Source organism: Heptranchias perlo, chromosome 19, assembly GCF_035084215.1.
Source record: "Heptranchias perlo isolate sHepPer1 chromosome 19, sHepPer1.hap1, whole genome shotgun sequence".
Classification (NCBI taxonomy): domain Eukaryota; kingdom Metazoa; phylum Chordata; class Chondrichthyes; order Hexanchiformes; family Hexanchidae; genus Heptranchias; species Heptranchias perlo.
The window spans coordinates 38726153-38794132 of NC_090343.1; the positions used below are offsets into that span (position 1 = coordinate 38726153).

The following is a 67980-nucleotide window of genomic DNA, read 5'->3' on the forward strand; positions in this document are numbered from 1 at the left end:
AAAGAATGAGTCCTCCCTGTGGTATAATGATCCATTCCACGTTTTGTATCTGACACTAGCACAGTCTGATCAATATACAGACATTTCACACACTCAGTATTTTGGAGTCACTGTCTGCTTCTCAAACAACAAGCAGCACCATTCCTGGCTCTGTTCATCAGTGCTACTCTTGCCTGATCTTACTGCTGCTCTGAGGGATGGGACTCTGTTGCATGTTGCGAATGGGAATTTTCGCAACTCTTTTACGAGATCAGGAATTCCTGCTCACAGTGAGGATCACTATAGTTAGCAGCCGCATGTGAATTCCTCAACATGGATAAGAAAGTACGTGCATTTATATAACGCCTTTCATGACCTCAGTATATCCCAAAGTGCTTCCCAGCCATTGAAATATTTTTAAAGTGTAGTCACTGTTGTAATGTAGGGAAATATGGCAGCCTATTTGCGCATAGCAGCAATGAGATAAATGACCAGATAATCTGTACTAGTGACGTTAGTTGAGAGATAAATATTGACCAAGACACCAAGAAAACTCCCCCGCTCTTCTTTGAATAGTGCCATGGGATCTTTTACTTCCACCTCAGGGCAGACGGGGCCTCGGTTTAACATCTCATCCGAAAGATAGCACCTCCAACAATGCTGCACTCCCTCGGTATTTCACTAAAGAGTAAGCCTAAATTAAGTGCTTAAGTCCCCAATTGAGGCTTGAACCCACAACCTCCTGACTCAGAGGTAAGAGTGTAACAACTGAGCCAAGGCAGACAAATAAAGAGATAAAATCTCTAAGGATGCAAAGTTGCACATCCATCCTCCTACACAGACATACATTATCATAGTATCCTGGTATGGTACAGCACTGGAGGATGCAATTCAGCCCAACATGCCTGTGCTGGCTCCAGAGTAGAGCTATCCAATTAGTCCCATTCCCCTGCTCTTTCCCATTGCCCTGCAATTTTTTTCCTTTCAAGTATTTATCCAATTCCTTTTGAAAGTTATTATTGAATCTGCTTCCACCACTCTTTCAGGCACTGCATTCCAAATCATAACAACTCGCTGCGTAAAACAATGTTTCCTCATGTCACCTCTGGTTCTTTTGCCAATCACCTTAACTCTGAGTCCTCTGGTTACCGACCCTTCTGCCACTGGAAACAGTTTCTCCTCACATAGTCTATCAAAACCCTTCATGATTTTGAACACCTCTATCAAATCTCCTCTTAACCTTCTCTGCTCTTAGGAGAACAACACCAGCTTCTCCAGTCTCTCCACATAACTGGAAGTCCATCATTGCAGAACCTCACCTTAAATTAGTCTTGCTAGATTTCAGCAGAACTGTCAACGGGCCCGATTTTACCAGGGGTGCGGGTTGGCAGCGGGTGGTCAGTCGGGCTCGAGGAAAACGCGCCATGCGAATTGAGTGCGTTGCGCGCGCGATAGCGGGATGATTGATGTAATTAGCCGGCAGTTACGGGTTCCGCGCTTCTCAGCTGCGTGCCGGCGGCCTGCGCATGCGCATTGATGTCTTAGTGATGTTGGAGCTCTATTTAAAGGGGCAGTCCAAAAAAGCCCCTCCAGCCACAAACTACACTCCATCAAGGATGGAGGAGCACAGGGGTAAGGCTGCTCCCCGTTTCACGGACCACGCCCTCCAGGTGCTGCTGGACGGGGTCCGCATGAGGAGGCAGACGCTGTTCCCCACGGATGGAAGGAGGTGCCCTGCCAGCGCCACCAAGAGGGCATGGGAGGAGGTGGCCGCTGAGGTCACAAGCAGGGGAAACACCACCCGCACTTGGATTCAGTGCCGCAAGAGATTCAATGACCTCACCAGGTCCGGGAAAGTGAGTACACTAACGCACTCTGCCTCACTCCGTCTTCCACATCACCTCAAACACCTCACAACCCCATCTCCACTGACAGCACTGCGCTCCCGCGCCAATCCTCACAGCCACCCAACTATCATCCTCACAGTGCCTGCACGTACCCACCGTCCCTGTCCCCACTCAACCACTACCACACACCCCAATGCCCATACAATGGGATGGCCATGTGGCACACGCATCCTCCCATCCATCTGGCACACGCTCAACCCACTCTCACCAATGCTTGAAGCGTCTCACATTGTAATCATCACTCAATAACTTTTTTGTGTTTTGCCCTCACAGGAGAAGAGGGCCAGGAACGCACGCGATAGGGCACGCACCGGAGGGGGCCCGCCACACGAGGTGGCCCTGACAGACGCCGAGGTCGAGGCACTGGAGATCAGCCACACGCTACATTGCCTGTCCGTGGCGGATGGCGAGGCTGGGTCTGGCGAAACGGCCGGTAAGGGAAAGCTGGCACTCATCACTCATGAGCGCGAATGATCTTAGCATCACCTGGCATATGCCGCACCGCCACATTTGGTCACATGCCTGATATTGCTCTCTGTTCTCTTGCAGGACCGTCTGCGATCGACGTTTCGGTTGAGGGCGATTCCTCAGAGGACATGCCCGTCTCTGAGGGTGCATCGCCACACATGAGCCTTGCATCCACCAGCGCAGATACACACACCTCGGTGGGTCACCCCTCAGTTAGTTGGGATAGCACATGGTGAGTCACCGCGCACACGTGCGCATGAGCAGACCCTGGTGGCATGGTCAGCCGCGGAGGGTCCGCGTCGGTGGGAGCACTCTTCTCCAGGCTCTGCTCAGCCGGACCCAGATGCTGAACCCAGGGGGCCACCAGTCAAAAGGAGAGCCGTCGAGGGGCACCAGCACATTGCCGAGGTACTGGGAGAGGTGCCACGCGCACTCTCCACAATCGCACGGAGGATGGAGGAGTCCAACTCCTGCATGAGGGGAATGGTGGCACAGGTGCAGGAGGGTATCGCCGAGATAGTGTCGCAGGGACGTGAAGGCATCTCTGAGATAGTGTCGCGGGTAGGTGTGGGAACGTCTGCGGTGGAGGACAGGCTAGCCTCCCTCGAGCGTCACGCACAGCTCAACAATGAGTCCATCCAGGCCCTCACAACGGCTGTTCGGATTCAGGGTGAGCAACATTCTGCCGCCATCAACAGGTTGACAGATACATTGGAGGTGGCCTTGCAAGGTCTCACGCACGTCATCCAAACTGCCGTCCAGCAGGGTGGAAGGGGTGATGTGGGCCTTGGCCATGAGAGGGAAGATGGTGAACGGGGAAATGGAAGTGTGGACGCTACTCAAGGCGCCCCCACGTCTTACCCGTTGCCCCCCTCTCAACCAGTGCCTGCAATAGTCCATCCTCTCCAGGTGGCTGAGTCTGCCCCTGCACAGGTGCAGGAGGAGCAGTCTGTGGAGGTGCCCTCACGGGCACCGAAACCCAGGGGGCGTCGGCCCAAAGCATCTACCAGGTCAGGGCATGAACAGGAGCAACCTGCCACCACCTCTGCTGGAGCCACAGGGGTAGCACCATGTAGGGGTACCCGGAAACGAAAGCCTAAAGTTCCGTGAGCACACAGGGATTGCACCAGGGTGTTTGTCTATTTGTTTTTTTTTAATTTCCACTCTTTGAATGTCAACACAAAATAAACTCACTTTTTCTCACCAATGCTGCCACCTCTTGTCCATAATTCTGCGGCTTGTGCAATAGGTCCCTTCCGTGTGCCTCATCATGACGACGACCACCCCGTCCCACCCATTGGGCATAATACAGTGGGTGCAGGTGTACAGGCACCACTCTTCTGTGGAGGGAGCCTGTATGGACCCTCGTCTGTGCATGTTATGACATGTGAACGCCTCACACAGTGTGATGTTAGGAGAACTGTTGGCATATGAGTGCCTCCCTGGCCTGACGAGCACGCAGGTGAGCCGGTGTTCGGCCCATGGGTCGTTCCTCCTCCTCTCCCCCTTCCTCCTCCTCCTCTTCCTCCTCCTCCTCCTCCTCCTCCACCTCCTCCTCATTGTCGTCCACAATGTGGGTGGCGGGTGTGCATGGGGCCTCCTCCAGCGGCACCCCTCTCTGTAGTGCCATGTTATGCAGGGCACAGCAGACAACTATAATTTGTCCCACTCGGAGTGGCGTGTATTGGAGCGCTCCCCCGGAACGATCAAGGCACCTGAAGCGCATCTTGAGCAGCCCTATAGCCTGCTCAATTGTAGACCTGGTAGCAATGTGGCTGTCATTATATCGACGCTGCGGCTCGGTAATGGGATTCCTCAGAGGTGTCATAAGCCACGTGTGCAGGGGATATCCCTTGTCGCCGAGGAGCCAGCCGTTGCCGGTGTTGGGTGCGTGGAAGAGGGGTGGGACGGTGGACTCCCTGAGGACGAGGGCATCATGGCAGCTGCCAGGGTATCTGGCGCACACGTGTAGGAATCTCTGGCGGTGGTCACAAATGAGCTGGGCGTTCATGGAGTGATTCCCTTTCCTGTTGATGAACAGCCCTGTGTGGAGGTGCCCGTATTGCTATGTGGGTGCAATCGATTACACCCTGCACCCGTGGGAAGCCAGCCACAGCATGGAATCCAACCGCCCTCTCTGTCTGGCTGCGCTCATCCATGGCGAAGTTGATGTAGGTCGAGGCCCTGCGGAACAACCCATCAGTGACCTGCCTTATGCACTTGTGTGCAGACGACTGACAGACCCCGGTGATGTCCCCCGTGGCACCCTGGAAGGATCCGGAGGCGAAGAAGTTGAGGGCAGTGGTGACTTTGACGGCGACGGGTAAGAAGATGCTGCTTGGTCCATCTGGGAGCAGCTCGACATTAAGGAGGCTGCAGATGTCGGCGACTACCTGGCGAGTGACTCTGAGCCTCCGTATGCACTGCTGCTCAGAGAGGTCCATGAAGCTGAGCCTCGGTCTGTAGACCCTGTGCGGAGGGTAGTGCTTCCTGCGATGCATCTCTCTCTGCGGATGCCCTCCATCCTGCTGTGCAGGTGGATGTGCCACAGCACCGTGTTGTGGGGATGAACGTCTCTGAGGCGGACAGCATGGACTGCGAGGCTGTTGAGGCTGGTCATGCTGTTCGTCCTCCGAGGATGTCAACGCAGCACCCATCTGGCAGGTGTAGGTCTGCGGGGTTGTGCAGGCTAGAAAAGTGTGTCCTCGCACAGGGTTGCACTACCACGCCGGTGAACCTTCTTGCTTGGAGGAGGGTGGTGGAGGGCAGGCGTTGCCCAATGTTACGGAGTGTCCTCCTGCGTTGGTGAAGGCTCTCCCCCCCCCCACCTGTGGAATGCACCTTGGCAGCTGCCACAGGCTGCTGGCTGCAACACGTCCATTGGGAGTGAGAGTGTTTCTCCCAGTATGGGAAACAGTCTCATTTCACCGTAAAATCCCACACTTGTTAAATAAACATCTCAACCAGGTCAGTTAATGACCTGAAATACCTAGATAAATACACTCAAGTGGAACCCCGCTGGCTTTAATTGCCTGCGGGATTCCCACCAGCGGGGGCTACGCACGCACCCCCGCACGTCAGCACGGAACCCGGAAGTGGGCGGGATCGAGGCGCGATCCGGTCCCGCTCCTCGAAATCGGGATTTTAGAGGCCCCCCCGCCGAGAACGCACCCGGGACCGGGTGCTAAAATCGGGCCCAACGTGTCCAAATATCAAGCTCTGGGCATTGAAGAAATAAAGCACATAGAACATGTAAAATCAGCAGAACACAAAGGGACACATAGAACAAAAATAACAGCAATCAGAAATACATGAGACAACCATAGTGGAAGTTACCCATATAGAGGAGACAAGCAACTTGGCTTTAGATGCAAATCATTTTGTGAAATGCTACTGCTATAACCCACTAGGTGGCATCAATAAACAGATTACATCAGGAACTCTCAACACAAATCCCACCATAAACAATAAAGTACAGCCAGAGAATGAAACAACTAATCCGACCCATGCAGACACCAATCCGCCTAATACAAAGAGTAGGTATATGAGAAATACAATGTCAACTATCTAGACAACCAATGGCTAAGGGCTCCATATTCAGTACACCTGTGAAAGACCTCATGAACTCTGGGGCCAGTATAACCCTTATTGATGAAAGTGCATACAGCATATTAAAAGATTCTGTGCCACAACAGAAGACATGCATCCAGTTGTTACCTTATAGATCCCAAAGAGTCCGAGCTATTCGGGGGAAGTTTGCCACAACAGTTAAAACAAAAACAAAACTTACTCATGCAACATTCTACGTGGTTAAAGGAGACAATGAGGGGTTGTCTTCCCATGGGGATTCACTTGATTGTCCCTCATAAGTTCAGCGAAAAATCTGAGGGAACCCCAAAGAAATGAGGTAAACTGAATTTACCTTGTTTTTCAGGGGTTTCCGTGGATCTTCCACTGAAGTTATGGCAGATGCTCAAGAGAACCCCGACAGAAATTATACCCCTGAATCCCTACTGAGTTACTAGACACTATCAGAACTGGGACTGCACTAGCAGGGTGTCCTGGGAATCAGTACTGGGGCTGTTGTTGTTTATAATGTACATAAATTACTTGGAAATGGGGACAGAAACAAAATTTGCAGGGACTGCAATAACAGAGAACAGGGTAACCAAACACAGAAGGACCTGGATAGATTGGGGAGCTAGACTGGTGAGTGGCAGCACCATTTAAAGTGGACAAACGCAAAGTTCTGAGATTGGGAAAGCATAATACACAGTGGCAATATAAACTGGATGATATTATTCTACAGGATACGACACAGGAGAGGGATTTGGGGCTGCCAATAGATAGATCACCAAAGCCATTATACAGTATGCAGCAACAGTAAAGAGAACATATAGAATCATGGGCTGTGTAGCTAGAAGAATAGAGCACAAATCTTGAGAAGTAATTCTGAGTTTGTACAGAGCACTGGTCCAGTCCCACCTGGAGCACTGTGTACAGTTTTGGTCACCATATCAGAAGAAAGCGCTTTCCACCCCTCCTGGGGTCCCTCATCCTCTTCGATTCTCACGTCTCTTTAGCCCCGCCAGGGGTGGATCTGTTGGACGCCCTGTCCTCAGTCTTGCTCCACCTGGATTCCCAGGACACCCTGCTAGTGCAGTCCCAGTTCTGATAGTGTCTAGTAACTCAGTAGGGATTCAGGGGTATAATTTCTGTCGGGGTTCTCTTGAGCATCTGCCATAACTTCAGTGGAAGATCCACGGAAACCCCTGAAAAACAAGGTAAATTCAGTTTACCTCATTTCTTTGGGGTTCCCTCAGATTTTTCGCTGAACTTATGAGGGACAATCAAGTGAATCCCCATGGAAAGACAACCCCTCATTGTCTCCTTTAACCACGTAGAATGTTGCATGAGTAAGTTTTGTTTTTGTTTTAACTGTTGTGGCAAACTTCCCCCGAATAGCTCGGACTCTTTGGGATCTATAAGGTAACAACTGGATGCATGTCTTCTGTTGTGGCACAGGATCTTTTAATATGCTGTACGCACTTTCATCTCATGCGTCCTTAGTCCTGGCCGGGGCTGACCTATTGGACTCCTTGTCCTCAGTCTTACTTGTGTCGATCAGGATCGTTCGTCAAATAGATGTTTGGTGGGCCTCCAAAGTCAGCCGTAGTTATGTTACTCCTGCTAAGTCTCTACAACCTTACACTGGTGAGGGGTGCTCCTTTTATGCCACTTTTGGGGGTGGTGTCAAGGGCTATTACTGACACAGGTGTTTGACCCTGTGGGGATCTTGCCAAAAGGTGGGGTGGCCAATCGGGCGTCAAGCATCTTTCAGGACAAAGGAAGAAGAGTCGGCCTACTCCTTATCTCTTTCTTTGATGGACAGGGGGTGATAGAGTAGCCCCCCCAATGCCATATCCCTTGGATTGACCAATTACCAGTTACCACCATTCCCATGGGACTGGCCCCTCATCTCATCCTGTAGTGTTCCTCTCAAGGCCACCTTTAGCACCTTCTAGATCTACTATCTGATGCTCCTGTCTGGGTCCCAGGCTTGGAACTACAAGGCTCGATTATCTCATATGGACAGCTATCTCGTGGGCATATCTGTGTAGCTATGATTGCAATGTATGTGCCGTGCTAGCAACTTTCATACTTTTACTAGTTTTAATAAAGGATTTTGAAGGGTTTTTGCAAAGCTTGACGGATTCTAAGTTGTGTGGTTAATTACTATATATTTGCTTATTTAGTATTAAAGAGAGAAATGTGTTCATATAAGAATAGCAAAAGGTACATGTCCCAAGTACATGTGGTACAATGAGTCAAGGTACATATGTGATTACAGCAATACATTGGTTAACAATCATCAGATATATGTTTGATTAATACAAAAGATGAATTGCCTGAGCTACATGTTTAATACAGATTTCACAGGTGACGGTATAAACTTACTCCAGAGCATAGCCAGTGTCTTAGTACCGTTACTTAGTGTGTTAACTCGTTTGGGAGAGGAATGGGGAAAAACATGGAGAAAAATTGAATTTTTAAAAAAAAATCATCAACTTGCATACTGAAGCAAAACTTAGCCTTGTTAGAAAGCTAAATTCTAATAGATCCATAACCCTGGTTTAACTGTTCCATCTTATAAGGAACTGTTGGTCCTTCCTTCTATCCTCCACCCTCGATAAACTTCAGCTCATCCAAAACTCTGCGACTCATATCCTAACCTGCACCAAGTCCCATTTACCCTTCACTCTTGCGCTTGCAGACCTAGATGGGATACAGAGTGGAGCTACAATAGGGGGTGATGTGCAGCCAAATATAGAGAAAAAAACAAGTCAGCTTGGAAGACAGGGCAAATATGTGAGGGCAAGGCTGGATGGCATCTATTTTAATGCAAGGAGTCTTGCGAATAAGGTGGATGAACTGAAGGTGTTGATAAACACATGGGAGTATGATATTGTTGCTGTCACAGAGACATGGTTGAGGGAGGGGCAAGACTGGCAGCTCAATATTCCAGGGTAAAGAATCTTCAGGCGAGACAGAGGGGGAGGTATAAGAGGAGGGGGGGTCGCAATATTAATTAAAGAATCAATTACTGCCATAAGGAGGGATGATATATTAGCAGGTTACTCTAATGAGGCCATATGGGTGGAGCTTAAAAACAAAAAGGGGGCAAGCACTTTGATGGGAGTGTACTATAGGCCCCCAAACAGTCAGGGGGAGATAGAGGAACAGATATGTAGGCAAATCTCAGAAAATTGTGCAAATAGTAGGGTAATAATAGTGGGGGATTTCAACTTCCCCAATATTAACTGGGATACTCAGAGTGTAAAAGGCTTAGAGGGTACAAAATTCTTAACGTGCATCCAGGAGAGCTTTTCGAGCCAGCATGTAGAAAGTCCTACAAGAGAGGGGGCGGTACTGGACCTAATTCTAGGGAATGTGGCCGGCCAAGTGGAAGAAGTGCTAGTAGGTGAGCACTTTGGTGACAGTGACCATAATTCGGTGAGATTTAAGGTGGTCATGGAAAAGGACAGGGAGGGGCCGGAAATAAAGGTTCTAAATTGGGGGAAGGCCGATTTTAATAGGATAAGGCAGGATCTGGCCAAAATGGACTGGGATCAGCTGCTTGTAGGAAAATCCGCATCGGAGCAATGGGAGTCTTTCAGAAGGGAGATTGAGACCATACAATGGCAACATGTTCCCGTAAAGGTCAAGGGTGGTTCCAAGAACTCCAGGGAACCTTGGATGTCAGGGATATACGAGAATGGATTAGGAAAAAAAGGAGGGCTTTTGGCAGATACAAAAGGCTAAAGACGGAGGAAGCCCTAGAGGAGTACAAAAAGTGCAGGGGGATACTTAAAAAAGAAATTAGGAGATCAAGGAGGGGCCATGAAATAACACTGGCGAGCAAAATAAAGGAAAATCCTAAGATGTTTTATAAGTATATTAAGGGTAAGAGGATGACTAGGGAAAAAATAGGGCCCATTAGGGACAAAAATGGCAATCTGTGTGTGGAGCCGGCAGATGTAGGAGGGGTTCTAAATGAATTTTTTGCATCTGTTTTCACTATGGAGAAGGACGACGTAGACATAGAAATACGGCAGGGGGACTGTGATATACTCAAACATATTAACATCGAGCGGGAGGAGGTATTGGCGGTTTTAGCAGGCCTAAAAATGGATAAATCCCCAGGCCCGGACGAAATGTATCCCAGGCTACTGTGTGAGGCAAAGGAGGAGATTGCGGGGGCTCTAGCACATATATTCAGAACCTCTCTGGCCACAGGGGATGTGCCAGAGGACTGGAGAACCGCTAATGTAGTACCATTATTCAAGAAGGGGAGTAGGGAAAAACCGGGGAACTACAGGCCAGTGAGCCTAACATCAGTGGTAGGAAAATTATTGGAAAAAATTCTGAAGGACAAAATTAGTCTCCACTTGGAGAAGCAAGGATTAATCAGGGATAGTCAACATGGCTTTGTCAAGGGAAGATCATGTCTGACTAATTTGATTGAATTTTTTGAGGGGGTGACTAGGCGTGTGGATGAGGGTAACGCAGTGGATGTGGTATACATGGATTTCAGTAAGGCCTTCGATAAAGTCCCGCACAGGAGACTGGTCAAGAAGGTAGGAGCCCATAGAATCCAGGGTGCCTTGGCACTTTGGATACAAAACTGGCTTAGTGGCAGAAGGCAGTGGGTGATGGTCGAAGGTTGTTTTTGTGACTGGAAGCCTGTGGCCAGTGGGGTACCACAGGGATCGGTGCTGGGTCCCTTGCTGTCTTTGGTCTACATTAATGACTTGGATATGAATGTAAAAGGTATGATCAGTAAGTTCGCTGATGATACAAAAATTGGTAGGGTGGTAAATAGCGAGGAGGATAGCCTCAGTCTGCAGGACGATATAGATGGGTTGGTCAGATGGGCGGAACAGTGGCAAATGGAATTTAACCCGGAAAAGTGCGAGGTGATGCACTTTGGAGGGACTAACAAGGCAAGGGAATACACAATGAATGGGAGGACCCTGGGCAAGACAGAGGGTCAGAGGGATCTTGGTGTGCAAGTTCACAGATCCCTGAAGGCGGCGGAACAGGTAGATAAGGTGGTAAAGAAGGCATATGGGATACTTGCCTTTATTAGCCGAGGCATAGAATATAAGAGCAAGGAGGTTATGATGGAGCTGTATAAAACACTGGTTAGGCCACAGCTGGAGTACTGTGTGCAGTTCTGGTCGCCACACTACAGGAAGGATGTGATCGCTTTGGAGAGGGTGCAGAGGAGATTCACCAGGATGTTACCAGGGCTGGAGCGCTTCAGCTATGAAGAGAGACTGGGAAGATTGGGTTTGTTTTCCTTGGAGCAGAGGAGGCTGAGGGGGGACATGATTGAGGTGTACAAAATTATGAGGGGCACAGATAGGATGGATACTAAGGAGCTTTTTCCCTTCGTTGAGGGTTCTATAACAAGGGGACATAGATTCAAGGTAAAAGGCGGGAGGTTTAGAGGGGATTTGAGAAAGAACTTTTTCACCCAGAGGGTGGTTGGAGTCTGGAACTCACTGCCTGAAAGGGTTGTGGAGGCAGGAACCCTCACAACATTCAAGAAGCATTTGGATGAGCACTTGAAATGCCATAGCATACAAGGCTACGGACCAAATGCTGGAATATGGGATTAGAGTAGACAGGGCTTGATGGCCGGCGCAGACACGATGGGCCGAAAGGCCTCTATCCGTGCTGTATAACTCTATGACTCTATGACTCTATGGTCCCCCAATGCCTCCAATTTAACATTGGCCCGTAAGTTGCTCCGAGCAGCGAACTACCACTGGCGGCCGTGCCTTCAGACATTTAGGCCCAAAGCTCTGGAATTCGCTCTCTCAACCTCTCCGATTCTCCACCACGCTCTCCTCTTTTAAGGCGCTCCTTAAAACTTAACTCTTTTACCACGCTTTTAGTCACCCCTCCTAATATCTCCTTCTTTTGCTCGGTGTTAATTTTTGTCTGATTTCGCTTATGTGATGCATCTTGGGACGTTTTGCAATATTAAAGGTGCTAAAGAAATGTTGCTTACTGTTGTATTCCAGCCACAGAGCGGTCGGCAGCGGGGAAGGAGGAGCGGACCTGGTTGGAGCGGCGGGAGCGGTGGCGAGTCGATAAAGGGAGCCCCGAGGCTCAGGTAGGCCTCAGACCAGCGTCGACAGCGGCAGAGGAGGAGCCTTTCTTTCTCTCTCCCACAGAGCGGTCGGCAGCGGGGAAGGAGGAGCGGACCTGGTTGGAGCGGCGGCGAGTCGATAAAGGGAGCAGCGGAGGCCTGAGGTGAGTAATTAAACTCACCTACGTGAGTCTTTTTCCCCAGCAGGGAAAGAGCTTCGCGGCTTTTTCAAAGGCAGGGGGCGGGGCCAATTCATTGGTACCCGTATATAGGTGGAGCGGTTGCTAAACCCGAGACACTACACTAGTAGTGACTCCCACCTCCTCTAACCTTCTGGGGGGTAGAGGGAATTTAAAGGGTAGGTTCAATTTTATATTTTGTTTTCAGGGACTTAACTCCTGGACCTAAGATAAATAACAAGCAAAAAGTAATCCAAGTGGGACGTCACCAAGGAAGAGGTAAGTGATTGGCTGGTGAGTATTTTCCTGCTGAATTTGTCTAAGGTTAGAGTTTGTGGATTCTCCGGTCTCTGTTGTATAGTGGGGGACTGTTGTTCAGCAAGGGCCCTTGAGTTTACCTTTTAATTGAAGTGAAATTGGTGGGATTCATTTAATTTGAATTAATTAGTTAAAGGGTAAGTCATGTCAGGACAGCCCAGCCCCGTGTTATGCTCTTCCTGCTCGATGTGGGAAATCAGGGACCCTTCCGGTGTCCCTGACGACCATGTGTGCGGGAAATGTATCCAGCTGCAGCTACTGACAAACCGCATTGCGGCACTGGAGCTGCGGATGGATTCATTATGGAGCATTCGCGATGCTGAGAACGTCGTGGATAGCACGTTTAGTGAGATGGTCACACCGCAGGTAAAGGTTGTACAGGCAGGAAGTAATTGGGTGACCACCAGGCAGAGTAAGAGGAGCAGGCAGGCAGTGCAGGGGTCCCCTGTGGCCGTCCCCCTCTCAAACAAATATACCGCTTTGGATATTGTTGAGGGGGATGACTTATCAGGGGAAGGCAGCAGCAGCCAACTTCCTGGCACCAGGGGTAGCTCTGCTGCACAGGCTGGGAGGGAAAAGAGTGGAAGAGCTATAGTGGTAGGGGATTCTATCGTAAGGGGAACAGACAGGCGTTTCTGTGGCCGTAAACGTGTCTCCAGGATGGTTTGTTGCCTCCCTGGTGCCAGGGTCATGGATGTCACTGAGCGGCTACAGGGCATTCTCATGGGGGAGGGTGAGCAGGCAGAGGTCGTGGTCCACATTGGGACCAACGACATAGGTAGGAAGGGAGATGAGGTCCTGCATCAAGAATTTAGGGAGCTAGGTAGCAGATTAAAGAGCAGGACCTCAAAGGTTGTAATCTCTGGATTACTCCCAGTGCCACGGGCTAGTGAGTATAGAAATAGGAGGATAGAACAGATGAATGCGTGGCTAAAGAGTTGGTGCAGGAGGGAGGGTTTCAGTTTCCTGGATCACTGGGCCTGCTTCTGGGGAAGGTGGGACTTGTACAAGTCGGACGGGTTGCACCTGAACCAGAGCGGGACAAATATCCTTGCGGGGAGGTTTGCTAGCACTGTTGGGGGGTGTTTAAACTAACTTGGCAGGGGGATGGGATACAGAGTGGAGCTACAATAGGGGTGATGTGCAGCCAAATATAGAGAAAAAAACAAGTCAGCCTGGAAGACAGGGCAAATATGTAAGAGCAAGGCTGGATGGCATCTATTTTAATGCAAGGAGTCTTGCGAATAAGGTGGATGAACTGAAGGTGTTGATAAACACATGGGAGTATGACATTGTTGCTGTCACAGAGACATGGTTGAGGGAGGGGCAAGACTGGCAGCTCAATATTCCGGGGTACAGAATCTTCAGGCGAGACAGAGGGGGAGGTATAAGAGGAGGGGGGGTCGCAATATTAATTAAAGAATCAATTACTGCCATAAGGAGGGATGATATAATAGCAGGTTCCTCAAATGAGGCCATATGGGTGGAGCTTAAAAACAAAAAGGGGGCAAGCACTTTGATGGGAGTGTACTACAGGCCCCCAAACAGTCAGGGGGAGATAGAGGAACAGATATGTAGGCAAATCTCAGAAAATTGTGCAAATAATAGGGTAATAATAGTGGGGGATTTCAACTTCCCCAATATTAACTGGGATACTCAGAGTGTAAAAGGCTTAGAGGGTACAAAATTCTTAACGTGCATCCAGGAGAGCTTTTCGAGCCAGCATGTAGAAAGTCCTACAAGAGAGGGGGCGGTACTGGACCTAATTCTAGGGAATGTGGCCGGCCAAGTGGAAGAAGTGCTAGTAGGTGAGCACTTTGGTGACAGTGACCATAATTCGGTGAGATTTAAGGTGGTCATGGAAAAGGACAGGGAGGGGCCGGAAATAAAGGTTCTAAATTGGGGGAAGGCCGATTTTAATAGGATAAGGCAGGATCTGGCCAAAATGGACTGGGATCAGCTGCTTGTAGGAAAATCCGCATCGGAGCAATGGGAGTCTTTCAGAAGGGAGATTGAGACCATACAATGGCAACATGTTCCCGTAAAGGTCAAGGGTGGTTCCAAGAACTCCAGGGAACCTTGGATGTCGGGATATACGAGAATGGATTAGGAAAAAAAGGAGGGCTTTTGGTAGATACAAAAGGCTAAAGACGGAGGAAGCCCTAGAGGAGTACAAAAAGTGCAGGGGGATACTTAAAAAAGAAATTCGGAGATCAAGGAGGGGCCATGAAATAACACTGGTGAGCAAAATAAAGGAAAATCCTAAGATGTTTTATAAGTATATTAAGGGTAAGAGGATGACTAGGGAAAAAATAGGGCCCATTAGGGACAAAAATGGCAATCTGTGTGTGGAGCCGGCAGATGTAGGAGGGGTTCTAAATGAATTTTTTGCATCTGTTTTCACTATGGAGAAGGACGATGGAGACATAGAAATACGGCAGGGGGACTGTGATATACTCGAACATATTAACATCGAGCGGGAGGAGGTATTGGCGGTTTTAGCAGGCCTAAAAATGGATAAATCCCCAGGCCCGGACGAAATGTATCCCAGGCTACTGTGTGAGGCAAAGGAGGAGATTGCGGGGGCTCTAGCACATATATTCAGAACCTCTCTGGCCACAGGGGATGTGCCAGAGGACTGGAGAACCGCTAATGTAGTACCATTATTCAAGAAGGGGAGTAGGGAAAAACCGGGGAACTACAGGCCAGTGAGCCTAACATCAGTGGTAGGAAAATTATTGGAAAAAATTCTGAAGGACAAAATTAGTCTCCACTTGGAGAAGCAAGGATTAATCAGGGATAGTCAACATGGCTTTGTCAAGGGAAGATCATGTCTGACTAATTTGATTGAATTTTTTGAGGGGGTGACTAGGCGTGTGGATGAGGGTAACGCAGTGGATGTGGTATACATGGATTTCAGTAAGGCCTTCGATAAAGTCCCGCACAGGAGACTGGTCAAGAAGGTACGAGCCCATGGAATCCAGGGTGCCTTGGCACTTTGGATACAAAACTGGCTTAGTGGCAGAAGGCAGTGGGTGATGGTCGAAGGTTGTTTTTGTGACTGGAAGCCTGTGGCCAGTGGGGTACCACAGGGATCGGTGCTGGGTCACTTGCTGTCTGTGGTCTACATTAATGACTTGGATATGAATGTTAAAGGTATGATCAGTAAGTTCGCTGATGATACAAAAATTGGTAGGGTGGTAAATAGCGAGGAGGATAGCCTCAGTCTGCAGGACGATATAGATGGGTTGGTCAGATGGGCGGAACAGTGGCAAATGGAATTTAACCCGGAAAAGTGCGAGGTGATGCACTTTGGAGGGACTAACAAGGCAAGGGAATACACAATGAATGGGAGGACCCTAGGCAAGACAGAGGGTCAGAGGGATCTTGGTGTGCAAGTTCACAGATCCCTGAAGGCGGCGGAACAGGTAGATAAGGTGGTAAAGAAGGCATATGGGATACTTGCCTTTATTAGCCGAGGCATAGAATATAAGAGCAAGGAGGTTATGATGGAGCTGTATAAAACACTGGTTAGGCCACAGCTGGAGTACTGTGTGCAGTTCTGGTCGCCACACTACAGGAAGGATGTGATCGCTTTGGAGAGGGTGCAGAGGAGATTCACCAGGATGTTACCAGGGCTGGAGCGCTTCAGCTATGAAGAGAGACTGGGAAGATTGGGTTTGTTTTCCTTGGAGCAGAGGAGGCTGAGGGGGGACATGATTGAGGTGTACAAAATTATGAGGGGCACAGATAGGATGGATACTAAGGAGCTTTTTCCCTTCGTTGAGGGTTCTATAACAAGGGGACATAGATTCAAGGTAAAAGGCGGGAGGTTTAGAGGGGATTTGAGAAAGAACTTTTTCACCCAGAGGGTGGTTGGAGTCTGGAACTCACTGCCTGAAAGGGTTGTGGAGGCAGGAACCCTCACAACATTCAAGAAGCATTTGGATGAGCACTTGAAATGCCATAGCATACAAGGCTACGGACCAAATGCTGGAATATGGGATTAGATTAGACAGGGCTTGATGGCCGGCGCGGACACGATGGGCCGAAGGGCCTCTATCCGTGCTGTATAACTCTATGACTCTATGACTCTATAACATGGTTAATTTTTTGTTCTATTCTAAAATCATTATTGGACTTTTAAATGCGATTCCCATAAATGTAGCACAAGTCAGAGCACGTCCCTCGTGCGACATGCTCTTGGTTGACTCCTGTTATAAACAAGGTCTATTATTGTGCTAAAGAATTTAATTTAAAACAGTTTATGTAGAAATGCATTGAAGCAAAAAGACCTGCCAGCAGTTAATGATTCAGATTGTGCCATGCTACGCTGATAAGTCTGCTTAAGTCAATATAAGAATTGAAAGCATTGGCCAGCGGCTTAATTAGTTCCATGAATTTTAGTAGTACTTTAGGTTAAAGTATATTCACTCAGCAAACAAGGAAGGATGCAGCCTTATCTAAACCTGAGGAATGCCTCACAACAGTCGCCATTTCTGTTCTGTGCAATTTCATTTTAAAGGTAAAATTAGCACCTTGGGGCTCATTGTGTTTATATGGGTTCGAATGAAATTGCCTTAAATTATGTTAATTGCAACCCTTATTAGCCATCAATGCCTGTCAGCCCCATTAATTATTAACCTAGGCCAGCAAAGTATTAAAATTGTCTGTGTATAATTTACTTCTATTAATAGGCAGTTATATCAGATTCACGGGTATTACTGCAAAATTATGTACTGCAAATACTAATAATGGCGACTTTTGTGCTCGCGGTGTCTCTCAGAGCTCCCGCTGGACTGAGCATGGACATCTGTCAACCAGTAAAGTCCAAAGTCAGTTCTCAAGTTACCTCAGTACAATTCGAGGGAAGTGACGGGCTGCTGCGATTTTTTAAAATGTCACTCCCTCACTTTGTCAGGTTTATTTTTTACACACTTTGTTACAGCATGTTGGTAAGTTGGTATGCGAAAAGTCATCAGCAGTAGTCATACTGGCCAACCATTAGCGTTTCACATTGACATTGTCGAGACAGTAATTGCTGACAAAAACCAGCTTGAACCCTTTCCCTTCGCGCCGATCCTACTGGAGTCCGGGGTGTAATTTTAATCCCGAATAACATGTCGGTTGGGAGCGGGACCGCATTCCGGCTCCAACGCGTCCACTTCCGGGTTTAACCCAGGCGCGTTAGGATTGTGCACAACAGAAACCCGGAAGTCCTGTCCCCACTTAAAGCCGGCGGGCTGATATATAAAGGGTCAATTCAGGCAGTTGAACCACTTTAGGTAATTAACTTTTTGTAAATTCTGCAACAGGAACGGATTTAACTACTCCTGAACGTGTCTCCTGTGGCTTCTGAAACATGCCATTGAAACAGAGGCGAGTTGCAGCCGAAGCTCATTTGGTCCTTGAAACCAGTGATTGACACATCTCAATAAAAGGTGAGGTATTGTAGCTGGGCACTCAGTTCTCTCAGACAAACGTTTGGCTGGGAGTTCTTTGTGTTTAGACTGAGATTTCTTTGTTGAGGCTAAGAATTTGTGTGTTCAGGCAAATTTACTGACTCAAACTCCTCAAACTGACGAGATCAGGATGGGGGGCACAATGGATCTATTCCACAGTGTATCTGAGGAGGAGGCACATCCCCATCCGCTGCAGGCATGTTATGCAGTTCTGGGATCTGCAGGTGCACAAGACAGAGGTGCGCAACAAGGACCTGGAGAAGAGCAGAGAGGGGCCACCGGAGGGGCCGAGGTCGCAGGAGGCACTACCCACGTGACAGGGTCTACAGGCGGAGGCTGAGCTTCCTGAACCTCCCTGAGGAGCAGTGCCTATGCAGGCTGAGATTGAGTCAGCAGGTGGTCGTAGATATCTTCACGCTCCTTTATGAAGAGCTGCTCCCGGCTGGACCTGGTGGCCACACATTGCCCGTTGCAGTTAGGGCATAAGAAATAGGAGCAGGAGTAGGCCATACGACCCCTCGAGCCTGCTCCGCCATTCAGTAAGATCATGGCTGATCTTCTACCTCAACTCCATTTTCCCATCCGATACCAATATCCCTTGATTCCCTTAGAGTCCAAAAATCTATCGATCTCAGTCTTGAATATACTCAATGACTGAGCATCCACAGCCCTCTGGGGTGGAAAATTCCAAAGATTCACAACCCTCTGAGTGAAGAAATTCCTCCTCATCTCAGTCCTAACTAGCCAATCCTTTATTCTGAGACTATGCTCCCTAATCCTAGACTCTCCAGCCAGGGGAAACAGTCTCTCAGCATCGACCCTGTCAAGCCCTCTTAGAATTTTATACGTTTCAATGAGATCACCTCTCATTCTTCTGAACTCCAGAGAATATAGGTCCATTTTACTCAATCTCTCCTCATAGGACAACCCTTTCAACCCAGAAACCTTGGTTGCACCGCCTCTAAGGTATGTATATCCTTCCTTAGGTGAGGAGTTAAAGTCACCACTGCCCTCAAATTCTTCGCCTCCGGATCCTTTCAGGGTACCACAGGTGACATCTCCAGGGTGACTCAGTCGTCTGCACATAAATGTATATGACCGGTGACGGATGGCTAGTTTTCCAGGGATTTCGACTACGTCAACTTAGCTCAGCCTCTGCCAATGACATCAGCCAGACTGAGAGGGCACTGGGTTTCAACTCTCTGGCTGGCTTCCCACAGGTGCAGGGCACAATCGATTGCGCACACGTAGCAATCTGAGGACCTTTACATAAGCCAGGACTGTTCATAAACCGAAAGGGATATCATTCCATCAATGCACAGCTGATGTGCGACCACCGAAAGAGATTTCTGCAGATGTGCACCAGGTTCCTGGCAGCTGTCATGATTCCTTCATTTTGCGTGAGTCCAACATCCCAGACCTCTTCCACACAGAAGGCAGACTTAAGGGTTGGTTCCTTGGAGACACGGGATACCCCCTGCAGATATGGCTCATGATACCTGTGAGAAACCCCACCAACGAGGCACAGCAGCGGTACAACCAGAGCCACATCACCACCCAGGTGTGTCATTGAGCAAGCCATAGGAATGTTGAAGATGTGCTTCAGGTGCCTGAATAGATCTGGGGGAGCCCTTCGGTACTCGCCAGCGAGGGTGTGCAGAATAGTCATTGCGTGCTGCGTCCTGCACAACATAACGCTGCAGAGAGGGTTACAGGTGGAGGAGGACGAATGCACTCTTGAAGCATCCTCATCTAGCGGCAACATTAAAGAAGAGGAAGAGGATGAGAAGGAGGAGGGGGAGGATGAGAAGGAGGAGGGGGAGGATGAGAAGGAGGAGGGGGAGGATGAGAAGGAGGAGGATGAGAAGGAGGAGGATGAGGATGAGAAGGAGGAGGATGAGGATGAGGATGAGGAGGATGAGGATGAGGAGGATGAGGAGGAGGATGAGGAGGAGGAGGAGGAGGAAGAGGAGGAGGAGGAGGAGGAGGAGGATTAGGAGGAGGTGGAGGAAGAAAATGAAGATGGTGAACCCATTGTCTAAACAGCGGCGCACATCGCTTCTACCTGCTGCATCCCCTGTGGCTCGAGCAGAGGTATTGGCAGGTTGCTCAGATTCTTGCCCTGACTGCTGCAATGCTTTTGGGTTTTCTGGGTTTTGGAGCCCATGAGGGCTCCGACAAAGACTGCTCCACCTGCATCTGTGCAGAGGCAGACTCGGCCATTGGGAGAGGAGGTAGCATTGTGGGTAATGGTTAAGGAGGGGGAAACAGGTGAGACATGGGAGCACTTTGGGTGGAGTCCCCAGTTCCATTTCCCCTTTCGTCACCATCCCTCTCCAGAGCCAGGGCCACATCATTCCTACCACTCTGCTGGTCAGCAGGTTGGTGAACAGATGTGCCCCGTTGCAAGGCCACAGCTAACAAATCTGTCTGCCTGTTTAAGGCAGCAGACATGTTGGCATCCAGAGTCCGCATGGCCGTTGTCATGGCCAGCATGGACTCATTTGAGAGCCGTGCTTGAAGGTAGGTAAGTGTGGGAATGTCTGCGATGGAGACCACCATTCTCTCCATCGCAGACATTCCCACACTTACCTACGTCACCATTCCACTAATGTTGGAGTTGGACTCCTCCATCCTCACCGCTATTGTGGAGTGTGTGTGTGGCACATTTTCCAGTACCCCGCAAAGACGCAGCTGTACATCTATCATTCTCATTCAGCATTTGTGTCCAGCTGAGCAGAGCTTGGAGAGGAGTGCACTCCCTGATGTGGACTCTCTACAGCTGCCCCTGCCACCAGTATCTGCTCGTGCTCACTGGTGAGTGGTGAGTGGTGAATCATGAGGTGACAACCCAACTATCTAGCTAACAGGACCCACCGAAGTGCCAGTATCAGCGCTGGTGCATGACTGTATGTCATGTGATGGTGCTCCCTCAGAAGGAATGAGATCCTCTGATCAACGGATGAACGGACACCGCGCAACAATCGCCAAACAGGAGGGTTCTCTCCCTGTCGGGGAACACTTCAGCAGTCATGGACATTCAGCCACCGACCTTCGGGTAAGCGTACTCCAAGGCGGCCTTCGAGACACACGACAACGCAAAATCGTCGAGCAGAAATTGATAGCCAAGTTCTGCACCCATGAGGACGGCCTCAACCGGGATCTTGGGTTCATGTCACACTACACGTAACCCCACCAGCGAACAAATGTTATCTGTTTTTAATATAACGGGTCATTGACTGTCTTCCTTATCTCTCTCTCTCTCTCTTTTTTTTGGGGGTTTGTATATTCGGTGGCCTTTTTAGGTGACACCTTTCTGTCTGCTCACTGTGATTGCCTTGGCAATGGGCAGTAATCACCAGGCATTGTTTTGTGATCTTAAAATGCGAAGGATTCGAAAATGTCATTTCCACACCGCCTGAGGAAGGGGAAAGCCCCCGAAAGCTTGTGGGATTAAAAATAAAATTGTTGGACTATAACTTGGTGGTGTAAAATTGTTCACAATTGTCAACCCCAGTCCATCACCGGCATCTCCACATCGTGGAAAGAACAGGTCGTGATCCAGAGTTTGATGCAGAAACTGGTTTCGGGAGGATTCCAGGTGACAGACCCGAAGCCTTTCTGGCCTAGCTTGGTATTGCAAAAGATGACTCTGGATGACAATGTGGAGGTGTACCTTCTGGCCTTTGAATGATGTGCGAGTGAGAAACGTGGCCAAAAGAACAGTGTGCAGGGATTTTGGCTCTTTTTTTGGTAGGAGGTGCCCAAAAGGCTCACTTTGACTTGGAATGGATGGATGCACCTTATTACTGGACGCTGAAGGAGGAAACCCTGGCCTGTACTGGAGTAACCCCCACGGTAAGAGTTTGACCGGCCAAGGCTTGAAACCATGAGGTGGGGAAACCTCCAAGATCACAGGTTTATGACCTGATACACCTGGCCCGGCGATGGCTATAGCCCAAGACAAATAACCTGGTGAGGATTGTGGAGCTGGTTGCCATGGACCAGTTCAGCCGAGCTCTACCCCGAACATCAGGAGATGTGTCAGACAAGGAAGCCTAGGAATTGGTGACCGTAGTAGAGCGACATCTGATGGTGGAGGAACTGGCTTGTGATCGAGACAACTTCCCCTCCAGGACCCTATGGCTCCTTCCTAGCCTGAAGAAATGCAGAGATTCCCATGAGTATGACCGATTTCAAACAGGAACAGGCAAATGCTCTGTCTTTTTAGAATATGAAAACTGAAGTGACATTGGTTAATGGATACTCAGTAGTAGGTAAATTAAATAGAGCTGGGCCTTACTATATAATTGAGAATGATTTCTTGTACAGAGTGACCAGTGAGCATGGGGTAGAGGTGGAACAACTCTTTGTTCCCAAACCCTCTTGATGACTAGTATTAAAACTGGCCCATAAACACTTGTTGGGCGGACATTTCTGGGTAGAATAAACCCAGGAGAAAATCTTGTGATGATTTATTTTGGCTAGGGATTTATGAAGACGTTCCACTGTAGTGTAATTCCTGTTCATAATGTCAATTGGTAGGACCTAAACCTCATCTCCATTAGTCTCCCAACCCACACTCGATGTGCCCTTCAAAAATTGTTATGGGCCTGGTGGGGCTTTTTGATAAAGTCTGTCAAGGGATACCAGTATATTATAGTAATAGTTGATTATACAACCAGGTATCCAGAGGCTATTCCCTTACTGATCATGGCATTAAAATACATTGCCAATGAATTGGTATGGCTATTTTCCAGGGTAATTGCCAAGAGATTCTGACAGATAATGGGACTCTGTCTATATCCAAACTAATGGGAGACCAATGTGTGTTAAAGTTTTAAGGCTCTATGAACCTCTATCATCCCCAGACCGTTGTTGGTAGAATGTTTCAATAAAACATTGAAAAGTATGCTAAAGAAAGTAATAGGCAGGGATGGCAAGAACTGGGATGCCTTGTTACCATATGTAATGTTTGCAATTCGAAGTTCCCCAGGCCTCCATGGGGTTTTCACCTTTCGAGCTGCTCTATGGGAGACAACCCCATGGGCTTCTAGATATTATTAGGGAGGAACAGAATAGTCCTTCATGGAATGTGGTGGAACACATCCTGAAAATGATGGAGAGGGTGGAGGCAGTTACTCCTATAGTAAGGGAACACCTGGAAAAGGCCCAAGGAAAGCAATGGGTCTACTACAATATGTGGTTCTCTCAGGGCGATCGAATTTTGCTTCTGTTTCCCATGCCCGGGAGCAAACTAGTGGCTCAATGGCAAGGCCCATACGAGATTGACTAACTTTGTAGTTCGTCAACCTGGGAGAAAACCATAGAGAGATCAGGAGACCCTTGTGTCTGAGTTGGGGCCTCTTTTGGAAACTAAGACTTAAGACGTTCACCTGGCTGAAGAACTAATGGCACAACAGCAACTGAAACTGCTAAAATTAGTCAAAAGAAATAGGGATGTCTTTACCTTTCGACCTGGGAAAACATGTTATTAAACATGATAACGCCTCTGGGGATAACTGTCTCAATGAAACCGTAACAGATCCCTGAGGTGAAGAAACAGAAGGTCTCCCAAGAGGTCAGAACAATGCTAGAGTTAGGGGTAATAGAGTCTGTGAATGATTGTACCCCATTGTTATGGTGCCAAACCTGATGGATCATGGAGATTTTGTAATGATTTTAGAAAATTAAACAACGCATCCACGTTTGATGCTTACCCCATGCCTAGGGTGGATGAGCTAATTGAACATCTGGAAATGCCAACTTCTTGTCCACCCCCGACCTTATGAAAGGGTATTGGCAGATACTGTTGACAGATTCTGCCAAAGAGAAAACAGCCATTGTAACACCTGTGGGTCTATATCAGTACCGAGTGATGCCATTTGGGCTGCTGGGGCTCTTGCCACTTTTCAGCGGCTAATGGATTGGATGTTGAGGCCTCATGCTCAATACGTCGCTGCATATCCTAGATGATATCACAATCTACAGCAGCGACTGGGAGGCCCATCAACTAAAATTAGAAGCTTAAAGGCAGGTTTGACAGGCAAACCAGGGAAATGCCATTTGGGTTTGTCAGAGGCGCGCTACTTTGAGTGTGTAGTCGAGGGTGGACTAGCTAAGCCCCAACTTTACAAAGTAGAAGTTATTAGGAAATGGCCCAAACCCATGACAAAAGAAAAGAACAAACTTTTCTGGGCCTTGTCTGATATTATCGACTATTTATCCCAGCCTTCGCCACCAGGGTGGCCCCTTTGACAGATCGACTCAAACCTCAGGAGCCGAATATGGTCCGATGGACCCCTGGAGGGGAACCAGCATGTGGGGAGTTCTGGGATGCCTTAGGCTCAGACCCAGTACTGATTGTTTTAGACTTCTCCCGGGAGTTCGTCCTCTAGACAGATGCGTCGGATGTTAGGCTAGGGGCAGCTCTATTCCAGGTTATCGAAGGGGCTGAGCGTCCTGCAATATACCTGAGTAGAAAGTTGTTACCTCGAACGCGACTACGCTATAGTCGAGAAGGAATGTTTAGCGATCAAATGGGCGGTGGAAACACTGAAGTGCTATTTATTGGGGAGAACCTTCTGGCTGGTAATGGATCATGTCCCCCTTAAGTGGATGTGGGCAAATAAGGAAAAGAATGCCCGGGTTACAAGTTTTTTTTGATGTGGAGATGCCGGTGATGGACTGGGGTGGACAAATATAAGGAGTCGCACAACACCAGGTTATAGTCCAACAGCTTTATTTGAAATCACAAGCTTTCGGAGGCTTCCTCCTTCGTCAGGTGAGTGAGCTTGTGATTTCAAATAAAACTGTTGGACTATAACCTGGTGTTGTGCGACTCCTTAAGTTTTGTTTTGTCCAACAACCACATGCCTTTACTGTTGAGTATAGAGCCAGATCAGCACATGGGAATGTGGATGTCTTCTCCTGAATGTCGTGCCTTACGACAAATCACTCGAGCCCCTGGCTCTTTGCTGGTGGGGTGGGGGCATATGTAACAGAGTGAGAGGGATAATATGTGAGCCATAGGCTTTTGAGAGCTCTGTCTCCATGATAGGTGGTATAACTTTAAAGGCAACTAAGGGCAACAATTTCTTAATCAGCAACGACTCCCTGCCAGGAAGAATAAAAGGCAGGCAACTAATTCAGTTGGAGGAGAGGAAGGAACTGAGATTGGAGGGTGCTTTTATATTTCAAATGCTAGTGAGTGAAGGAACGTTTGCATGGGAAGGAAGGGAATGTGAAGGGGCATTGTGCTACCTCCTGCAAGATGCTGGTAAGTTGTAGATTATCAAAGCAGTGAGATCAAGGAGGCTTGACCTACTGCTATCAACAGGTGGGATGCACCTGCTGTGGGTGAATAAACCTGCCTTGTTTTAACCATTAAGCTCTGGGTCCTGGACCTGTGTCAACTTGTTACATTTTAATGGTGCAAAAATCATGCCAAAATACACAAGCTTGGTCTTCCATTCTGTAGAATGGGAAGAAGAGCTGAGGGAAGGGGATATTTGTATGAGAAATGGAAAACTGCAATGATCTGGTTATCAATTTTCAAAACCGATCTTCAGTCTTTGCTTTTACTATGCAGTATAAATAAACCATTCTAAACACTAATCTCATTCCAGACATATTGATGCACAAAATAAATCACCATCTGTTAACATGGGCAAATCATTTTCAAGATCAGCATTCCTGGTCAGTCTTAGCCAAACTAAATTTAGTTAACTGAATAATTCTCTAAATCAGCAATTGGAAATCAAAACAGCAAAGTTCCCAACAATTTGTTGTCTAACCTTTGGCCGAACTTAGCGTTCACATTTACCAAACAAGGCAAAGATACAGAACATTAAGTTTGTTTAACCTCAATGTTGTTTCCAATAGTTTAAATACCACAGTCTAGTATATCATTAGCAACTGTAAGATTCCCACATTCTGTACACTGACTAGTTGTATTATTCCATAACATGTTAAACCTAATGGACCAGTGACACCTAAAGTGTGGTCCATCATCCTTGTGCCACACTGAGCTGGTATTGCCTGAATTATTGTGCTGGGAGGGTGGGGGTTAAATTGTTAATGTGAAATCTGTTGTGCCCCCCACCCCCCCACCACCAAGCACATCATCTGCTGCTGACACGTGCCCCCCGTTCCCTCCCTGCCTCCCTGTAACTATCGACTATATTTCAGGACCATACAGGCTGTGCATTTACAAGTGATTAGGATCAGCTTGATGAGCTTTTTTCATGTGGAATTTTATCACAGGTAAAGATTCATACATATGAAAACACAACTGCATTACAGACAATATTTCTTGCACAACTGTCTCTCATATTTTTGTAGCACACATAATTATGCAGTGCACAAACCATGTTGCATTCTGCCCCCAATACTGGTTACATATAAGGATTGCTTTGTGCCATTAAGAAAGGGGTAGTAGCTGTTCCACTTGAGCTCATCCAAAACTCTGCCTGAGTCCTAACCAGCACCAAGTCCCTATCTCTGTAACCTCCTCCAGCCCTACAACCCTCCAAGAACCCTGTGTTTCTCCAATTCTGGCCTCTTGTGCATCCCCAATTCCTTCACTCCACCACTGGGGTCTGTGCCTTCAGCTCTCTGGAATTCCCTCCCTAAATCTCTCTGCTTTCTCTACCCCTCTCCTCCTTTTAAGATTCTCCTGTAAACCTACCTCCATGACCAAACTTTTGGTCACCTGTCCTTATATCTCCTTATGTGGCTCGGTGTCAAATTTTGTCTAGTAATGCTCCTGTGAAGTGCCTTGGGACATTTTACTACATTAAAGGTCTTATATAAATGCAAGTTGTTGTTCTTGTTCAGTAATGTGGTGTCTTCATAACCATTACTTTATTTTTAATGAAGGGCATTGGCTTTAGCCCCATGCACCACCCATCATATTGCCACAATATACTGAAATTCTTTTGCTTAAAAATAGATTCACAAACCGAATGACCTTTTAGTGCTGTTTTTTTCTACTGCAGTTACTCCTCCACCAAGGAAGGAGAAACATCCTCTTTTATCTTTCTGCACCATGTGGAATTCTTTTCTCAATGCCCCAGTGTAGTTCACCACGCCACAGCACAAATACCCAGCAGAAAATCCGTTTATTCATATTTATTCAACATCAGAAAGTGGGCTTGGACCAGCAAGTAAACAATTGTTACACATCAGCGTAAACTGCCACATAAAAAACAAATTCAGTCCACTAATTGTAAACAGAAAGGCAGCTTTCTTAATTCGTTTGGTTCCAGAGAAATTCAGGACCACGTTTACAAGAAAAAAAACAGAACTTGCTTGAACTCACTCCTCATGATGACTCACAGCAATTCTCTTGCAGTTTCAGAATGTACAATATCACAAGCCTGATGTGCTGAGCAGAGAAAGCTTTGCAGTGTTAGAACTTTTGAGTCTGTTGTCGACTAATTGATGAAGATTGGTCAATAGCTCCATTATCGTTGTATCGTGCGACTACCAGAATGGTAGAAGGCGAACTAGATGGACCTTGGTCTCTTTTTGTCCAGCAGTTCTTATGTCTAAATAAGTTATTTTTTTGCATTTCAACTAACACAAAAAAGTGAAGGCAAGAGAAACAATCAAAATTACATCTCAAACTAAAGTAATGGACAAAGAATAGTGAGCAATTCCAAAGTAGGAAAAGAACAAAAATGTGCACTATCGATCAGAGAAAGATAATGGATTAAAGCCAGTACTGTCCAAGCTTATCAAGTCCAATGGAATAGGTGAGCTAGTATTGACCAAGCTGAGATCAGGCAGATCTTCAATACCACAAGAAGCAAGGGTGTAAGTGCCAGCTGATAATTTACAAATTACTACAGAGAATGAAAACCATGGGTTGTACGCTTTTGCTTCTGGAAGCCGTGGTTAATCTAGAAGTGAGCACAAAGACTAATTGTGAATAACAAAGTTTCAAAATCTGCATGTTTGCTTCTGAATGTGAAGCCAAATGTTTTATAGACTGATATCTGGGATAACTGGAAAGAAGTGGCTGGTAGCAGGATTAGCAGATAAGTGTCCAGCTGAACTTTCAACCTGAAATAGCCTACACTGGCTGGTTCAAGCTTGACCCTTTTAGAACAAAAATAGTGGTATCCAAATGTAGGGGGAAAACCGTCCCCTGTATGTTCCCTGTTGTTGTTTTTCCAATTTAAACTTGAAACTTTTGAAAGGGGCAGAAATGAGGCTTTATTACACATGCACATATGATGTTTTGCAGTCGAGCAGTGCTGGGGAACTTTGAGAAAGGTCAATTCCAATGCAGATTGAGACATCATGGTGAGTCGGACTACTGGCAGTAGGATATGCAGCCTTATGAGTATGTTTGGTAACTAATGGTCTGGTGCATACTTAACCCTGTGGTGATTTTGTATTTATCCAATTGCTGGCAATCACAGAGTGAGTAGGATATGTAGGCTTAATAATAAAAAAAATACAAAATTCACAAAAGTCCTAAGTGTGCCCATGAACTTGGCTCTAACATGGACTTGGTGTGTGAGGGGTCAGAAGTAGACAGCACTCCATGGAAGTTATGAAGGAAGCTATTTTAATATTTAAAATCAGTCTTTTGCCCGAAGCCAACGGGAAGGACAGGATCCGGCTACTGCTGGGGACAGAAGGGAACATTCCCCAACCTAAGGTGAGTGCTGAGGGGGAAAGGATTCGCAAACATGCCTGTGGGGAGGGAGAGAAAGGGCCAGGGCAGGGGAGGTCCAAGAATTCCTTCAGGAGCACTCCTGCTCTTTCTGGACCCCAAGGAAGCCTACTGAAGAATGAAAAATATTAATTACCTTGGCCACTCTGCTGCATCCCACCAGGTTACACTGGCAAGTTTGGCATTAGACGGGCCTCCCCTCGAGTAGTCTTAAAAATCACATTGCCGGGCCGATGACATCATAGGGCCCTGACTTTTAGATTTAAATTCGGCCCCCGCCTGCCTGCAACGGGAGCCTCGGCCGACTTCAAAGTTGGCAAGTGGAAACGGTGTGACCTCGAGGTAGTAAGTGGACATGGCTGATTTTAACATCCCCACGCCCGGTGGGAATAGTGTATGAGAAGGGTTAAAATCAGCCATGTCCACTTACTACCTCGAGGTCACACCGTTTCCACTTGCCAACTTTGAAGTCGGCCGAGGCTCCCGTTGCAGGCAGGCGGGGGCCGAATTTAAATCTAAAAGTCAGGGCCCTATGATGTCATCGGCCCGGCAATGTGATTTTTACGACTACTCGAGGGGAGGCCCGTCCAATGCCAAACTTGCCAGTGTAACCTGGTGGGATGCAGCAGAGTGGCCAAGGTAATTAATATTTTTAACCCTTCTCATACACTATTCCCACCGGGCGTGGGGATGTTAAAATCAGCCCTATTATTCTTGATATGGTCTGACTAAGGCCTTATTCAAAGATAGGACAGTATTCCTTGTTTTATATTTAATTGTTCTGGCAATACATCCTATTTACTTTCACAATAGCCTCGCAGGACTGATCATGGACCTTTAATGACTCATGCTTTATAACTCCAGATCCTTCTCCTGTCCAGCAGCCTTGAGCATGCAACTCTGCATGGTGTAGATATGCTTGGAGTTGTCCCTACCCAAATGCATCATGCTATATTTGTCTATATTAAAAGGCATCTGCCACATACAGGCCCATTCCCCATTAGAGCTTGATGTGCCTTCAATCTAGATTTTTCATCTAAGGTCCTTACTCACTTTTTTTTTAATCGTTCATGGGATGTGGGCGTCGCTGGCAAGGCCAGCATTTATTGCCCATCCCTAATTGCCCTTGAGAAGGTGGTGGTGAGCCGCCCTCTTGAACCGCTGCAGTCCGTGTGGTGAAGGTTCTCCCACTGTGCTGTTAGGTAGGGAGTTCCAGGATTTTGACCCAGCGACAATGAAGGAACGGCGATATATTTCCAAGTCGGGATGGTGTGTGACTTGGAGAGGAACGTGCAGGTGTTGTTCCCATGTGCCTGCTGCCCTTGTCCATCTAGATGGTAGAGGTCGCTGGTTTGGAGGTGCTGTCGAAGAAGCCTTGGCGAGTTGCTGCAGTGCATCCTGTGGATGGTACACACTGCAGCCACTGTGTGCCGATGGTGGATGGAGTGAATGTTTATGGTAGTGGATGGGGTGCCAATCAAGCGGGCTGCTTTGTCTTGGATGGTGTCAAGCTTCTTGAGTGTTGTTGGAGCTGCACTCATCTGGGCAAGTGGAGAGTATTCCATAGGCAAGTGGAGAGTATTCCATCACGCTCCTGACTTGTGCCTTCTAGATGGTGGAAAGGCTTTGGGGAGTCAGGAGGTGAGTCACTCACCGCAGAATACCCAGCCTCTGACCTGCTCTTGTAGCCACAGTATTTATGTGGCTGGTCCAGTTAAGTTTCTGGTCAATGGTGACCCCCAGGATGTTGATGGTGGGGGATTCAGTGATGGTAATGCCGTTGAATGTCAAGGGGAGGTGATTAGATTCTCTCCTGTTGGAGATGGTCATTGCCTGGCACTTGTCTGGCGCAAATGTTACTTGCCACTTATGAGCCCAAGCCTGGATGTTGTCCAGGTCTTGCTGCATGCGGGCACGGACTGCTTCATTATCTGTGGAGTTGCGAATGGAACTGAACACTGTGCAATCATCAGCAAATATCCCCATTTCTGACCTTATGATGGAGGGAAGGTCATTGATGAAGCAGCTGAAGATGATTGGGCCGAGGACACTGCCCTGAGGAACTCCTGCAGCAATGTCCTGGGGCTTAGATGATTGGCCTCCAACAACCACTACCATCTTCCTTTGTGCTAGGTATGACTCCAGCCACTGGAGAGTTTTCCCCCTGATTCCCATTGACTTCAATTTTACTAGGGCTCCTTGGTGCCACACTCGGTCAAATGCTGCCTTGATGTCAAGGGCAGTTACTCTCACCTCATTGACATATGTTCATGTCATCTGAAAACTTGCAAATAGTTTCCCAGACATCTTCATCCAAATCATGCAGATTTCTGTGTGTCTCTCTCATTGTTTCAGGCTTTGTCCGCCTCCCCTTGAGAGAGAGAGATGGAAACAAAGACTGTCCCTTGACACCTCCCTGGACTCTGAATCATGTTGCTGTCTCTCCATCAGTATTTTCTTCTGGAATAAATAATTAAAAAAACATTTTTTGTTGTGGTTTGTGGTCATCAAGCTGAGGAGTAGCACTGCTGGGAAAAATGGAAGCTGGAAATAAGAATAATAAAGGAAACTGTTCTGGTTGTAAGTGAACCTTCGACTGCCCTGTCATCTGTGTAACATATCATTAAAACAAACATATAAAGCACTTCACTCAGTAAAACGAAAAGTGCTGAGTATGCTGTCCTGCTCAAATAACTTTATCAGTTCTGTTTCTGGAATCAACATCTGTCCTCGTTCTGGATATTAATCTCAGTACTTTATTCTGTTCAGAAGATAAGTACCAGCTAAGGTTCAAACCTTAACCAGTTGTAAGGTTTAAGTTAAATTATATAGGATATACAATGGCACAGATGACCAGGAACCCAATCACATATCCAACACCAACATGAAATTCTTACAGTCCTGTTTTTTTAAACCAAATAATTGAACTAAATTCCACCAAGTTCACAGATTCAAAACTAAAATATAAATTGGTTTCCATTCCCAAAAGGCAATGATAATGTAATTTAAATTTATATTACTCCCTCTGGTAGAAAGGATAATGATCTTGCCTTCTAATAACTTCACCTTTGATTTATGTTGGAGTTGTTCTAATTTTCACCAAGTGCTCATCAGCTGCAGTCTAAAATTTACGAGTCCACCTAAAGTTTATAACTTTTTCCATCTGGCACCAAAGTTCATAAATTACTGTCAGCTTTAGGTCAACTTGAAAGATCATTTTGTTGATTGCTGAGTACGATATAGTGTCGAAAGATTTTAAGTGCTATTACAAATTTTGGGGATTTCACTAGATGTTCTCTAGTATTCAGCATCACCAGTCATTCCTGTAAGCAGACTGTGCATCCCTAATGACCTGGAGTGTACCGTTTACTGCCCAATATCTAATTATATCACGTGAACCAGGATTGTAACAATGAATTGGAACCCACAATGTAACAGTACCTAGAATTCAAGTATAATTATCTTTTTCTGCATCACTCAGGTTGCTAGCTCGTTATCTAAGGATAAAATGAATACTTCACCCATATTTGTCCAGGCCAAACATACAATGAGCTTCCTAGATGAAGTAAGAAGGATAAAAGTAGAGTGTCAGAGTGAGGTGGGGGGGAGGGAGGAGAGTATAATTGGGTTGAAAATAATCACACAAAACACTTCCAAATGATACCTCTGCTCTGTTAATTTTAATGATGTGGAGATGCCGGTGATGGACTGGGGTGGACAAATGTAAGGAATCTTACAACACCAGGTTATAGTCCAACAAATTTATTTTAAAATCACAAGCTTTCGGAGATTATCTCCTTCGTCAGATGAATGAATGAAAAGGTTCTCAAATCGCATATCTTATACTATGTTGGGACAGCATCACACCAATCAAAAGGTGTTGTTGTTATTCAAACAGGCCAGTCACGGAGAACAGCACGTCCCAGTACACTAGATATACATTGTGTCTATTACACAGGCAGGCAGAAAGAAACTCAAAATGGCAGAGAGAGAGAGAGAATTTTAAAAAACATATAAATTTTTTCCCCCTTTTTGCTGGTGGGGTTACGTGTAGCGTGACATGAACCCAAGATCCCGGTTGAGGCCGTCCTCATGGGTGCGGAACTTGGCTATCAACTTCTGCTCGACGATTTTGCGTTGTCGTGTGTCTCGAAGGCCGCCTTGGAGAACGCTTACCCGAAGATCGGTGGCTGAATGTCCTTGACTGCTAAAGTGTTCCCCGACTGGGAGGGAACCCTCCTGTTTGGCGATTGTTGCGCGGTGTCCGTTCATCCGTTGTCGCAGCGTCTGCATGGTCTCGCCAATGTACCATGCTCCGGGGCATCCTTTCCTGCAACGTATGAGGTAAACAACATTGGCCGAGTCACAGGAGTATGAACCGTGCACCTGGTGGGTGGTGTCCTCTCGTGTGATGGTGGTATCCGTGTCGATGATCTGGCATGTCTTGCAGAGGTTGCCAGATCATGGTTCATACTCCTGTGACTCGGCCAACGTTGTTTACCTCATATGTTGCAGGAAAGGATGCCCCGGAGCATGGTACATTGGCGAGACCATGCAGACGCTGCGACAACGGATGAACGGACACCGCGCAACAATCGCCAAACAGGAGGGTTCCCTCCCAGTCGGGGAACACTTTAGCAGTCAAGGACATTCAGCCACCTATCTTCGGGTAAGCGTTCTCCAAGGCGGCCTTCGAGACACACGACAACGCAAAATCGTCGAGCAGAAGTTGATAGCCAAGTTCCGCACCCATGAGGACGGCCTCAACCGGGATCTTGGGTTCATGTCACGCTACACGTAACCCCACCAGCAAAAAGGGGGAAAAAATTTATATGTTTTTTAAAATTCTCTCTCTCTCTCTCTCTCTCTCTGCCATTTTGAGTTTCTTTCTGCCTGCCTGTGTAATAGACACAATGTATATCTAGTGTACTGGGACGTGCTGTTCTCCGTGACTGGCCTGTTTGAATAACAACGACACCTTTTGATTGGTGTGATGCTGTCCCAACATAGTATAAGATATGCGATTTGAGAACCTTTTCATTCATTCATCTGACGAAGGAGATAATCTCCGAAAGCTTGTGATTTTAAAATAAATTTGTTGGACTATAACCTGGTGTTGTAAGATTCCTTACATCTGTTAATTTTAAACACATAGATAATTTAAATGTACTGGAAGAGGAGATGCCTTCTGCCACACAAGTCAAAGCACAGGGACCCAAGAAGGTGACGTTGCTGATGCTAACCAGGAGTCCTTCATAATTTCAGACAAAATAAATTGGAAAAATGTACCATTCCTCAATCCTTTAATGAGCAGAAAAAGGAATGACTTTTCACATTTTCTATCCTCTTCATAGCTCCAGGGTAAACACAGTCCTATTAGTCGTAGGCAGACATTTTTGCCAAGTGAAATAACTGATCCTAAAATAGATGTTGTTTCATCAGAAATGACCAGAAACTGTATCATTTTGAACATTCACATTCTATTGAACTCTGTCTATCTGAAACATGGAATACCCAAAGTTCACACTCTACCTAATGTAATCCCATTTCTATTTTTTACATTTCTGTAATTACTTATCAATTTTAGATCCTTGTTTACATTTTTACTAATTACTAAACTTTTTTCCACTGCACCGTTGCTGCCAGTAATATGTTGCACTCACTGTTCCCGGCATGTGCTGTACATTCTATGTGACTCCATGATGTCGAATTTCCGTGTGGGTTCTCCCGATCTCCTGCCGTAACTTCATCAGAAACCCCGGAGCAATGGAGTAAACAGCTGCTTTCCCCAGGGATTCTTCCGATTTTCCATCGAAGTTATGGTGGATGATCAGAAAAAAAACGCCCATGGACATTGTTCCCCCAGATATTCTGAGAGCTCGGAAAGCCAGATCGAAAACTCATAAATGGAGGAAGACTGAATGGGTGATCTGAAACTGACTTCTTATGATTTTCCATTGTTGTTGGTGACGTTGTGGTACCTGCACGTACAAATAGATATCATACTGGTTTCCTATGTTCTCCAGCTCTAGATAAACTGTACCCTTACTAGCTATGGCCTAATGGGTCTAGCACCAGAGCCTTCGATTTTCTCTTAAAAGACTGGGTTCAAGTTTCATCTTTGGATGATATTTGAGCTTGACTATCTCAGGCATATTTCATTAGTTCTTGGCAAGCCCACTGGGCTGAATACCTAATGGTAATAAGAACCCAAAACCATGAGCTGTATGTCCTGTTGGTCAACAAAAAGGCAAGTTGTCAGGCTTGAAATCTCTGATCAAACCGTTCTGCTTTATCTGCTGACAGAGGGCAGTGTGGTGATAGAAATGCACTGAATCATAGAATCAGAAATTTACGGCACAGAAGGAGGCCATTCAGCCCATCATGTCTGTGCCAGTCGAAAAATCGATATCCAACCTAATGAAAGGAGAAAATAAGAGATGAAATGAAAATAGTTCATAGAGGGAAGTATAACGATGGGTTCTTCGTTAGCACAGGTCTAGCAAATAACAAGTGGAGTGCTTTACCAGTGTGTATCCTAAAGCAGCTTGTGTTATCTAACTCTATGTCTAGAGTTTCTATGGCTTCAGGAATGTGATTCCAAGTTGATATTGAAAAACAAAATCTGCAAATGCTGATTAATGGGGTAAAGTTCAACTTCAGCGGGGGCATAAAATGGGTGGTGGCGAATTGGCCGCCCACTAAAACCCTGCCTGATTGAAGTTAATGGGTGGGATGTATAACGGGCGCCCGATCTGCTACTGCCCGCTTTGCCCTCCAACCAAAGTTGAGTTTTACCCTCAATCGTTCTTTTTCTGGATGTTCTAAACAGACATGAAAATTCAGAGACAATCAAGTTCAAACACTCCACAAGCAGGATATTTCTTTAACATTCAATTAGTTACTGAACGATGCGATTAGGTTCAGTTTTTTAAGACAGTAACCCAACAAGTGATTGAATTAAATCCAAATGATACGACGCAGCCATGCACATGAATTGTGTAGAACGGGAGCAGATCTGAGCCATTCAATCAGCTGATGAATTTGAATAAAGAATTATTTATGAACACAGCATTGTTTTTGTCTGCATATCTTTTATTTACACTAGAGGAGAAACGACTGAGCGAGGATCTTATTGAAGCATTCAGGATTCTTAAAGGTACTGACATGCTCCACCCTGAGAAACTAGTTGCTATGGGCCTGAGGACAAAATGGTGTGCATGGGATGAAGCTCAGAAGTAGGGAAGGTGAATGGGCAGATCAGTTAGAACTACTTCGCACTGAGGGTGATGAGTGTTAGAAATGGATTACTCAGGGATATGATCAAGGCTGATGACATTGGTAATTTTGAAAGAGAATTGGACAGACATTTGGTGAGGAAATCAATTTGAGGGATATAGGTAGTGGACTGCGTATTGTGGTTTTGAACTCTGGGACCGGCCCGATGGACTGAAATGTTTTCTCGGGCCCTGTACATTCCTGCGTTCATATATAATCATACATTCGACCCATCATGCCTGTGTCAGGTCCTTGAAAGAGCTATCCAATTAGTCCCACTCCCCTGCCCTTTCTCCATAGCCTTGCAAAATATACATTATTATTACAAAGTAAAGATCAGCTTGCCTTTATTTAATGGCTACCTATGTTAATGAGTTAGGCTCAAATGCCTAAGAGTCATAAAACAAACTAAATTTCGTTGCTAGCAGCTGACCTGCAAAGCAGATGGATTTCTCTTACAAAATTTTTGTTGAGTTGCAAATGTGACTGATCAGACAAGCTCCAATATCAACCATGCAAGCTGTTGACTGTCACTAATAGGTTTTAAAAGTGTGGATATATTATGGATAGCATTTTATTGAAACTATAATTTGTTCTCTTCAAAAAGGCCACTGGCAAAAATGATTGTGTGAAAAATGTATTTCGGAAAAAATTATAATGGAAGATCATTTACTGGCTCCTGTTACAGGCTGCGTAGCTTTTACATTAATCACAACATAAGCTTGCAAAAATATTCCTAGTAAATGCATTTTAAATGATCTAAACAATTTTGCTGTAATGATATAGTTGAATAATTGTACTCCATGCCTATTTTTCAATTGCCTTTTCTGCATTTTAGTTATTATAAAATGTAATTTAATTCAACACTCATAGCTTGGGAAATTAATGTGAATTCAGTATTAGCCAATTAGATCTCCACACTGATAGTGTGTTCATAAAGCCAGGTGATATGATCTACTAAATCCTGTGAGGGTTGCAGTGTTCCAATAAATATGGCCGCATCTGTTATTTTACATACTTTTTTTAAATGTTGTTTTTTGTCTTATTTTTTAGTAATTTTTTCCATACTCCACCTATCATTCATCAGCCCAAAAGGATAGACAGACAATATGTTCTCAGGCTACAGGCCTGAACTAGTGAAATGCCAGAGTGTACTGCCAAAGGAACCCCTCTCAGCAATAGCGCAGAGGAGTAAAGGAGGGTTGTACTGATATTTTTTTTAGTGGTTCTTGGGATGTGCGTGATGCTGGCAAGGCTGCATTTACTGCCCATTCCCAATTACCCTGAGAAAGGAGCTGATGGTCTTTCTTGAACCACTGCAGTCCTTGTGCTGATGGTGTTCCCACAATGGTGTTACGCAGGGAATTCCAGCATAGTAAACCAGGGACGATGAAGGAATGGCGTATATGTCCAAGTCAGGATGGTGTGTGACTTAGAGGCAAAAGTGGAGGTGATGGTGTTCCTGCAACATTGCTGCTCTTGTTCTTCTTGGTGGCAGAGGTTACAGAGGAGGGTGGTGCTGTGGAAGTAACCTTGGTGAGTTGCTGCAGTGCATCCTATAGATCATACACACTGTAGCCCAGTACGCTGTGATGGAAGGGTGAAGACTGAGTCCAATGCACTTACGGTGGGAAAAGGCAGCGGTAAACCTAAGTCGAGATATCCAGCAAATCAGGGGTAGGGAGGATATCTTGTTATGTGGATATGTATGATTGCTCACTGTGCTTGGTCACACCAAGAAATTAAAGTTATATTTTGTGATTTTGGTTGGTTTTGTTTTCTCATGAGTAAATAAATTGAAAAGCTTTTTTAAAAATAAATGACATTACTGGCAATATTATGGAAATGGGCCAACGCTATTCATGTGAAGGAACATTTAGTGGGCGAGATTCATAAAGCATAAAAACAAAAATGAATGTATTCAACTGATCCGTTCATTCCATTCTTCATTTGTTGCTTCAGGATCTGATCTCATCACCTCATTCTATGACAAATATGCCCTGATGAACCAGAAATTGATCCAATGAGCCTTTAAATGCTTCAAATGAATAAATATTTAATGCACTAGCTGACAGTATATCCCATGACCCAATGATTCTAGATGCAAAGAAGTTATTCCCTAGGTTAAGCTTAGTTTGGGGCTTCTTCTTGTGACCATATCACCTGGTTCTGCCATCCTAGTGTTGCACAAAATACCTTGACATCCACATTACTAATTCCCTTTATTACTCTAAAAGCTCGATCGTGTCTTCTTAATCTGCTTAATCTTTTTCCCAAGGAGAATAAATTTAAAGAAAGAACATGCATTTATCTAGGCCTTTCACGACCTCGCATCGTCCCTGAGGTCTCAGGTCGACCTCAAGGCTGATTCCTTGATTGGGAGCTCCTGGTGAGGAGTTACACTTGCAGGGAGCACTAGTTGGGATGTCATGGGCCCAAAGCCCCTGATTCAATATCTGTTAATTTAAATAGATGGAAAATCAGGTGCTCCAGACTTGCGATTTCCAAACCATTGTTTTCTGTGAGTGCCGGGAGCACCTGATCTAGGAATCAGTCCTTTAGCTGCTTACACTTTTTAACAGTTCAACAATTCCCCCCGTTCTGAATTCTTTCCATTGTTTTCCATTTTCTTTAGCACAGTAACCACAACCGTGTGGTGCAAGGAAGAAATATAACTCTAAGATCGAGAAACAAAAATGATAACCCTGCCATCCCAAAATGGTGTTATATCTATCATTACCAATTTAACTTCACATTGGAAACCCTATCAGGCTTACATGGAAAGACAAAAGCCCAGTTATAAAGGAGGTTGTCTCACAGATGCCTTATACAGGGTGGCTACGATTTCCATGGACTTGTGTTGTCGCTCTACACACATACCCCAACATTTTATTTACTTTTGCAAATGCTGCCTGCATTGGGATTAAACTTTTAATATTTGGTCAATTCTTGCACCTATATTCATCCTACTAAATGATATTTCTTGCATTTTGTAATCACATTTGCTATTGTTAGTACCCATATGTATTACATGTCTCAATATATGTGCATAAAATTCCATTTGAGATTTATATACTTAGTTGGTAATCATGTTTTTATTCACACTAGTGTTTCTTTCCAGTTTGTCTTTCCCATTGGCCATAGTGGTCCAAGTCCACTACTATCGATCACTAGCCTTTGTTTCTGATTAACCAATTGATTACTTCTTCTTGTATTTCACTAGTGTCCATTTTAGTCATAACTCTCTTAATGATCAACTATCAAAATGTATATGACATCCAGCGCTTTACTATCATCTAGCAATTCTGTTATATCATTCAAGAGTTTCAATAAACTTGTTAGGAACAACCTGTCTTTAATAAACCTATGTAAGGAATCTTACAACACCAGGTTATAGTCCAACAGTTTTATTTGAAAATCACAAGCTTTCGGAGATTATCTCCTTCGTCAGGTGAGTAAGTGAAAGGTTCTCAAATCGCATATCTTATACTATGTTGGGACAGCATCACACCAATCAAAAGGTGTCGTTGTTATTCAAACAGGCCAGTCACGGAGAACAGCACGTCCCAGTACACTAGATATACATTGTGTCTATTACACAGGCAGGCAGAAAGAAACTCAAAATGGCAGAGAGAGAGAGAGAGAGAGAGAATTTTAAAAAACATATAAATTTTTTCCCCCTTTTTGCTGGTGGGGTTACGTGTAGCGTGACATGAACCCAAGATCCCGGTTGAGGCCGTCCTCATGGGTGCGGAACTTGGCTATCAATTTCTGCTCGACGATTTTGCGTTGTCGTGTGTCTCGAAGGCCGCCTTGGAGAACGCTTACCCGAAGATCGGTGGCTGAATGCCCTTGACTGCTAAAGTGTTCCCTGACTGGGAGGGAACCCTCCTGTCTGGCGATTGTTGCGCGGTGTCTGTTCATCTGTTGTCGCAGTGTCTGCATGGTCTCGCCAATGTACCATGCTCCGGGGCATCTTTTCCTGCAACGTATGAGGTAGACAACGTTGGCCGAGTCACAGGAGTATGAACCATGTACCTGGTGGGTGGTGTCCTCTCGTGTGATGGTGGTATCTGTGTCGATGATCTGGCATGTCTTGGTTTTCATGTAGGCAGCGTAGTTCCGTTGCCTCGTCTGTTTGGCGGTGTCTCGTAGCTGGTCTGCTTTGTCCTGAGTACAGGATGAGAGTATGGACTCTATCTTGGTTTCGAGGTTGTGGGGTCTGCTGTAGAGTTGGTGTACGAGATGTCTGCAAGAGGGGAAGATCGGGGGGGGGAGAGTGGAAGATCGGAGGTGAAGAGGGGAAGATCGGGGGAACATCAGGGGGGAGAAGAGGGGGAGATTGGAGAGGGAGACATTGGACATCAGAGCAGGGTGGAAAGGTAGGTTGATTTTGTGTTTTAACTTCGTGCAATGGTTTGTTATTTAATTTATTTTGTTTCTTTTTCCCTGATCCGGCCCTTCATGCCTGGTTTCACCAGACGTGAATCAGAAGCCGTGAGAAAGCCACCCAGGTAAGTTAAAAATCATTCCATCTACCTGCTATGTCACAAGTAAAGTGCCTTAAGTACCTCAGAGGTACATTTGGCTCTTTAACTGTCATCCCGCCGGCTTTAATTGAAGTCGATGGAAGTCGGCGGGTTGGGAACCGGCTTCCAAACCCGCTCTGCATTTCTGCAATTTCCGCAGCCCCCACCCCCGCCCCCAACCCACAATTTACATGTAAAATCGAGCCCTAAGTCCCGCTCACCCATCACCCCTGTTCTTGCTGACCTACCTTGGCTCTCATTCCCCAACACATTAAAATTAAAATCCACATCCTCATTTTAAACTCTTCCATGGCCTCAGCCCACCCTATGTCTGCAATTTCTTCCAGCTCTACATCCCCTCCTGAACACTCCGTTCCCCTAACTCCAGCTTTGTATGTCCTCCCTTCCTTCATTCAACTATTAGTGGCAGGGCCCTCAGTTACCTCAGTCTACTCTCTGTAACTTCTTCCCCAAATCTCTCCACCTCACCAACTCTCTTTCCCCTTTAACAATCACTCAGATTGAGTACTGAAAGAGCTGTATTGGGCCTACATCAAGATATTTGCTGTGGGGGGAAGATGAGGTGGAGGGAGTTTGATTTGCTGTTACCCAGCGGTATCATAGATTCAATTTTGCAACTTGGCAACTCTGCTAGTGTGATTTTCTTTGCTTCAGCTTCAACTATAGGAAGGTAAGTTTATTTTTAAGTATACGGTCCCCACCACTTATACTGCTCGTGGTTATTGTGGCCAGCCTTTATACCGGGTAACTAACGTTAGCCATTTGCCATTCCCATAGATGTCAATGACAAATTAAACACTCTGGCTACTTTGGGCAGAATCAGCTGTTAAATCAGCTCTTTGCATCTCATTAAGGTGCGATTACCTTGGCTACTTAATCCCCTGCCATTAGTGTGGAGTTACAGTTTGCACTCAAAGCACTGAATGCAGCAGCAGACCTGGCTGGAAAGAGAAAAGCTCTATAATGAAATGAGAAGTAACTGCATCTTTGACTCTTTTTTTAACAAGCATGGCTTAAATAAATGACATTCTTGACATTCACCTGAGGAAGGAGGAAGCCTCTGAAAGCTTGTGATTTTCAAATAAAATTGTTGGACTATAACTTGGTGTTGTAAAAAGGCTTAAATAAAGGTAGTGAACCCGCATACACGCTGGTTCACTTTGTTTACTAGTGATTTGGACTATTTTGAATGTCAGGTTAATGTTTGAGAAGCACTACTCGTTTTACCGTCCACCTCATATAGCGAACAAACCGCGTTAATATCAATGCGCCCGATATAAGTAGTGGGTACTGTAATAAACCTAAATGTTTCCTGAATTTTGAAACCCTTCTCAAAACCCATCTCTTTCACCAAGCTTTTGATCACCAAAACTAATCTCTCCCTTTTTGACTCAGTGTCCCTTTTCTTTCTGCCTATTTGTGAAGCACCTTGGACATTGTTTAACATTAAAGCTCCTATATGAATGCAAGTTGCAGTGAAGTCAATGGAAAGTAAAATTGGGTGGGATGTAAAACAGGCGGCCAATCCCATCCCATCACCTTCCCGCTGGAGGGGTTAAGTTACAATTGCCGCTAACATGTCTAACCAACGCAGAACAGCAATCAACAAAGCCACTACAATGTTGAACTACATCACTAAAACTGTAGAATACAACTCAGAGAAAGTCATGATCAAACTGAATCATGCTGTGGTCAGACTATACCTTGAGTATCATGTCCATGTCTGGTCACCGAGAAGCAAGAGAGTCTTTCAAGCCCTGGAAGTGATGCAAAGAAGAGCCACAAGGATAATTCCCCAATTTAGAGATCTCAGTCATGAGAAAAGACTAGAGAAACTTGGGCTCTTAATCCTTGAAAGGAGACATCTGGGAGTTACTTTTATAGGAGTATACAAGACTGTAAACAGTGGGGAAAAGGGAAATCCAGAAAATCACTCTAAATTTCAAGAGCAGACCAAGGGGTCACAGGTTTAAACTAGTGAAAGGTGAATTTAAGGCTGGTATCAGGAAGCCGATCTTCAGAGAGCAATGAATAACTGGAATGGACTCCCGGAGAGGATAGTGGGAGACGAAAACCCAGGAATAATTTAAAAACCAATTGGATGCAGCAATGAGAGGACTTTAGGATTGTGAGTCAAGATGGGCTGAACGGCTGCCTTCATCCATAATTATCTGGTGATCTTGTAATAATTGAACACAGATCATTCAGTTGATTCCCTGGGAAAATGTAAGCTTGTTGATAGAAGGCATGAAACTCCTGGGATTTGTTAGATTACCTAGTAAGGGTCATACTCTGGTGTTGGGTGAGATGCATTACTCAAAAAAAAACCCTCTTCCAGACTCTGAAAAACTAGGAACTGCTTCATAATATGTTAGCCAGCCAGATTTGACCATATCTAGTAAGATACTTCAAGAAAATGCAGTCTTATTATTAATCATAGTAAACTTCAGCTGGCTACATCTGTTCCTTGTGGGGCACCAACACATAACAAATAGATCACAATAAGTCTGATATTTGGCAGTTAACTGGGAAGGAAATAAATTTTCCCTTATTGTACTGACCTTACAACTTCATTGTTCCCTCCTGATGAATTGTGCAAATTATGTAGTCACTAAGATACACACAGCAAGCTGCTGCATGGGTGAATATTTGGATTAATTTAGATTCTGGGCTTGACTTTGTATTCTGACTTCCCTATTGAGCTAAATACATCTTGTCATATCTGTGCTGCTGTTTGACTGAGAGCATTCCACCAAAATGAAGGTCATAGTAGTAGAGTATAATCAGATATTCTTGCTGCTATCTACTTGACAGCTTCCCTAAATTTGAATGGGAGACCCTGCTGGTATTTTTCTGGCAATTGCCTACTCTCCTGTCCTGAGGGTGTCAACCCCTGCTGGGATACAGTTCCACAGGCAATGGGTAGCAACTCCAACCTCGTCGATGAGACTATTCTTTATAAATGAACCTGGACAGTGATCATTGGTGAGCTATTTGGTCATGGGGGCTGCACAACCAAGCCCGATTCTGTGGGCACTTTCCACAGAGGTCACTGAAAAGCAACCAGCAACACGAGACCTGGCTGATTTAGTATTTGTATGATGTATCTGTTTTTATTTAGTTTCTAACTATATTTGGTGGCATTCTCTTAGTTCCTGGTTACTATAAAATATTTATTTGGACTCTCTGGCCTAGAAATTAAACCACGCAGCATCCGTTTTTCAGGCATAAACTAGGTGCTGAAGGGTCCAATATGACGTGTGGCATCTGCACGCTCAAACTGTCCGTTGGAAGCAGTGTCTTTTCTTTAATATCAATTTTGGCACTCTCTTCAGCTGTAAATAACTATTGGCTACTCAGAGGCAGATCAGAGGCTGAGTATTCTGTGGCGAGTGACTCGCCTCCTGACTCCCCAAGCTTCTCCACTACTTACAAAGCACAAGTCAGCAGTGTGATAGAATATTCTCCACTTGCCTGGATGGGTGCAGCTGCAACAACTCAAGAGGCTCGACACCATCCAAGACTTAGCAGTCCGCTTGATCGGCAGCCCATCCACTACCTTAAACATCCACTCCCTCCACCACCGGCGCACAGTGGCTGCAGCTTACTATCTACAGGATGCACTGCAGCAACTCGCCAAGGCTTCTTCATCAGCGCCTCCGAAACCCACGACCTCTACCAACTAGAAGGAGAAGGGCAGCAAGCGCATGGGAACAACACCACCTGCACGTTCTCCTCCAAGTCACACACCATCCCGACTTGGAAATATATCGCCGTTCCTTCATCGTCACTAGGTCAAAATCCTGGAACTCCCTGCCTAACAGCACTGTGGGAGAACCTTCATCACACGGACTGCAGTGGTTCAAGAAGGCGGCTCACCACCACCTTCTCAAGGGCAATTAGGGATGGGCAATAAATGCTGGCCTTGCCAGCAACACCCATATCCCAAGAATGAATTTTTTAAAAACTGTAAATAGAGAGATGAAAATTTCCCAGATACACCAAAGTGCTGAATGCTGGGAGTTATGTCCTAAAGAATCCGTTAGCAACTACACACATTTAGTATCACAAATAACTCCAACCATGGTAAGGCGTCTGTTAGGGTTATGTTACGTTATTTCACATTCTGACAAGGATAGTCCGGAGATGAACTACAACTGTTTTCTTTGGCTACTCCAGATGTTTATACATCTAGTTGAGTATTTAGTAATAAACACTGTGGGAAATACTTGTGACAAACAAAATCTGATAGATGCGATCTGCAAACTGACAGTCGTTTACGTGATTTGTGTTTGATGTTTGAATCGTGTTGCTCTATGAGAAGGAGATGTAGACATTGAGCTCCACAAAACAGATGTTGTTGACAATTGCCAATGCACTAAACAGAAATGGAGGTCGAATACATTGGAAAGAGAAGAAACTAGACAGAATAATGTGGCTGTTATAACATGCATTAAAAGAAGGGAGATTTTAATGTATGGCAAGAACAGCAGAGACTTTGTGGCAATGAGATTCTTGTTCAAAACCCCCCAATTATGTGTTAACAATGATAGGGTTCATTCAGTAACTAAACTGTGATCAGATACCTGAAGAAAAGGAGATGTTTGCAGACATGGTGGGAAGACATGGAAATTAAACTGTTTCTGTACTGGTAATTTTAAAAGCTATCTGCAACTGCTTTTAGGACTGAACAGATGGACCTGAAGCATTCAGTGTTTGCTACAACACAATAGAAAGAACTTTGAAAAAGAAACAATACATAAATAATAAAGATGGAGACAGATGTGTTTAAAACCAAAATATAAACACCAAGTAAGATGAGATGGGAGTAAAGGAAATGGCAGATGTACAGAGAAGGAAAGGGGATATAAAATAGTATGGGGATGTAATGCTGTGACAGTGCCGAAGGATAGCTGGGAAAATTGTTGCCTTTTACTTACTAGTTCCCAAGTTGTGGATTCCCAGACATCTTTCATACCTATTTTGCTTCTCATCAATAGCACTCACCATGTCTCTCGCACTCCACACTCTCACTCTTTCTCCTAAGTGCCTCACTGCATCTTCATCTTTTTCCATTTCTCTTTGTCCTTTGTACTCTAACAATAATATATAATATATAAGAACAACACATGGCAGTGTCAGCTTGTATGCTGTTCACAGATCTATTACTGAGGTGACAGATACCATATTTGGCCTTGCCAACAATTTGATTAGTTCCAAATGGACCATCAGCATCAACAACATACTGCTGCCTTCGCAAGAGTGCAGGAATCATTGATTCACCAGGTTGATTCTCAGTGCCTATATGTAATGCAATGCCCTGTGTCAATCTCAAGGACATTTGCTCCATAAACATGCAGCCAGTGTGTGACCGCCAGTGTAGAACTCTATAGTAAATGCCTGCTTCCAGGAAGCTAGCACAATGCCTTTATTTTGAGGCAGTCCACATTGCCACCATTATTTAAGGGGAATGAAACTAGAACAAAAACAGAAAATGCTGGAAACACTCAGCAGGTCAGGCAACATCTGTAGAGTGAGTAACCTATGTGGGGTATGGTAGTGTAGTGGTTATCTTGCTGTACTAGTAATCCAGATGCTTGGACTAATAACCTAGAGATCAAATCCTACCATGGCCGTTTGTGAATTTGAATTCAGTTTAAAAAAATTTAAATAAATCAGGAATAAAAAGCTAGTACCAGTGAAAGTGACCATGAAGCTATTGAATTGTTGTAAAAACCCAACTGGTTCACTGGGGTCCTTTGGCGAAGGAAACCTGCTGTCCTTACCCGATCTGGCCTATATGTCACTCCAGACCCACAGCAATGTGGTTGACATTTAACTACCCTCTGAAATGGCCCAGCAAGCTACTCACTTATATCAAACCACTACAAAGAAGTATAATAAGAATTAAAACCACTCAGCTTCGACCTTGGCATCGGATTTGGACATAACGAAGGCACACCCAGCCCAGTCGACCCTGCAACGTCCTCTTCGCTAACATCTGGGGACTGGTGCCAAAGTTGGGGGAGCTGTCCAACGGACTAGTCAAGCCACAGCCTGACATAGCCATACTCACAGAATCATATCTATCAGCCCACATCCCAGACTCCTCCATTGCCATCCCTGGGTATGTCCTGTCCCACCGGCAGGACAGACTCACCAGAGGTGGGGGCACAGTGGTATAGAGTCATGAGGGAGTGGCCCTGGGAGTCCTCAACATTGACTCCGGACCCCATGAAATCTCATGGCACCAGGTCAAACATGGGCAAGGAAACCTCCTGCTGATTATCACCTACCGTCCTCCCTCAGCTGATGAATCAGTCCTCCTCCATGTTGAGCAGCACTTGGAAGAAGCACTGAGGGTAGCAAGGGCACAGAATGTACTCTGGGAGGGGGACTTCAATGTCCATCACCAAGAGTGTCTCGGTAGCACCGATACTGACCGAGCTGGCCGAGTCCTGAGGTCATAGCTGCCAGACTGGGCTTGCGGCAGGTGGTGAGAGAACGTGTATGCTTTTAAAATGTGACTACATATTGACAAGTAGAGAAATTCTTGCGCCTGCTTAATGAGACTAAAATGTTCCACCATTACCGTACCTAACCCTCTGCTTGCAGTAACCAAACTGCACATCTTCATTCCCATTTTCTCTTTAATATGTAGCAGAACCATGTATTTATCCTTCTCATATCTGGCTAATAACTACATTTTTGCTCAACACATTGAAACATATGTTGTTGATTTGAGTACCAGATGGCTCCTACAGCTCGAACCCACAAATATGCCGCAGTTCCTTTTAACACACCGAGAACAAAATCCAAGATCGCAAACACCATCATCGCACAGAACACAACTCTGCTGCTTGAACTGAATCTTAGTTCCATTTGAAGCATTCAGCTCACTTTGAATTTAGATCAAGGTCAACTGCACAAAGGGTGTTTAAACTGAACTGAGATCGGACATTGTGATTGGAAAGCCTTGGGGAGATCGTGGAGGCCAGGGGAGAGATCGTGGGTTGGGGGGGAGATCGGTTCACGGGGTTGGGAGGGGGGGGGTTCTTCGGCAGATCGTAGGGGTTGTGGGCGGCCGATCGCGGGGAAGGATGCGGGTTTGCTAAGGTAGCTGGGGGGTAGCTCTCCCGCTATCTCCTGGCCCACAAGCAGTGCTGGAAAGGCACTTACCTGCTGGATCCAGCCGTTCTCGCCTCCCTCCAGCTGCAGGGTTGCCCGAGCTCTGGGCAATCCGGTCCACAGGCGTTAAAGCTAAAAGCCTGCTAAAATTTGAGGCAAGCAGCCTCATTACAATATTTAAATTACAGACCCGCTTCTGGAGAGCAGGTTACTCACCCGCCGCCCTCCCCCAACCCATCTCCGTTAAAACCCGAAATGGGCGCATTGAAGGTGGGTTGCTGTCAGGTTTCCGATTTTTGAAATTTTAACCCCCCCAACCCCCCACTGCTGGCTCTAGCAAGGACACAGAATGTACTCTGGGTGGGGTGGCAATGTCCATTACCAAGAGTGGCTTGGTAGCACCACTATTGACCGAGGTGGCCGAGTCCTGAAAACACAGTTGCCACACTGGGCTTACGGCAGGTGGTGAGTGAACCAACACTAGGGATAAACATCCTCGTTCTCACCAATCCATCTGCAGCAGATGCATCTGTCCATGATAGTATTGGTAGGAGTGACCACCGCACAGTCTTTGTGAAGACCAATACCCGTCTTCACACTGAGATACTCTCCATTGTGCTGTGTGGCACTAACACCGTGCTAAATGGGATAGATTAAGAACAGATCTAACAGCTCAAAACTGGGCATGCATGAGGCGCTGTGGGCCATCACCAGCAGCAAAATTGTATTCCACCATAATCTGTAACCTCATAGCCCAGCTCACTCTACCATCACCATCATGCCAGGCGACCAACCCCAGTTCAATGAGGAGTGTAGAAGAGCATGTCAGGAGCAGCACCAGCATACCTGAAAATGAGGTGCAAACCTGGTGAAGCTACAACACAGAACTACATGCATGCTAAAGAGCAGAAGCAGCATGCTATAGACAGAGCTAAGCGATCCCACAACCAACGGATCAGATCAAAGCTCTACAGTCCTGTCATATCCAGTCGTGAATAGTGGTGAACAATTAAGCAACAATGGGAGGAGGAGGCTCCATGAACATCCCCATTCTCATTGATGGCAGAGCCCAGCACATGAGTGCAAAAGACAAGGCTGAAGTGTTCACAACCATCTTCAGCCACAAGTGCCGACTGGATGATCCTCCGCGGCCTCCTCCTGAGGTTCCCAAATAACAGATGCCAGTCTTCAGCCAATTCACTTCACAGCACGTGATATCAAGAAAGGGCTGAGTGCATTGGATATGACAAGGGCTATGGGTTCCGACAACATCCCGACTGTAATGCTGAAGACTTGTGCTCCAGAACTAGCCAAGCCTCTAACCCAGCTGTTCCAGTACAGCTACAACACTGGCATTTATAGACAAAGTGAAAATTTGCCAAGGTATGTCTTGTCCACAAAAAGCAGGACAAATCCAATCCAGCCAATTACCGCCCCATGAGCCTACTCTCAATCATCAGCAAACTGATGGAAGGTGTCGTCAACCATACTATCAAACGGTACTTACTCACCAATAACCTGCTTACCCACGGTTAGTTTGGGTTCCACTGGGGTCACTCATCTCCAAACCTCATTACAACCTTGGTCCAAACATGGACAAAAGAGCTGAAATTAGGAGGTGAGGTGAGAGTGACTGCCCTTGACATCAAGGCAGCATTTGACCGAGTGTGGCACCAAGGAGCCCTAGTAAAATTGAAGTCAATGGGAATCAGGGGGAAAACTCTCTGGTGGCTAGAGTCATACCTAGCACAAAGGAAGATGGTAGTGGTTGTTGGAGGACAATTATCTCAGCCGCAGGACATTGCTGCAGGAGTTCCTCAGGGCAGCGTCCTAGGCCCAACTATCTTCAGCTGCTTCATCAATGACCTTCCCTCCATCATAAGGTCAGAAATGGGGATGTTCGCTCATGATTGCACAATGTTCAGCTCCATTCACAACCCCTCAGATAATGAAGCAGTCCGTGCCCGCATGCAGCAAGACCTGGACAACATCCAGGCTTGGGCTCATAAGTGGCAAGTAACGTTTGCGCCAGACAAATGGCAGGCAATGACCATCTCCAACAAGAGAGAGTCTAACCACCTCCCCTTGACATTCAATGGCATTACCATTGCCGAATCCCCCACCATCAACATCCTGAGGGTCACCATTGACCAGAAACTAAACTGGACCAGCCACATAAATGCCGTGGCTACTAGAGCAGGTCAGAGGCTGGATGTTCTACAGTGAGTGACTCACCTCCTGACTCCCCAAAGCCTTTCCACCACCTACAAGGCACAAGTGAGGTGTATGATAGAATACTCTCCACTTGCCTGGATAGGTGCAGCTCCAACAACACTCAAGAAGCTCAACACCATCCAGAACAAAGCAGTTGGCGTGATCACCACCCCATCCACCACCTTAAACATTCACTCCCTCCGCCACCGTCACACCTTGGCTGCAATGTCTACCATTCTCTACAAGATGGACTGCAGCAACTCGCCAAGGCTTCTTCGACACCAACTCCCAAATCCATGACCTCTACCACCTAGAAGGACAAGGGCAGCAGTCGCATGGGAACATCACCACCTCCAAGTTCCCCTTCAAGTCACACACCATCCTGACTTGGAAATATATCGCCATTCCTTCATCATCGCTGGGTCAAAATCCTAGAACTCCCTTCCTAACAGCACTGTGGGAGAACCTTCACCACATGGACTGCAGCGGTTCAAGAAGGTGGCTCATCACTACCTTCTCAAGGGCAATTAGGGATGGGCAATAAATGCTGGCCTTGCAAGTGACGCCCACATCACAAGAATATGTTTTTAAAAAAGAGTCAATGTTTCAGGTCGATGTCCTTTCATCAGAACTGGAAAAGGTTAGAGATCTAACAGTTTAGAATCATAGAATCATAGAACGGTTACAGCACAGAAGGAGGTCATTCAGCCCATTGAGATGCATTTCTGCTCTATGCAAGAGCAATCCAGCTAGTCCCATTCCACCACCCTATCTCCATAGACATGCATTTTTTTTCCCTTTCAAGCACTTATCCAGTTTCCTTTTGAAAATCACGATTGAATCTGCCTCCACCACTCCCGTCGGCCGTGCATTCCAGATCCTAACTACTTGCTGTGAAAAAAGTTTTTTCTCATTTCACCTTTGGTTCTTTTGCCAATCACCGTAAATCTATGTCCTCTGGTTCTTGATCCTTCCGCCAATGGGAACGGTTTCTCTCTATCTATTCTGTCTAGACCCTTCATGATTTTAAATACCTCTATCAAATCTCCTCTCAATCTTCTCTGTTCCAAGGAGAACAACCCCAGCTTCTCCAGTCTATCCACGTAACTAAAATCCCTCATCCCTGGAATCATTCTAGTAAATCTTTGCTGCACCCTTTCTAAGGCTTTCACATCTTTCCTAAAATGCGGTGCCCAGAACTGAACACAATACTCCAGTTGTGGCCGAACCAATGTTTTATAAAGGTTCATCATGGCTTCCTTGCTTTTGTACTCTATGCCTTTATTTATAAAGCACAGGATCCCATATGCTTTTTTAACCGCTTTCTCAACCTGTCCTGCCACCTTCAACGATTTGTGCACATATACCTTCAGATCTCTCTGTTCCTGTACCCCCTTTTAAAATTGTGCCCTCTAGTTCATATTGCCTCTCCTCATTCTTCCTACCAAAATGAACCACTCGCATTTTTCTGCATTAAATTTAAAATGCCATGTGTCCATCCATTTCAGCAGCCTCTTCTTTATCCTCTTGAAGACTATATTATCCTCTTCACCGTTCTCTACACTTCCAAGTTTTCTGTTACCTGCAAATCTGGAAATTGTGCCCTGTACACACCCGAGTCCAAGTCATTAATATATATCAAGAAAAGCAGTGATCCTAGTACTGACCCCTGGGGAACACCACTGTACACCTCCCTCCAGTCCGAAAAACAACCGTTCACCACTACTCTCTGCTTCCTGTTACTTAGACAATTTTGTATCCATGCTGCTACTGCCCCCTTTATTCCATGGGGTTCAATCTTGATGACAAGCCTATTATGTGGCACTTTATCAAACGCCTTTTGAAAGTCCATATACACCACATCAACCGCATTGCCCTCATCAACCCTCTCTGTTACCTCATCAAAAAACTCTATCAAGTTAGTTAAACACAATTTGCCTTTAACAAATCCGTGCTGGCTTTTCCTAATCAATCCACACTTGTCCAAGTGACTGCTAATTCTGTCCTGGATTATCGTTTCTAAAAGTTTCTCCACCACTGAGGTTAAACTGACTGGCCTGTAGTTGCTGGGTTTATCCTTACACCCTTTTTTGAACAAGGGTGTAACGTTTGCAATTCTCCAGTCCTCTGGCACCACTCCTGTATCTAAGGATGTTTGGAAGATTATGACCAGTACCTCCACAATTTCCACCCTTAATACCCTCAGCAACCTAGGATGCATCCCATCCGGACCGGGTAACTTATTCTTCTTATAAGCGAGTACAGAGCAAGGGAAAAACAGGGAGGAGGGGGGAGAACAAAGGGGAAGGTCTGTGATAGGGTGGAGGGCAGGAGTGATTAAATGACAAAAGGGATAATGGTGCAAGGCACGAGGGGGTGGTAATGGTACAAGTAAAGAAACAAAAAATGGGTCCAGAGGAGATGTAAATGGTTACAGCAGAACCATTACCAGCACCAGCTGTCTGAGAAATTGGGAGTGTTGGTTATGATCCACAACTACTATCGGGAAACTGGAAGATTGGCTGCTGAGAGAACCTATGTGACTACTGAAGCCCTGTTTGATGACATATTTGTGCCACTCATGGACAGCAGCGGAGCGAAGGCACGATGAGACTCATTGACAGTACCACTATTATCATCAATAAAAACACTAAACGTCCAAACATCACTTCAGTTATTTGGAGCAATCGCGGGGTGGGGCTTACAGTACAACTCCGCAGGGCTCAACAATAATCAAAATGTTACACAACTTTGGTCTTTAAAGAGGCCTCAGCATTGAGAAAGAAGGATCTAGAAGCCATCACAGAGTAGAAGGCTGAGAATAAGCTGCAGAACCACCAATGCATGAAGAAAGACTGGTACAGCAGGTACTGATTGATGATGCCTTCCAATAAGACCAGCAGATGACCCCATTTGAAAAAATAAATGGCCTCACATATGCATATGTTCCTGTCTCATCCACACCTAGTACCTTCTTATGTCAGGTTCTAGCCCTTTAGCTGGTCCCGCTTTGTCCTGAGAACAATAACGTAAATACACTGCATAAATGTACAATTTAAGTCTTGTGTTTTCATCTCTACTTCTTCATTTACAGCGACTATTGCCTGTGTGATTTTCCACAGTGCCCTCTGCTGGTGACACCTAGCACACAAAGCTTGCATTTATAGAAATGCCTCATTACCTCCCTCAATTAATTATTTTTTGAAGTGTTGCTATTATGTGGGTAAACACAGCAGCCAATTTGGGCACAACAAGGTCCCACAAACAGGAAATGAGACTGAGGGAAGAAATTTGTCCAGGACACCGCTCTTCTTTGCATAGCACCATGGGATCTTTTACACGCACCCGAACCAGCCTACAGGGCCTCAGTTTAACATCTAATCAGAAGGACAACAGCTCCAACAATGCAGCACTCCTTCAATAATTCACTGAAGTGTCAGCCTAAATTATGTGCTCAAGTGTTGGAGTGGGGTTTGAACCCTCAATATTCTGACTCAGAGAAATGTACCAAAGCTGACACTTAATATTGCCACAACCTCAGAAATTCCCTAATGAAGGAGTGGATGTGCTAGCTAGCTCCATGGTTTCCACGCCAGCCTGCTGGGATTGTGGTGACACGAGACCTCCATATGTTCCTGCATCTGAGTCAACTACATGCATTGCTGTTGCAGCTGCTTGGTGCTACACGCCTTCTGGGTGCATCCACCATAACTTGTTCAAAAGGCCTCATCGTGAGAGTTAACCACCCATTCCTTGACTATTGCACAGATCCCTTGCTGGAAGGGAGTCTTCAATATCGCCATCAATCTGTTGAGCATAGAGCAGTTGGACATCTTTGAGGCCTATAAATCCCTGGCTTAAGATTGTCTATATACTTTCTCCAAGCAAGTTGAAGCTAGCGAAAGAGTGCATCTTGGAATTTTGAACCCAAGGTCTCTATAGCAGCAGCAGGAATAAATAATTATCCCTAATTGTCCTTGAGAAGGTGGTGGTGAGCTGCCTTCTTGAACCGCTGCAGTCTGTGTGGTGAAGGTTCTCCCACAGTGCTGTTAGGAAGGGAGCTCCAGGATTTTGACCCAGCGACGATGAAGGAACGGCGATATATTTCCAAGTCGGGATGGTGTGTGATTTGGAGGGGAACGTGCAGGTGGTGTTGTTCCCACGTGCCTGCTGCTCTTGTGCTTCTAGGTGGTAGCGGTCGCGGGTTTGGGAGGTGCTGTCGAAGAAGCCTTGGTGAGTTGCTGCAGTGCATCCTGTGGGTGGTACACACTGTAGCCACAGTGTGCCGGTGGTGAAGGGAGTGAATGTTTAGGGTGGCGGATGGGGTGCCAATCAAGCGGGCTGCTTTGTCTTGGATGGTGTCGAGCTTCTTGGGTGTTGTTGGAGCTGCACTCATCCAGGCAAGTGGAGAGTATTCCATCACACTCCTGACCTGTGCCTTGTAGATTGTGGAAAGGCTTTGGGGAGTCAGGAGGTGAGTCACTCGCTGCAGAATACCCAGCCTCTGACCTGCTCTTGTAGCCACATTATTTATGTTGCTGGTCCAGTTAAGTTTCTGGTCAATGGTGACCCCCAGGATGCTAATGGTGGGGGATTCGGCGATGATAATGCCGTTGAATGTCAAGGGGAGGTGGTTAGACTCTCCCTTGTTGGAGATGGTCATTGCCTGGCACTTGTCAGGCGCGAATGTTACTTGCCACTTATGAGCCCAAGCCTGGATGTTGTCCAGGTCTTGCTGCATGCGGGCACGGACTGCTTCATTATCTGAGGAGTTGCGAATGGAACTAAACACTGTGCCGTCATCAGTGAACATCCCCATTTCTGACCTTATGATGGAAGGAAGGTCATTGATGAATATTGGACAGGACACTGGGGAGAATTCCCTTGCCCTTCTTCGAATAGTGCCATGGGATCTTTCACACCCACCTGTGATGGCAGACGGGGCCTCGGTTTAACGTCTAATCCAAAAGACCGCATCTCCGACAGTTGCAGCGCTCCTTTAGTGCTGCACTGGATGTCAGTCTAAATTTTATACTCTGGAGTGGGGCATGAACCCACAACCTTCCAACAAGAGTGCTACCTACCGAGCCACGGCATTCATGAGAGATGCTCGTACTGTAATTATAACATACTTCGTTGAGGTCTCCACTGCCGATGCCACTGGTATTGCCATGCACTCCGTGACAGACAGCAGTACAGACAACTGTTCATCCATGAATGCAGATCTGGTTGATGGACTCCTGCATGCTCATCACCAGAACTCGCAGTGTGTGTTCTACGGACCCTAATAGATAATTCTGCTGAGACAACAACCTCAATTTGGAAGCAGTCACAGTGAAGTCCCAGGTGCTGCAACCAGGCCAATAACTATGACAGGTCCAACAGGCGTCTGCTGTTGTGTAGCTAACACAACTTGCTCATCCCCCCCATCCACACCCCCACCCCGTACACTGTGAGCCACCCTATGCTCCATGTGCTAACTCGTTATCTACATCCTGCAGCTGTAGTACAAGGCACTGTGATGTGTCAACTTACTCAGAAGGCACTGACTCTCTTTGTTACTCTTGTTACTATGAAAAGGGAAGAACTCCAAGTGTCCGGATGCTGACTGCATGAAATAGATTACAGCATCACTATCATTACTTGTTTTTTTTTCAACATTAATGCTTGTTAGTTTCTGTGGTATTTCTCAAATTGCTTGACTGTTGCACAACATGTCTTGCTAAACAACAGCCCACAAACGGCAATATGGTGACGACCAGGCAATCAGTAGTGTTGGTTGAGGGATAAATATTGTCCAGGCCACCTGGGAGAACTCCCCTTCCCTTCTTTGAATAGTGTCATGGGATTTTTTACATCCACCTGAGAGGGCAGACGGGGCCTCAGTTTATCGTCTCATCCGAAAGACGCGCATAAGATACTGAGAATGTCAGGGAGCAGAATAGTCGGTGTCGAATAATGGATGTTTTAAATGACTCGCATCATTTATTAGGTTGCTTTCCAAGCATTCATGGTCTGAACTGGCTTTTTAAAATGTTTGCCCTCCTCACAAGCTTCAGGACCTTAATCCAGTAACCTATTTATTCACTTCAGAATTACATCTTTCTTGATCCTAACTCTTCTTAGTTTTTTGACAGAATTTTTTGATGAGGTAACAGAGAGGGTAGATGAGGGCAGTGTAGTTGATGTGGTGTATGTGGATACTTTCAAAAGGCGTTTGATAAAGTGCCGCGTATTAGGCTTGTCATCAAGATTGAAGCCCATGGAATAAAAGGGGCAGTAGCAGCGTGGATACAGAATTGGCTAATTAACAGGAAACAGAGAGTAGTGGTGAAGGTTGTTTTTCGGACTGGAGGGAGGTGTACAGTGGTGTTGCCCAGATGTCGGTAATAGGACCACTGCTTTTCTTGATATATATTAATGACTTGGGTGCACAAGGCATAATTTCAAAATTTGCAGATGACACAAAATTTAGAAGTTTAGTGAACAGTGAGGAGGATAGTGATAGACTTCAAGAGGATATATACAGGCTGGTGGCGTGGGTGGTCTCGTGGCAGATTAAATTTAATGCAGAAAAATGCGAGGTGTTACATTTCAGTAGAAAGAATGAGGAGAGGCAATACAAAATAAAGGGCACATTTCTAAAAGGGGCACAAGAACAGAGAGATCAGGGGGTATGTACACAAATCGTTGAAGGTGGCAGGGCAGGTTGAGAAAGCAGTTAAAAAAGCACATGGGATCCTGGGCTTTATAAATAGACATGATGTGGAGATGCCGGTGATGGACTGGGGTTGACAATTGTAAACAATTTTACAACACCAAGTTATAGTCCAGCAATTTTATTTTAAATTCACAAGCTTTCGGAGACTTCCTCCTTCCTCAGGTAAATGTTTCAGGAGCTCCTTGAAGCCTACGCATTTATACATATAGAACAATACATGGTGTTTACAGACTGCCCCTGCAACTGCCCGTTGCCAAGGCAATCACCGTGTTCAGACAGAGAGGTGTCACCTGCAGAACCCCCGAATACACATTCAACAAAAAAACAAACAGGGAAAAAAAACAGAGAAAAAAAACAGAGAGAGGCAGAAACATCCGGAAGGCAGAGAGAGCCAGCAAATGACCCATTATATTAAAGACAGAGAACATTTGTTCGCTGGTGGGGTAACGTGTAGCGTGACATGAACCCAAGATCCCGGTTGAGGCCGTCCTCATGGGTGCGGAACTTGGCTATCAATTTCTGCTCGACGATTTTGCGTTGTCGTGTGTCTCGAAGGCCGCCTTGGAGTACGCTTACCCGAAGGTCGGTGGATGAATGTCCATGACTGCTGAAGTGTTCCCCGACTGGGAGGGAACCCTCCTGTTTGGCGATTGTTGCGCGGTGTCCGTTCATCCGTTGTCGCAGCGTCTGCATGGTCTCGCCAATGTACCATGCTCTGGGGCATCCTTTCCTGCAAGAAATGCGTAGGCTTCAAGGAGCTCCTGAAACATTTACCTGAGGAAGGAGGAAGTCTCCGAAAGCTTGTGAATTTAAAATAAAATTGCTGGACTATAACTTGGTGTTGTAAAATTGTTTACAATTGTCAACCCCAGTCCATCACCGGCATCTCCACATCATGTCTATTTATAAAGCCCAGGATCCCATGTGCTTTTTTAACTGCTTTCTCAACCTGCCCTGCCACCTTCAACGATTTGTGTACATACCCCCTGATCTCTCTGTTCTTGTGCCCCTTTTAGAAATGTGCCCTTTATTTTGTATTGCCTCTCCTCATTCTTTCTACTGAAATGTAACACCTCGCATTTTTCTGCATTAAATTTAATCTGCCACGAGACCACCCACGCCACCAGCCTGTATATATCCTCTTGAAGTCTATCACTATCCTCCTCACTGTTCACTAAACTTCTAAATTTTGTGTCATCTGCAAATTTTGAAATTATGCCTTGTGCACCCAAGTCATTAATATATATCAAGAAAAGCAGTGGTCCTATTACCGACATCTGGGCAACACCACTGTACACCTCCCTCCAGTCCGAAAAACAACCTTCACCACTACTCTCTGTTTCCTGTTAATTAGCCAATTCTGTATCCACGCTGCTACTGCCCCTTTTATTCCATGGGCTTCAATCTTGATGACAAGCCTAATACGCGGCACTTTATCAAACGCCTTTTGAAAGTATCCACATACACCACATCAACTACACTGCCCTCATCTACCCTCTCTGTTACCTCATCAAAAAATTCTTTCCTGCAAGGATGCCCCAGAGCATGGTACATTGGCGAGACCATGCAGACGCTGCGACAACGGATGAACGGACACCGCGCAACAATCGCCAAACAGGAGGGTTCCCTCCCAGTCGGGGAACACTTCAGCAGTCATGGACATTCATCCACCGACCTTCGGGTAAGCGTACTCCAAGGCGGCCTTCGAGACACACGACAACGCAAAATCGTCGAGCAGAAATTGATAGCCAAGTTCCGCACCCATGAGGACGGCCTCAACCGGGATCTTGGGTTCATGTCACGCTACACGTTACCCCACCAGCGAACAAATGTTCTCTGTCTTTAATATAATGGGTCATTTGCTGGCTCTCTCTGCCTTCCAGATGTTTCTGCCTCTCTCTGTTTTTTTTCTCTGTTTTTTTTCCCTGTTTGTTTTTTTGTTGAATGTGTATTCGGGGGTTCTGCAGGTGACACCTCTCTGTCTGAACACGGTGATTGCCTTGGCAACGGGCAGTTGCAGGGGCAGTCTGTAAACACCATGTATTGTTCTATATGTATAAATGCGTAGGCTTCAAGGAGCTCCTGAAACATTTACCTGAGGAAGGAGGAAGTCTCCGAAAGCTTGTGAATTTAAAATAAAATTGCTGGACTATAACTTGGTGTTGTAAAATTGTTTACAATTTATAAATAGAGGCATAGAGTACAAAAGCAAGGAAGTCATGTTGAACCTTTATAAAACACTGGTTCACCCACAGATAGAGTACTGTGTCCAGTTCTGGGCACTGCATTTTAGGAAAGATGTGAAGGCCTTAGAGAGAGTGCAGAAGAGATTTACTAGAATGATTCCAGGGATGAGATACTTTGTGGATAGACTGTAGAAGCTGGGATTGTTCTCCTTGGAACAGAGAAGGTTGAGAGGAGATTTGATAGAGTTATTCAAAATCATGAAGGGTCTAGACAGAGTAGATAGAGAGAAACTGTTCCCATTGGCAGAAGGGTTAAGAACCAAAGGACATAGATTTAAGGTGATTGGCAAAAGAACCAAAGGTGACTTGAGGAAAAACTTTTTTACACAGCGAGTTGTTAGGATCTGGAATGTACGGCCCGAGGGGGTGGTGGAGACAGATTCAATCATGACCTTCAAAAGGGAACTGGATAAGTATTTGAAAGGAAAAAATTTGCAGGGCTACGAGGAAAGGGTGGGGGAGTGGGACTTGCTGGATTGCTCTTGCATAGCGCCGGCATGGACTCGATGGGCCAAAAGGCCTCCTTCTGTGCTGTAACCTTTCTATGATTCTATGATTCTAGTTATGTAAATCATTCATTCCTCAGACATTTCATGAGAGTATTGTACTGGTTAACTTTCCCACACTGGCCAAAGATCTTCTATGTGCACCGTATGTGATAAGATCATTGTCTCCCAATTTTTTTAAAGGAGCAACAGCTCAAGGTAAGAAATTGTTGAACTACTTATTTAGAAGTTCATTTATGGCAGATTTGCAGTTATATGACAATTTTCATTTCCTCAGGACATCCCAAAATGTTTCACAGCCAACTAATTATTTTTGAAGTGTAGTCACTTGTTATGTAGGCAAACACGGCAGCCAATTTGCACATAGCAAGATCCCACAAACAACAAATGAGATGAATGACCAGTTAATCTGTTTTAGTGATGTTGGTTGAGGGATAGATGTTGGTTAGGACGCCGGGAGAACTACCTGCTCTTTTTTGATTCGTGCCATGGAATAGTTTATGCCCACTTGAACAGGTAGATGGGACATTACTCTAAAGAAAGCACCTTCAACAGTGGAGCAAACTCTCATTACTGTATTGAAGTGTTAGCTGATAGTATGTGCTCAAGTTCTATAATGCTGAAACAGCAAACATTCAGCTAACCCTTTACTACTGCAAACAGAGCAACTACTAGACATTTCTCTACTTAATTGGGATGTATATTTTGTATATTTCAGATGACCCATATGCAGCAACTTGCCAGGGCTTCTTTGACAGCACCTCCCAAACCCACGACCTCCACCACCTAAAATGACAAGGGCAGCAAATGCATGGGAACATTATCACCCCCAAGTTCCCCTCCCAAGTCACACACCATCCCGACTTGGACATATATCGCTGTTCCTTCATCATCGCTGGGTCAAAATCCTGGAACTCCCTACCCAACAGCACTGTGGGAGCACCTTCACCACACGAACTGCAACGGTTAAAGAAGAAGGCCCACCACCATCTTCTTAGGGCAACTAGTGGTGGGGCAATAAATGCTGGACTTGTTACCGACACCCATATCCCTAGAATGAATTTCATTTTTTTTTAAAAGCCTATTAGATTGTGTATGTGTTCGTAGACCTATCGATGCTCTCCTGCTGCGTACCCTTTAATGTACTACGCAATCGCCACAGCTTCATCCTGTATGGCTTTTCCTTCCCATGTTGGTTTCACTTGGCAGGCCAATGTACTGATAACGAGAAATCTTACTGATACTTTTATAGCTGGGAACTATTCTCTTGACAGTTTTCTAATCCTTTGAAGTACTTTAAGGCCATTGACGGCATCAAGAAACCTACTTGACTGTACAATAGTTATCATAAGGTTGAAAGTAAACTGCATGGTTGAAGACGAACAAGTGCAACTGTCTGAGTTCAATGTTTTGGGGAATGGGGATTTATACATTTGAATCGGTCCAGAATCTCTGGATCTGAACTTTGGATGCAGATTTAGAATTCCATTTTTCAGATATCCGAGCTTAATTTCAAGTCATGAAAATCAGAAGCATAAACCTGCTCAAAATAAGAAGCACTCAATGGAATTTCATACACATTCATTTTGCAGTTGTAGATTAATATTCAACGACTTTACGGTGTTTTTGCCTTGAAGTTAGATTATCTATAATACACCTTCACAGGAAGCCAGAAATAGTCTAGTTACACACAGGCTGGGGTTTTCCACTTCTGCACTTGCTGGCTATGATTTTCCACCCAATAAAGTGAATAGGCAGAAAATCATGGCCAGAAGCAGAAAACCTGGTCATGTAGTCTATCCCAAAGGGAATAAATTCATCATAGAATCATAGAATCATAGAAGTTACAACATGGAAACAGGCCCTTCGGCCCAACATGTCCATGTCGCCCAGTTTATACCACTAAGCTAGTCCCAATTGCCTGCACTTGGCCCATATCCCTCGATACCCATCTTCCCCATGTAACTGTCCAAATGCTTTTTAAAAGACAAAATTGTACCCGCCTCTACTACTGCCTCTGGCAGCTCGTTCCAGACACTCACCACCCTTTGAGTGAAAAAATTGCCCCTCTGGATCCTTTTGTATCTCTCCCCTCTCACCTTAAATCTGTGCCCCCTCGTTATAGACTCCCCTACCTTTGGGAAAAGATTTTGACTATCGACCTTATCTATGCCCCTCATTATTTTATAGACTTCTATAAGATCACCCCTTAACCTCCTACTCTCCAGGGAATAAAGTCCCAGTCTGTCTAACCTCTCCCTGTAAGTCAAACCATCAAGTCCCGGTAGCATCCTAGTAAATCTTTTCTGCACTCTTTCTAGTTTAATAATATCCTTTCTATAATAGGGTGACCAGAACTGTACACAGTACTCCAAGTGTGGCCTCACCAATGCCCTGTACAACTTCAACAAGACATCCCAACTCCTGCATTCAATGTTCTGACCAATGAAACCAAGCATGCTGAATGCCTTCTTCACCACCCTATCCACCTGTGACTCCACTTTCAAGGAGCTATGAATCTGTACTCCGAGATCTCTTTGTTCTATAACTCTCCCCAACGCCCTACCATTAACGGAGTAGGTCCTGGCCCGATTCGATCTACCAAAATGCATCACCTCACATTTATCTAAATTAAACTCCATCTGCCATTCATCGGCCCACTGGCCCAATTTATCAAGATCCCGTTGCAATCCTAGATAACCTTCTTCACTGTCCACAATGCCACCAATCTTGGTGTCATCTGCAAACTTACTAACCATGCCTCCTAAATTCTCATCCAAATCATTAATATAAATAACAAATAACAGCGGACCCAGCACCGATCCCTGAGGCACACCGCTGGACACAGGCATCCAGTTTGAAAAACAACCCTCGACAACCACCCTCTGTCTTCTGTCGTCAAGCCAATTTTGTATCCAATTGGCTACCTCACCTTGGATCCCATGAGATTTAACCTTATGTAACAACCTACCATGCGGTACCTTGTCAAATGCTTTGCTGAAGTCCATGTAGACCACGTCTACTGCACAGCCCTCATCTATCTTCTTGGTTACCCCTTCAAAAAACTCAATCAAATTCGTGAGACATGATTTTCCTCTCACAAAACCATGCTGACTGTTCCTAATTAGTCCCTGCCTCTCCAAATGCCTGTAGATTCTGTCCCTCAGAATACCCTCTAACAACTTACCCACTACAGATGTCAAAAGAGATCTGAACTAGACCAATTCAGACCAATCTGAATTTAGAAAGGAATGTAACTCTTCTTTAGTGATTTAGACTCAAATGTTTTCCAGTGCTTGGTGGATCTAGCCCCGGTAGCGCTAAGTCATACTGTACACCCGGGATGCTGTGATCGCCTACAGAAGTAGATGGGGGTAATTTTGACTTTGGACAATAGAGTAAAATGGGCGATATCGGATGAGCCACCCATTATACACCTTTCCCGATTGACTTAAATAGAAATGAAAATCAAGAGAGACATATAACAGGCGGCTGGTCCAATGTCGCCCCTTTTACACTATCGCCCAAAATCAGAATTACCCCCAATGCTTAATCAGGTACAACATAAAAATATCGTGAGAAGAAAATGAATTGCTATCACTACTTGCATTTACCAAATATTTTAAATATAATTTATTTGATTTCTGATGCAGATTGTGAGGAACTCAACTAACCCCATTCTATTAGCTAGAAGGATATTACATTGATTAAGAAAATTGGATACTTTTAACTATGATAATCATCGTCAAGTCAGAAACAAATTATGGAATGCAGATAAAATAAAAACTGAGGTATAAAGCCAATTACAACAGAAGAGGCAAATATATCAGGTTATTATGTGCTTCAGTGATCATCTAAAATTCACAGCTCTTGTCAGCAATTTCAAACATTATTCAGGCTTTGTTTCTGTGAAAGGATTAATATCAGGAGCAGTAAGCCTTTATGACAATCGACTAGAGGCAGATCTATCCAACAAGCTTCAGCGGAGTGAGAAGTGAGTAGAGTGCGGAAATCCCTATCTGGGAGTTTTGACCGAGGGAGTTCAGACTAGTGGGAGGTAATCGTACTGTTACCTGTTCTGCTTGTCCCTTTTTTTTTCTCTTAACGTATATACATTGCATAAGGATGGCAAACCCTGGGTCCCAAAGAAAGGGAGAGTGGCTACAATGTGAGGTGTGTTCCATGTACACCTTCCACATAATCTTGGAGTGGGATGGCGTTGAGGTTAAGCATTGTGGGACTTTCACTTGTTTAAAATGTGTCCAGGTTTTGTCTCTGCAGCAGGAACTTGTCTGCTTGAAGTAGGAGATTGAACAACTATCCTACTTGGTGGATTTCGATGACATTCTGATGGGCATGAAAGGTAAGTCATCATCGTCTGACATGGATGTTACTGGATCCTTTATTACTCTGGATGCTTTTGTTGCTCCAAATATGTTTGCCCTGCTTCTTTACTTGGAGGATACAACAGGCAGTGAGTTCAGCACCAGTGACACCGATCAACCTCAGTGCTCCTATAAGCCATCTGGAAAAGGTAAGGGAAAGGTTACAAAGATCAAGAGGGCAACGTCGAGGGTATAGCCAAGGAATAGAGATAAGCAGCGTGCAATCTTCATGGGGGTCTCTATTATCAGGCACACTGACAGCATCCTATGTAAGGCTCTGTCGAGAGCAGTCTTTTGTCTTCCAAGGACCAAGGTGGCTGATCTCTGGGATCGTATGGATGACCTCATGAAAGTGAGTGCCAAGGTACTGTAGTAGATCTCCATATTGGTGCAAATTACATAATGGATAGAAATCCATTTGTTTTGCAGAATTCCTACAAGGACCTCGTTGCTGACCTCAATAGTAAAGATGCAAGGGTAGTATTCTCAGGGCTATTACTAATCATGTCCAGATCATTGGGGAAGAACAGCTGAATCATAGGATTCAACATCTGGCTTCGGGATCTTTGTAAAAAGAAGCTCCACTTTGTTGACAATTGGGATGTATTCACTAGACAGGGTAAGTTGTTTAGGAGGGACAGCCTCCATCTAAACTTTCAGGGAGCACAAAGGTTCACAAAGGGTGTTGAGCTCGCTTTTAGAAAGCATTTAAACCAGATCAGCAGGTACGTTTAAAAATAGTTTTGTCATTCGTGGTCATTGCATAGATTCTATACATACCGTTAAAGCAGGTAGGGGGCATATAAAAATAAATAACTCTAAGAAGGCAGGTGAGAGACCTTTATGTTGTTTCTGTGTAAATGCGAGGAGTGTTAGAAAAAAATTGTTAGAACTGCAATCTTATGCTGTCTTGGAAAAATTAAATATTTTGTGTATTTCTGAGACACGGCTAGACAAAAATGCTGGGACAGGAATTCACCTAAAAGGCTACAAGGGATTCAGAAAGAATAGAGGAGGTGGAGGTCAAAGAGGAGGTGAGGCTAACCCTACTGGATGGTTGATCAGGCCGATGTAGAATACAAATGGAAAGTTGCAGTGAGAAACTAAACGCTCGCGAGAAACTTGATTTTGCCTCAATAAGCACAGCTGAGGCTATCTGGGTTCAAGTGGACCAAGCTCATGGGTAGGGACTAATTATTGGTAATTGTTATCGACCCCCAGGTCAGACAACTGAACATGATGAGTTACTATGGAAACAGATTTCTAAAGCCTCAAAAGTCGGTATCTTTGAGTGAAACCCGTAGAAAAACACTGGGTTGGCCCAGTTTCATGAACCCCAAAAACCTACTAAAGCGACACCATAAAAACAATTTTTTTTTCACACCCAATCATACAAATTTAACCAAAATCTTCATCAACTATGGACTCCAGTCCCTGCCGCCTCAAAGGTCGGTCACCTTTGTTTGATGGGTGGCATTAATTTTCCTGGAATTCAGTGGCACGATGCTTTACTCTCTGTTGTGGTGGGAGGTGCAGCTGAAAAATTTGCTGAAAATATACACGACTGTTTCCTGACTCAACGGGCTTCATTTTAGCACCTGCTATCGGGTGCGTTCCTGGCGGGGGGGCTCCGAAAATCGGGAAATCCCAGAACGGGTTGGGAGCCCGGCTCCAACCCGCCCACTTCCGGGTTCCCCACTGACGCGCCGGCGTGCGCGCGCAGCCCCCGCAGGCGGGAATCCCGCAGGCAATTAAAGCCAGCGGGATGCCACTTAAAAGTATTTACTGAGGTATTTCAGGTCATTAACAGACCTGATTAAGTGAATATGTGAGGAGGGGTGGGATTTTATAGACAACTGGGACTGTTTCCCATACTGGGGGAAACACTCCCAGTTCAAATGGACGTGTTGCAGCTGTCAGCCTGTGGCAGCTGCAAAGGTCGATTTGACAGGTGGAGGGGGGGGGGAAACCCTCGCTCATTGCAGGAGGCCACTCTGTCACTTGGGACAAAGTTTGGCCTCCACCACCCTCCTCCTGACAAGAAAATTCACCAACTTGCACACTTACCCCGGGGTCCAGAGACATGTACCTACCTTGCGGACCCCCTCAGATGTACATCTTGCGGATGGGGGCCGCCGTAGTTCCAGTCATGCCCTCCTTGGAGGTCGAACAGCATCACCAGCCTCACCAGCCTCGCCAGCCACGCCGTCCACCTCTGACATGTGGAGCTCCACAACACAGTGCTGTGACACATCCACCTGCACAGCAGGAGGGAGGGCAACCGCAGAGAGAGATGCGTCGCAGAGGGCACTACCCTCGCCACAGGTTCCACAGACCGAGGCTCAGCTTCCTGGACCTCTCTGAGCAGCAGTGCACACGGAGGCTCAGAGTCACTCGACATGTAGTCGTGGACATCTGCAGCCTCCTTCATGCCGAGCTGCTGCTGGTTGGCCCGGGCACCATCTTCTTACCTGTCGCTGTCAAAGTCACCACTGCCCTCAACAACTTCTCTTCCGCATCCTTCCAAGGTGCCACCGGGGACATCGCTGACGTCTCTCAGCCGTCTCCACAAAAGAGCCCTGCAAATACACCTACACCACTCTGCAGTGACACAATGGGTGTCATCAGTTGTGGGTCTTCATTGTGATCCTCAGGAAAGGGCATTATTGCACAAACCAGACAAGATTCGCAAAGACGTGGCAGTAGTGGTGCCAATATAATATGTAATGTGAATTGGTCAGAAATTAAATCTAAGTCAAAACCATGACAAACCCTCAAACACCCTTGTGCATCCCCTTCATGCTCACGACACGTTTGCCTTACGCTGCCACATATGTGATGCATGCCCTGTGGCTGCAGCACAGCTAGTGGCAGGTTGAGTGAGGCTGACTGTGAAAGAGATGCACGAGAGGGTGAGTATGAAATAGAGCCATGAAATTGTATGAGGATTGGGTTGAGTGGTAGTGGCGGGATGAGTACTGGCGAGGTGAGTAAGAGCAGGTAAGGTGAGGATGAGCTTTGAGTGGGTATGAGGGGTGATGTGACAGAGTAGTGTTGGCAGTGCAGAAGGAGATGTTGGGTGGGGGCAATGATGTGGCAGATGGAGTGTAGGGGAATGAGTAAGTGTACTCACTTTGGCTGACATACTTAGGTCATTGGAGCGCCTCCTGCACTGTATGCAGGTGGGCGATATGTTGGTGGTGCAGGTGACCTCCTCTGCCACCTCGAACCAGGCCTTCCTGGTGGCAGAGGCAGGCCGCTTCCTCCCGCCCGCTGGGGGGAAGATCTCTGTCCTCCCTCTCCTTCTCACCCCATCTAATGATACCTGGAGGCATCATTAAACTGGGAGCAGCCTTCCCCCTGGGCTGCTCCATGCTGTAATTTTTTCTATTTGTTACAGCATCTGTCAGTGGAGGACTGCCCCTTTAAATAGAGCTCCTCCAGCTGACAGACCTTAGTCCGCCCGACGCGCAGATCAGCAGTGGGGAACCCGGAAGACCAGGTAAGTGGATCTAATTGGGCTGCGATCGCGCGGGGACAGACTAATTTCACCGGGCGTGTTACCCACGCGCCCAATAGCCCCCCCGCCGCGAACCCGCAGCCCTGGTAACATCGAGCTCCACATGTCAATGAAGTAGCCGGGATGATAATATATCAGATCTAGTATTTAGTAGTGAGCCTGACCTCGTATCGGGCCTCCATGTGGGGGAACGCCTAGGCAACAGTGACCTCAACATTACACAGTTTCAACTGGCTGGTAGAACCAAAGATACGGAAAATCTACAACTCGTGCCAGATTTCAGAAGGACAAACTTTGCTAAAATAGCAGATGATTTGGAACGGATTAATTGGCTAACCCTATTGGTTGGTTGATCAGACCGATGTAGAATACAAATGGAAAGTTTTAAGAACTTTAAATGTGGAAGACAAATATGTACCCAAAATCAAAAGAAGGGAATGTGGTAAGCAAAAGCCAAGTTGGCTGACTGGTCATGTACAAAGTCAAATAAGATGTAAACAAAAATGTTTCCACAATCTTAAGGCATCTAATATTTGACTAAACAGAGTTAAGTACAAAGAACAGCTCAAGAAAACAAAGGCTGTTATTAGATCAGCTAAAAGGAAAATGGAAAAAAGGATTGTAAACAATTGTGGAAGTGATGGGAAAAGCTTTTACAGTTATGTGAAGAGTTAGAGGACTGTCAAAGACGGTATTGGGCCATTAAAGGATGCTCAAGGACAGGTTACGAAAGAATCTCTGAGTATGGCAGAAATATTCAATGAGTACTTT

The 67980-nt window shown here is 45.8% G+C and overlaps 1 long non-coding RNA gene across 1 annotated transcript; it reads left to right on the forward strand.

Moving 5' to 3' along the window:
• The first annotated feature begins 16954 nt into the window (after window positions 1–16954).
• On the forward strand, window positions 16955–59430 carry LOC137335489 (uncharacterized). Its single transcript, XR_010966435.1, has 3 exons — window positions 16955–17037; window positions 17828–17953; window positions 59385–59430. It is a non-coding gene; the product is annotated as an uncharacterized lncRNA (long non-coding RNA).
• Window positions 59431–67980: the final 8550 nt, after the last annotated feature.